The 70,111-nt window shown below is 32.8% G+C and overlaps 10 protein-coding genes across 11 annotated transcripts in view; 4 read left to right on the top strand and 6 right to left on the bottom strand.

The window, feature by feature from the left end:
• The window catches only part of LOC123902572 (protein ASPARTIC PROTEASE IN GUARD CELL 2-like), a 2,269-nt gene extending 1,182 nt beyond the window's left edge, over positions 1–1,087 (top strand). Inside the window, exon 1 of the mRNA XM_045952338.1 lies at positions 1–1,087. This exon is cut by the window's left edge and continues 1,182 nt beyond it. Within this exon, the coding sequence (XP_045808294.1) occupies positions 1–839 (839 nt within the window). The 3' untranslated portion in view covers positions 840–1,087.
• A 1,582-nt stretch (positions 1,088–2,669) lies between these two features.
• Positions 2,670–12,379, bottom strand: LOC123902571 (helicase-like transcription factor CHR28). Of its 2 annotated transcripts, none has more exons than XM_045952337.1 (12): positions 12,235–12,379; positions 9,847–10,063; positions 9,598–9,763; positions 8,960–9,516; positions 8,272–8,343; positions 8,099–8,176; positions 7,105–8,008; positions 6,156–6,286; positions 5,730–5,951; positions 4,279–4,863; positions 3,803–4,012; positions 2,670–3,317 (listed from the first exon to the last, which is right to left on the bottom strand). In XM_045952337.1, exons 2-12 carry the CDS (start codon positions 9,955–9,957, stop codon positions 3,213–3,215), a joined length of 3,141 nt encoding a protein of 1,046 aa, XP_045808293.1. In that variant the 5' UTR covers positions 9,958–10,063; positions 12,235–12,379; the 3' UTR covers positions 2,670–3,212. The 2 variants fall into 2 exon arrangements, with proteins under 2 accessions (XP_045808293.1, XP_045808292.1); XM_045952336.1 differs by having other exon boundaries at positions 11,995–12,321.
• Positions 12,380–22,196: 9,817 nt separating this feature from the next.
• LOC123898791 (high mobility group B protein 7-like) lies at positions 22,197–23,763 on the top strand. The gene is made up of 8 exons (XM_045949809.1): positions 22,197–22,375; positions 22,465–22,547; positions 22,658–22,703; positions 22,789–22,902; positions 23,011–23,068; positions 23,170–23,214; positions 23,319–23,405; positions 23,496–23,763. The coding sequence occupies exons 1-8, from the start codon at positions 22,281–22,283 to the stop codon at positions 23,571–23,573; spliced, it is 606 nt and encodes a 201-aa protein (XP_045805765.1). The 5' UTR covers positions 22,197–22,280; the 3' UTR covers positions 23,574–23,763.
• A 369-nt stretch (positions 23,764–24,132) lies between these two features.
• On the bottom strand, positions 24,133–26,560 carry LOC123898782 (leucine-rich repeat receptor-like serine/threonine-protein kinase RGI4). The gene is made up of 2 exons (XM_045949795.1): positions 26,258–26,560; positions 24,133–26,162 (listed from the first exon to the last, which is right to left on the bottom strand). The coding sequence occupies exon 2, from the start codon at positions 26,110–26,112 to the stop codon at positions 24,343–24,345; it is 1,770 nt and encodes a 589-aa protein (XP_045805751.1). The 5' UTR covers positions 26,113–26,162; positions 26,258–26,560; the 3' UTR covers positions 24,133–24,342.
• A 7,699-nt stretch (positions 26,561–34,259) lies between these two features.
• Positions 34,260–41,115, bottom strand: LOC123903012 (protease 2). Its single transcript, XM_045952863.1, has 11 exons — positions 40,465–41,115; positions 39,370–39,653; positions 39,071–39,265; positions 37,844–38,190; positions 37,142–37,433; positions 36,763–36,921; positions 35,862–36,227; positions 35,601–35,666; positions 35,407–35,455; positions 35,123–35,246; positions 34,260–34,604 (listed from the first exon to the last, which is right to left on the bottom strand). Exons 1-11 carry the CDS (start codon positions 40,793–40,795, stop codon positions 34,529–34,531), a joined length of 2,289 nt encoding a protein of 762 aa, XP_045808819.1. The 5' UTR covers positions 40,796–41,115; the 3' UTR covers positions 34,260–34,528.
• A 776-nt stretch (positions 41,116–41,891) lies between these two features.
• Positions 41,892–44,635, bottom strand: LOC123903011 (thioredoxin-like fold domain-containing protein MRL7L, chloroplastic). Its single transcript, XM_045952862.1, has 6 exons — positions 44,500–44,635; positions 44,267–44,403; positions 43,515–44,077; positions 42,874–42,955; positions 42,658–42,769; positions 41,892–42,548 (listed from the first exon to the last, which is right to left on the bottom strand). Exons 2-6 carry the CDS (start codon positions 44,399–44,401, stop codon positions 42,412–42,414), a joined length of 1,029 nt encoding a protein of 342 aa, XP_045808818.1. The 5' UTR covers positions 44,402–44,403; positions 44,500–44,635; the 3' UTR covers positions 41,892–42,411.
• A 1,431-nt stretch (positions 44,636–46,066) lies between these two features.
• LOC123923943 (F-box/FBD/LRR-repeat protein At3g14710-like) lies at positions 46,067–49,402 on the bottom strand. Its single transcript, XM_045976690.1, has 4 exons — positions 49,242–49,402; positions 47,327–48,301; positions 46,842–46,985; positions 46,067–46,573 (listed from the first exon to the last, which is right to left on the bottom strand). The coding sequence occupies exons 2-4, from the start codon at positions 48,284–48,286 to the stop codon at positions 46,286–46,288; spliced, it is 1,392 nt and encodes a 463-aa protein (XP_045832646.1). The 5' UTR covers positions 48,287–48,301; positions 49,242–49,402; the 3' UTR covers positions 46,067–46,285.
• A 796-nt stretch (positions 49,403–50,198) lies between these two features.
• On the top strand, positions 50,199–53,712 carry LOC123903016 (PIN2/TERF1-interacting telomerase inhibitor 1-like). The gene is made up of 5 exons (XM_045952867.1): positions 50,199–50,315; positions 50,498–50,615; positions 50,725–50,778; positions 50,890–51,012; positions 53,196–53,712. Exons 2-5 carry the CDS (start codon positions 50,550–50,552, stop codon positions 53,316–53,318), a joined length of 366 nt encoding a protein of 121 aa, XP_045808823.1. The 5' UTR covers positions 50,199–50,315; positions 50,498–50,549; the 3' UTR covers positions 53,319–53,712.
• A 391-nt stretch (positions 53,713–54,103) lies between these two features.
• On the bottom strand, positions 54,104–60,992 carry LOC123918043. Its single transcript, XM_045969983.1, has 10 exons — positions 60,522–60,992; positions 60,194–60,428; positions 59,992–60,090; positions 59,494–59,663; positions 59,255–59,394; positions 58,491–58,668; positions 57,802–58,396; positions 57,215–57,327; positions 55,973–56,216; positions 54,104–54,627 (listed from the first exon to the last, which is right to left on the bottom strand). The coding sequence occupies exons 1-10, from the start codon at positions 60,785–60,787 to the stop codon at positions 54,400–54,402; spliced, it is 2,268 nt and encodes a 755-aa protein (XP_045825939.1). The 5' UTR covers positions 60,788–60,992; the 3' UTR covers positions 54,104–54,399.
• Positions 60,993–68,278: 7,286 nt separating this feature from the next.
• Positions 68,279–69,800, top strand: LOC123902715 (CASP-like protein 4C2). The gene is made up of 3 exons (XM_045952501.1): positions 68,279–68,865; positions 68,959–69,094; positions 69,191–69,800. Exons 1-3 carry the CDS (start codon positions 68,642–68,644, stop codon positions 69,410–69,412), a joined length of 582 nt encoding a protein of 193 aa, XP_045808457.1. The 5' UTR covers positions 68,279–68,641; the 3' UTR covers positions 69,413–69,800.
• Positions 69,801–70,111: the final 311 nt, after the last annotated feature.

Below are 70,111 nucleotides of genomic sequence, written 5' to 3'. Positions count from 1 at the left end.
GTCGTGTGGAGAATGCAGGGTGTAATGAAGGGAGGTGCCATTATGAGGTTTCTTATGGAGACGGGTCCTATACTAAAGGGACACTTGCACTTGAGACAGTTACATTGGGAGGAACCGTGATCCGAAACGTGGCTATCGGGTGCGGGCACCGTAATCAAGGTATGTTTGTTGGAGCAGCTGGGTTGTTGGGTCTTGGAAGTGGTCCCATGTCTTTTGTGGGCCAATTGGGTGGTCAAACCGGTGGTACATTTAGTTATTGTTTAGTGAGTCGCGGCACTGAAGCATCTGGTACGCTAGAATTTGGACGAGAATCGGTGCCCGTGGGTGCTTCGTGGGTTTCCCTAATTCATAACCCACAAGCTCCTAGTTTTTATTATATCGGGCTTTCAGGTCTTGGAGTTGGGGGCTTAAAAGTTCCCATATCCGAGGATGTTTTTCGATTAAATGAACTGGGTGAGGGAGGGGTGGTCATGGACACCGGCACTGCTGTGACAAGGCTGCCTACGGCGGCTTATGATGCATTTCGAGATGCTTTTATTGCTCAAACGACAAATCTACCTAGGGCATCCCGAGTATCTATTTTTGACACATGCTATAATTTATACGGGTTTGTGACGGTCCGCATACCAACCATATCATTTTATTTCTTGGGTGGGCCTATATTGACCCTTCCAGCTAGGAACTTTCTAATTCCAGTGGATGATGTAGGCACTTTCTGCTTTGCATTTGCTCCTTCTCCATCAGGGCTTTCCATCATAGGGAACATACAGCAAGAAGGGATTGAAATTTCAGTGGATGGAGCTAATGGTTATGTGGGATTTGGACCCAATGTTTGTTAAGTTTTTTTATATAAAAAAGTTTATGTGAGTTGGATCCCAAAAGTTCCCCATAATTAGGACATGCCTTAAGGTTACTATTATCGTGTTATGTAAGCGTGTGTATATTATCAGCGCTCTAAGTTTTGTTAGTGTTATAGTAATGTAACATAATAGTCTTAATATGTAGATGAGTGGAATAATTAAGCCACACATGTGGTCATGAAATGTTATATTCATAATAATATATAGTATAATCTCGCTTTTGATTAGTTGCTAAAAGTACTTTGTAAAAGATAATTTCATGGAAGTGTTAGTTTAATTCAGTTTTTTAGCAAAGGTGGTGCACTCAAGTGTATATACTTAAGGTAAGGGAGAATATTTATATAATAATGGGGGTCAAACATTCCTAAGATGACCCTCAACACGGTCAAAAGAATCATGCAAAAGGTTATTTGCTCTGTTGGGCATAAGGGTAATCTTGATTGATATGTTGTGATGAGTAGGATCCAAGAGGACCCTTTTACTCAATTTGAAGATTAGAAAGAAATGATTTGGTCTCTCCATGTACTGATGACTAGACATAACCCTGAACCTTTTCTTTTGTTTCCTTTGTTACTTTTTTTTTCCCTTTCACATAAACAGATTCCACTACCTTCACTCTTCTCTTTCTACTCGTTTGTGAAAGCTGCTACAGCAATTGAATCATTAGGTAAAGGGAGCCACCACATCTATTATGAACATGTGAGAGTGTGAGACATTGTTTGGGGCTCTATGTTATTGCTATACCTTTGTAACTTTGCTGGTTGGGACCTCACAATGCATAGGAGTGCAACCATTTGCTTTTCTTCTTTTTGAGAGATGCAAGATTAAGAAAAATCACTGTTGTCTTTTTCTTTTCTTCATGTGTGTGATTATTATCAGGAAACACATACTTACATGTCTTTTTTTTGTTTACAACTATATGGTTCCTAAGGGAAGGGAATCCTAGTAATCAAGAGTTCGGCCGCAAGGTAAATAAAATTTGGCCAAAAAATTGTTCCCTCGCACTCGGATTCTCCCAAACAATTTGTCCTTTGATGAAACTCATTAACCACTTGAGTTCAATGACTTGATTCATATTTACATCTCTTATTCACATGTATGTGGTGATGTACATTAAATTTGAGCAGTGAAAATGATATTTTGTTTTCTATCTTTATGGTTTTGTTAGCACTTTATATAGACCTACCAAAAGGAAAGAATTTGTTGGTTAAAAATAGGGTAAGGAAGGGAATCATGCAATTGTACACCTTGATAAGAAATAACACCATATAGGATATAATTGTAAAGAAAACACCATATAAGATATATACTTGTCTCACTGTATTTGAGGAAACTATTCCTTGTTTACAAAACACCAAAATCGTCATGTTCTAATACTCACTTAAAATGTGGTTTTTATTTAGAGAAAATGATTTGTGTTGAAATTCTTTTATTCTGAAAATATGTAGCAAATACATAGCTATTTTTATGAAATGTAATCAAACTAAAATTTGGAATTGAAAGCAATATTCAATTGAATTAACCGTGAATTTGAAAGCAATCTCGGTAAAAACATAAAATTAATCATTTCGCTATCGCACTTTTTTTTTATCCAAAATCACTTTCAAAGTATACAACCAGAAAGAAGAAAAAAACACACTTATAGAGGATTTTAAGAAATGCAGGGTAGGCAAAGTTGTTACCAACTAAACCTATAATTCTTGTTTCCTAGACCAAAATGTTTGGTACCACCAGAGTTTATCTAATTCTAGACCACAATTTGGCAGAATGAAGAGATTTTATCTCAAATATATATTCAATCAAGAAAACTAACTTCTAATAAATTTCAATTACAAATAGAAATATGTTTTATATTTAACTTAAGGGTTTGTTCTAAAGTATGAACTCACATTGTAGTGGTCAGATTTGACCAGGGCTGAGGGTAGTATGATACGCATGCCATGGAAGCTTAGTTCCAATCCACAGTATGATCAATAATTCTAAAGGGACCACCTTAACAGCCTATCCTTGCTTTCCATGCAGAGTAGAATATAATAAAGAAAATTTGTAGTACGGTATAAAAGAAGAAAGTACATTAAACCAAGGTAATACCATCCTAAACCATGTAATTTAATTAGAGCATATTTACAGCTTAAGCTACCTAGCAGTTGGGTGGGACAAAAATGCCCTTGTGGGCTTTCAAAACAGATGAGTTACTGCATAGATCAACCAACCCTCACCAGGTAACTTGAGCAACAAATGTCAGTATCCAATGATAAAAACAGTCATACACCTTCATAACTACACGCCAAGCTATCGAAAGCAAAATTTGAAGTACTAACACCATCCATACCACGGAAAGCAAGGATCTTTCTAGACCATGAAAAGATATTTCAGATCATCAACAGTAAGCCTAGCTCCAGAGCCACCAGCATGGTCTTCACCAAAAGCGGATGCAACCATTTTTCTCTTTTCATCCTGTCAGATACAGACCAACACAAAAATAACATCATCAGAATTTATCAATTCTCAACACACATACGTCAATGCACGCCGGCAATTATTACCAAGTTTTCCTCGCATATAGCAAAGCCCACTAAACAGAAAACAGGAAAAGTAAAAATTGTATGTGCTGACTCCCCCGTTATCTTTTGGAGGAAGCACCCCCCGCAAATTAAAGTACTTAAGTAGTTTTATGAGATCAACCATAGTCAAACATGAGTTGACAATCTACGGTTGGCAAAAAAATCCATGACTTGAACCCCTGACCATCTAGTCCGAGGTTGCAACTCCAACAACCATGGTGCCAACCCCCCACCGTCAGCAATGATGAACAACTCACAAATTACCTAAATTGGCACTGGCTTCTAAGACTAACTGCTGTGGACTCAAAACTTAATTTTTCAACTAAGTATAATCTCATTTTGGCACATAAAAAAATAATAAACTGACAGATATTAAACCTGAAGAGCCAGTATTCTATCTTCAACTGTATCTTTAATGGTGATCCGTGTCACAGTAACAGGACGAGTCTGTCCAATTCTATGAGCTCGGTCAATAGCTTGATCTTCAGTAGTTGGATTCCACCAAAGATCCAAAAGAATAACATGACATGCAGCAACCATATTCAAACCAAGGTTTCCTGCTTTCAGTGACATCAGCATAACAGTAATCTGAAAAATAAGCCAAGTTAGTCAGCCACCAAAGACGACCTAGGTTTACACATTTCAAACACAGTAGATAATGCAATTTCAAGTATTGGTTATACTTATACTGACTAACAACGCATCCAGCATTATTGACATAATCAAGAAAGAAGATTAAATTTCTCATTACTTAAGCTACTAACAAATATGTTCACACAACACATTACTTAGTGTCATTTAAAAATTTGCATAAAAAGCAATTAGAGCTTTAACAAAATTGGGAAGAGCCAAACCTCAGGATCAGTATTGAAATCCTTAACAGCTCTGTCCCTCGCAGTCAGAGTCATCCTACCATCAAGTCTCCTGTATTTTACGCCAGCCTGTTCCATTGACGTTTCAACTAAGTCCAACATACTAGTCCACTGAGAAAAAATTATAGCCTTTAGCGGTCCTCCAGTTGTGCACTCTGAATATCTTGTTGTGTGTTTTATAACCTTTACATCTGAATCAAAATCTTCAATATCTGAATCATCAGAAGGCAGTGAATCTCTATTTCCTTCGGAGGAATTCAGTAAAGGAGTCTTCAATTTGCAATTTGACTGCAGAACCTCAAGGACAGCTTTGATTTTAGATGAGCTGTAGTCACTGTTCTGTACTAGTGAATAATCAACAAGACTCGAATTTCCAGAACTACTGCCACCAAGATCATCAGAGATGCAACTCCTCAAAGTTGCTTTGGAGAAAACAAGATCTTCACCGAGTTGTTCTTTACAATGAACTGCCGGGCACATATTATCATCACCTGTCAAATGTTCTGATACGCATTGATAACAGAAGACATGGCCACACATCGAAATAACAGAGTCATCGGGTGGATCCTGTTGAAACCATTGTAAATATCAGCCAGATCCCTTAATGACAATGAATAGATACTATTTATCACTCGGCAATAACAGGTTAACAGAAAAATAAAATTCCAAACATTCAATTAAGAAGTTATAATTATAATAAAAACAAAACTTTAGTAATCAATCAATTAATTAATAGAACAAGTATCAATTAAGATTATCAGTTGTTGTGCTGTGTAAAATACCCTTGGAATGTGTTATATTTCTACTTTGTGAATATATAACTACTTTGTGGTGATGTGTTTTATTTTGCCAAAACCTACAACTAGAACTCCTTAAAGTTTAGGAGTTGTTTCCATCATAATATGCATGATTTTCTTCCACTGAAGGTTTGAGTGTTAAACTTAACCTGACTTTGTGAGCATGGTGCATTTATGGAGTTCCACAAAGACTAAATATGTGACACTCCTAAAGCATGATCAGGGTAAACATATGCTTACAAATTTCTGTTAACAGACTTCATATTTCAAACGACATAGAGAAATGTACCTCCTATTCCTAATATTATTCATTAGACAAATAACAAAATTGTAACATAGGAAGAGTAAGACTTGTAAGATACAATCAAAAGGATCTATACTGGTGTGTTTGGTTTGAGGGAAAGAAAGAGGGAGGAAAGGAAAAACACGGAAACTAATGAATGAATTTAGACTAGGGTCTAGTTCAAATTCATTCATTGGTTTCTGTGTTTTTCTTCCCTCCCTCTTTCTTTCCCTCAAACCAAACACGTAAGTTGTAAGATACAATCAAAAGGATCTATACCAGATTACGCACCTAGGAGGCATAATTGCAACAAAGGAAACCAATAATGAAATTATCATATCAAATTAACTCACATTGCAGACACAACATATAGCGGAAGTTGTTTCCAGACTATTAAACAGATTGATCAGCATCTCCTTTGGAAGTTTTTTTGCCATTTCAACAGAATCTTTCCCAACAGGATCAGAACTATATTCTTTAACAAGAAGTGGGTGATCACAAGCCTGACGGAGACGTAAAAGCATTAAAAGGATATTTGCATAGTTTTGATTTACTGTGCCAGCAGCCGCATATGCCTGCAAAGTACAAGTTTTTTATTTCAAAGCTACATATTCAGGACATCCATCAGCATAGAAATATCAGATGAACAACATCATATAATTTGCAATTTCTTTGACCCAATATCAAAACGAATTTATAGACAATAATTTGAAAGAAAGAAAACACAAAAAGCAATTGTTACATTATGTCCAATATAAGCAATTTAAAAGAAAATAAACCTTAAATTGAGAACGTGAATCAGCTTCCAACTTCTTGTAGAAGGCCCGCTCCTCATAGGAGAAATCCACCTTACTCAGATTAATTGTTTTAGGAGGTAAAGTGATTATCGGCTTGCCATCAAGCAAAGTTCCTAGACAAATAAGAAAAAAACTGATATGAAAAAGCAGAAGAGACCAATAATCACCCCATACAATAAATAGGACTCCAACTTCGAAGAAATTCCAGCTCACTCAAACAAACCAGAACCTTGTGATGAGTAAATTGTTCAGTTCACTCCCTCAACCAAACAATATATTATATTTCTGGTAAAACATTTGAAAACAATCTCAAATTCATTACATTATACATGATGGTCATAGACTAAGAACAGAAATCAAGGATGAATGCGCTGAATAGAATGAATAATTCCATAATTCCAAAAATAAGTTTAGCCAAAAAACAGATAATTTACTAAATCGAGAAAATAAAACTAATTACATACTAAACTATCTTTGTTAGTGAATAATAAATTCACTAATTCTTGATGATGAAGGGAAGAGGACTAAATCAAATCAATTAAAATGATCTTTTTTTTATACTTTTATTGTCATTTGCAGGTATGTCTAGCCAATCAAGGCTGGCTCAGTTTATAGGAATGAACAGCATGCAAGCAAAGGTCTTGGATTCAATTCCTATAGGTAGTCCTCCATTGGCAAGTTATTTGTATTTAAATACTAGATATATGCCCCTGAAGCCTTGGAATAAAGCCTTGTATTTAGATACTGTTGTGGTGCCAAAGGTAGAGCATGAAATGAGAAAATGAATAAAGAAAAATTATCTAAATGATGAACTTCAATAAAGAGATCAGCAACAATATTCGAAGGACCCTTAACACCTAAACCATGTCAGGAAAATGGCAAAAACATACTCCAGTAAAGACATAAGTAGCCAGATTATGAAAAAAATCACCTTTTGTACGACGAAGCATTATGGCCCTCAAAACTACTTGAAGTTTTTTGTAACCTTGAATTGAATTTCTGGATATTGGGACTTTTATTGTATTGTAGAATGATTTATACTCAGCATAAGGTTCATACTTCAGGAACCTAAAGTAGCTATATAAATCATCAATAGTATTCTGAATAGGTGTGCCAGACAAGCACCACCTTCTTTTGGCCCTAAGGCTGGAGCAAGCTCTGGCCATCTGAGTCCTATGATTCTTTATCGTTTGAGCTTCATCTAGAATAACCCTAAACCAACCAACTTTTCCAAGAGCACCAGAAGCACAATCGAAAGAAGAACTGTCTATTCCCTTTCTACCTTTTTTACCCTTCTTACTTCCATTATATGTCTTTTTCCTCTTTTTACCAACAGAAAAATCGGAGGATAAACCAAACTTGTCCCCATCTTTTTCATCAATATCCTCCTCATCAACTAACTGTTGCTTGGGAACTTCATTAGTCACAAGAGAGTATGTTGTGAGAACAACATCATATTTTGCAAGTTCAACAGGATCCTTTGTCCTACTGCCCCCATGAAAAATCAAAACAGAGAGCTTTTCATCTCCAACTTTCTCATCAAGCTCTCTGGCCCACTGCCGAAGAACACTTGCAGGGCAGACAACCAGTGTACCAGCAGCTGGCCTTTGCCTACCTGGGGCCCGTGTTGAACTGCTCGCTTCAGTAATTGGTTTTATATCACTGGGTTCTTCCTCATTTTTAATCTTTTCCACATCAATACAACCATTATCATCATCATCATCCAAATTCAAGGCTTCAGCTTTATGGTTGCATGTGTCAGCTGTTTTCCATTTTGACTGTGATTGCCGTTGCATTAGGATGAGAGCTATCGTTGAAATTGTCTTTCCAAGGCCCTGTTTGAACAAAGTCATATAGTTCAGATAAAAACACTTGCAGTTAAATATCAAGTGCTGCTCATTAAAAAATTATACTTCAAAGATAACCTGATCATCAGCCAAAATCCCCCCCAAGCAATGCAAACTCCTGTTTTCCCTCTGAAGCATCCAAGCCAATGCAATTTTCTGGAATATAAGGTGATAACAAATAAATTATCCAAAATAATAATAATAATTTAATAAAATAAAAAAATAATGGCAATTATAATAGACAGTAATACCTGATGTCTCATAAGCGGGACAGACATTATACCAGCAGGTAAATCGGCTTCTTTTAAGGGTTGACTGAGATCCTGTAATAACCAGATTCACCGTTGACAATATTGCGTCCGATGACGTTCAGTGATAATAAAGATTAATATACTACAAACTGAGAATTTAATCTTTGGAGCGTCATCCACAAATCATATTGATGCAGAAGAAACATCAATTAAGCATAAGATTAAACATCAAATCATCTCAAAAGCATGTATTAAGTTTTTTTAGTGGGGCTAACTGCCTAACTCACTGTATTATTCGGTGCACTTGGCAAACTACTGTCATCTATGGTTACTATTGTAATGGGTGTTATTTTATTTAATTTTCTATTTTCAATCCTAGAGGTAATTTTGTAGCATGTGTGTTGCTTGGACTTGTATTTATGTTGACGGTAGGTGTTATTGGCCTTTGTACTTTTTGAAGTATCTCCAAGTTTCCCTTATGGTTTTAGTATTAGCAGAGTATCAGGCATTCCCCTAATTCACACTTTCACAAACATTAATGTGATATGTTTTGAATGTCCTATATCACAGACATTAATGGAATATATATAGTTATACTATAGTAATAAGATACAGCAGTGCTCTTTATAGAGTAGTATATAAAGTAAACCAACGACATTACAATCAGCTGATAAACATAATGAAATACCTGTAATGCTGCTTCATAAATTAGCCTCTCATCAGCTGTAGAAGCCCTTTCATCACCTGCTCCAGCATGGTATGCAGATTCACTAGAACTGGCAAATGGTGGAGCTACAGCCTTTCCATGCATCAAAGAAGGAGGAAGAGACCTGATCCCTCCATTCTGATTCATGAAACGATCTCCATCATTGCCTCTGCCAAAATTGTCACGAAAAAAGCCCTTCTCACTGGACGTGTTAGGTCCTACGCCATGGTGGCGACTCCGGTATGGATCATTATGTTGGCTGCTGCTTAAATTGTTTGATCTGTTATTAGGTGCAAATGACGAAGGTGGAAGAGACCTTGTTGCAGATGATTGAAAAGATGATGGAAGAGTCCTGTTGAAAGCTTGTTGAGATGACATTTTCTCATAATTGGCACCATTAGTATTAGAAATTCGGGAATTTACTGTCTGATGCTGACTTGTGCTTCCATTGCTGGGACCAGGTTGATTATGAGGCGTAACTTGTGAATGATTAAAAATGTTAGAAGAGCTCGCGTTTGAATTATTTGCCCTTCTTGAATCTGCACATAATATTACATATATGATGACTGCAGATTTAAAAGAAATTTCATTACAGAAGATCTTTAAGAAAATTCGCTCACCTGAATTCCTTTCAGAACCAGCCCATTTTGGGAGAAGCCTTCTGGGATCTTCGATCTCCTCCAACTCATCATCCGACGAACTAATATATATACACTGGTCCATGGAATCTAGATAATAATTTTCTCTTTCCTCGGCCAAAATAGAACCATCAAATGCTGAGCCAACCTGTAGTCAAAAGTATCGTGAACATCTCATCACACGTGACAATAAAATGCAAAGCTTCTCTAAATGAAAATGGCTTCACTCACCACTTTTCTGCAAGGTTTTGAAATTAAACCAGAAAACCAACCACCTACAACAGTGCATAGTCTCCAAGTTGAGTCGATGAAATGATGAATATTATCCACATTATCAAGCATTAGCTGGAAAAGATAAGCGACATAGAAGTTTGCTTAACAAACAACCTATTTGCTAAATGGAGGAAACACTTATGTTTTCCCCTTTCCTTGAAGACTAAAATTTGCACTGCAAAAATGAAGAAAACATCCAAATCATAAGTATAACTATAACCTGAAGCACATCAAAAGAAAACAGCATTTATCTTGTAGCACTCCAAACCACAATTATCAGATATGTACACCAAAAGGATTCATTATAGACATTAAAAAGTCTGGTCAACAATATCATCATTCCTTTTACAAAGAAATCCAACTAATATGAGGGGACATAAAAGGGGAGAGGTATAACACATCTGATAATTATATATAAAATCGAGAATTCACTCAAAATTGGGGATAAAATATAAATCCTAACATGAATTGTTATATTATATATAAAAATAAAACAACATAAAAAAAAGATAAATAATACCCTCCAAGAAGATTGGGCCATACGGCCCAATGCCTCCAATGGCTAAAAAGAAGTAAAAGCGGCATTGAAATGAATTGGGCCCAAACAGGCCGATATTCACTTCTCTCCATCATAAGCAAACTCTACAACCCTAGTTGGCCGCTCTCTCTTCCCCTGTCTCCTGCTCACGATCTCAAAAAATGAGCACCTATGCTCTCCTTTTCACCATGAGAGAGAGAGAGAGAGAGAGTTGCACAGATACTTCTGCACAACATGAGAGAAGAAAAGGCAGAACTTGCCCACGAGGGTAGCAAAAGGGATAAGAAGAGGCTCTCAATAGGGTTTTTCGTGCAACCTGGCCAGCAAACTGGTTGCAAATCTGAGACACTGAAATGCCAAAGCATTGAAGATTTCACCAATAGTTTGATTTTCCCCTTTCTCCCGTCTGCGCACAATCTCAAAAAATGAGCACATATGCTCTCCTTTTCACAATCAGAGAGAGAGAGAGAGAGAGAGAGAGAGACTTCTTCACAAAACGGGAGAAGAAAAGGCAGAACTTGCCCACGAGGGTAGCAAAAGGGAGACGAAACTGAAAAGAGCCGGGTGCAAGGTAATGTAAATAAGTCAAAAAGTTGTCGGTTTTGCAAGGTAATGTAAATCGTGATATTTTACGACCTTACTGCTACGCTCATAATTAGTAAATTGCTCATAATTAGTAAATTGCTGAGCCAGAAATTTCCACTTATGAAATTCTTTTTCATATGAAAACGATGATGATTTTGCTGACCAAAGAGAACAACAGCAGCCAAACCTTTTTAATTAGGTTGGATCATCTACATGAATACGACAAAAACGTCGTAATGGCGTGCAATGAATTAAGTCCAACAATAGACCACTCAACCCTAAATCTGTTTCCACCAACCCTATTTCCCGGTGTTTTTACACTTCTTCTCCACGTGTAATCAAATCATTTATCACAAGAATCTACCATATTTTCTATGTTGGGGACTTATCTACATAAAAAACCAATATCGAAGAATAATTAACAAGATATTATTATCACTTAAACGGGAGAAAAATCCAACCTAACAGCTCTCCGGATTCATTGGAGATTAGTACAGAAAATGCACCTAAGACTGATAGGCACTCAACACTCATTCCCCTTTCCCTAATTTGAATCTTATCTTCATTTTTACAAGTCAATCTGCTCAATACATCAAAATACTTTTAAAACCCTAACCAACAAACAACATTTTTATCCAAAAGCAGAACTCATATTCAAACAACAATTGAAAAACCTACTAAACTTTACCCTATGTAAGGAGTAAGAACACCCATAAAAAGAGTAACTTGCAATATTAAAAATTTAAAATTGGTAAAAAACTAATAATGCAAGCAAAAATCCACCACAAATTCTTCAATCAGATAAGTTTTCTACTCTTAACTACCAACCTTAACCTAATACCCCCATCATCATCAATCAATCCTTGCAAAATTGCATAACCAATTTAAGGGTTTAAGAAATGCATGTTTTTTCTTACTGTTTACAAAATTCAAACTACAATGGAAATGACAATTGTAAAAAGAACAATAGAAAGAAAACAAACCAGATCAGAGTGGAACTGAAGCTAATAGAAATCACAGAAAGGAAAAAAAATGAAGTGAAGCTGATAGAAAACAAGTAAATCTCAGTGAACAATATAGAATTGGGTTTGAATGTGTGAAAAAGGTTTGATCTTGGAGAGGAAATTGAAGGATGCAGATGAACTAGGGTTGAAGAGCAAAACGCAGTAACGGAAGCGTAAAAAAAGATAAAAACGACATAGGTTTGAATTTCACATACATACCTAAAACATATGAAGACGACAACAATGAGAGAGAGAGTGAATCAGAAAATTAAGGTTGCACGACTCCTTCGTCGGTTTTTTTTTTTACTCTTACGTCCTCTTCTTTTTTCTTCTATTTGTATGGAAAATATTTTATTTTCTGAATAGTATATTCTTGTGTTTTTTAGAGGGATAGATGAAAATTTATTGGTTAAGTAAAAAAAAAAGGATAAATTATTTTATAAACTTACACACAAAATAGATAAATCGAGATTTGAACTTCGATCATAGCGTCTGATTTAGCAATTTTGACATTTTAACGTCCGAAATAGATAAATTACACACAAAATAGATAAATTACTCTTACGTCCGATTTGTGGACATTTTTGTGTGTAGTTTAACGTTAGACTTTATGTAAGTTTGACTTGGATTTTTTTTGTACAATAAGTTTGACTTGGATTGATATCATTTCCTTAATCTAAATTTATATGATTAATGATTAATAAAAAATATTTTAAAAAAATAAAATCTATTAAAAAATATTATAATAAAAAAAGAAATTACACTTTATTTAAACATAATTGTATTTCATTAAAGAATTTGTTAATTCAATGTGGGGTTTTTTTAGGAATTAAATTTGATACGTCGAAATTTACAACATGCTCATATTGCGCGCCAATAATTTCAATATGCATTAACTAGTAAAAATTGATATGCGATATTTTGACCAAAAAATTGATTTTATTTATTATAAATCAAAATTTTTATTTAATTGGATGTTTATGATTAAAAACAAATATCATATTAATTGTGTTTTCTAAATAGTTTAATAGCAAAACTAACATATTCGTAAAGGAAATTTTGTTCGTAAAGGAACAAAATTACTTGATTGAAGATTAAGTTTTAAATAACAAATCAACTATATATATATATATATATATATATATATATATATATATATATATATATATATATATATATATATATATATATATATTAAAAGAATTATCTGATAAGTATGGGGTGAGTTAAGTCTCACGTTAAATGATAGATACATATATAATTATCTCTTGTAACCGTACTATTAGATCAACCTATATAACAAATTTTTTTTAAACACCGGATGTGACAATTTTTTTCGTTTGCAATGAATAAGAAAGTACAAATATAAGTGTCCAAAAGCACTTTTTTCGTCAAAATAAAATAAATCTCCAAAAGCACTTGAACATGACTATTTTTTTTTATTTTTAACGAGCTGGGAATCGAACCTAGAATTTATAGCGTACTACTTAAATCTCTCACCACTAGACCAAATCTAATGGCTTATATGATTAGCTTTTGTGACACATAATTTAGCAGAAGAAAAAAAACATTTGCTGATAATTGAAATAATAAAGTGAGTAAACCATCAAGTTTTTCTTTCACTTTTGTAGAATCTATTCAAGATTTTATCTAATTTAAAATGTTGAGTTTACGAAAAAGACAAGTTAATGACGTAGTTCGTGTTTTAATAAGGATAATCATGTCTTTAACTAGTTTACACGTTGTTGAATTTTCAACGTGTATATATTAAAAGAGAAATTTTTAGGTGAGTCATCATCTAAGTATTAATGATTGGACACAACCAATTAAATCATTATTACTCATTATTCTTTTTTTTTTATTATCACTCATTATTCATTAATATATTAAATAATTGCAAATAATTAAGAGAGAGGGAAAAAAATAGTTATCAAGAAACATGTGTGTTTTTTTTTTTTACAAAAGAAACATGGGTTATGCACTTTATTATTTTTTTTTTCTAATTGCTCATATATTTTTTTGTTCCAACTAAACTCTCTCTTTTTGTTTTTTGTTTCTAATTTATTTGTTTCGATTATTTTTATGTGAACACTTCGATAATTAATACTTGTTAAGTATAATCTCATATCATATTTTAATACTAAATTATATCTACATAATTTATATTTCAAATAATTTTGCTTATGGAATAGCGGTACCCAACAATATAAGTTGGGTACCAAAGAATTTACCTTATTTTCGTTCATTATTATTTTTTTACTTTTTTGAAACTTAGGGACTGTTTCAACTTTTATGAATTTTTTGACAAAAAAAAAAGTGCATAGTTGATAAACAAACTTATATTGTATAAATTATAAGGTAGCTTATAGTCGATAAGCTAAATAATTCAATTTTTATTATTTAATAAAATTAACGGTTGAATTATCTTATTAATATAAAGTGACATAAAAAATATTTAATTTTTTTTAAGTAAAATAACAGGAATAAAATGAGAAAAAAAATATAAACTATAAACTAATTGAATTAGCTCATTAATTAATATAAATACAAGATTTCAGATTAGTAAAAAAAAAAAAAAACTTAGTATGAAAAAAATATATAAAAAATGACCGTATGCAAATAAAACTATAGAGTGAACATGTATTTTTCTTTTCTTTTCCTTAGAGATTTGGTTTTGTTAATTTTTTTTTTTAAAGAGGTTTGTTTTAATAATTACTATCTTATTAATTACTTGTAATTTTAATATATTAATGATTTGTAAATATGTGAGTAGTTGTGTCTAATCATTAATTAATGTTTATGCGTAAAAAAAAAATCATTAATGTTTAGGTGTGGTCTCACTTTCACCTGAAAATTTCTCATATTCAATATATTGTTATCGTATCTTATGACATCTATATGTGTGAGAATAAATGTTAGAGAACCGAGATAACAAACATAAGAAGAGGAATGCAAGGAATGTGTTTATGAAGAAGAAGAATATTAAGAGAGAAGATGAGCAGAGTCGGGTTTCAAATGTTTTAACACGCTATCCTTTAACTACTCTGATCTTTCCATCAAATTTCGTTTATGAGACTGGAACGCTGCTTTCAGATTTTATTTGTCGTTTTAAACCACAACACACATGATAATGCACAATTTTTTGTTGTTTTTTTTTTGTTGCTAATGTCAAGTTTCGAACCATGTACCTCTAGGTTGCAAAGTGACTCATCAATCAAGGGACTACATGGGAAACATGTCGATAATGCACAACTTTAATCATTAATATATTTAATTATATATTATAAAAATTTATGTAAATTTTATATTTTAAAAATAATCATCAGAATAAATTGAACAACATCTTACGTGCTAACATTATATTAATAAAAAAATTCGACATAAATTATACGAATAATTGCACACTATTCTTAAAAGATAATTTAAAAATAAACCGTGAAAGTATATGACAACATGCAAATGCAATCATCCATCTAATCTAAAGTGAGTAGTTATACATATCTATCCAAATCCAATCAATTTTGCGGGCAAATGTTATCAAACCATACTTTCCGAGCGTAATTTTAGGAAGATACAATACACCTTTTTGTATTTTGGATTAGGGAAAGGAAAATCATTACTTTCTCCCTGTCAAGAAAAGGATACGATACTCTCACTTCAATAGTTACCATGATAATAGATATTAAAATATAATATTATTGTTACTAGCTATTGTTTTCAGTAATAATTCTGGGTTTGTTTTCTCTATGTTATACGTTAGAAGTGTACTCTTCCCCTGCATTGTGTGAATTCTTCCCACTCAAACCAAATTTAGATTAACCAAACGATATTTTCTTCTCATTTTTCTTATAGGCAACAATTAAAAATCAAACATGTGATTTTGTTTACGGAATCCAAATATTTTACTATTTAGATTAATCAATTGATAATTATTATTTTTTTAAAATAGTTTAATGGCTAGACTCATACATTATAAATATAAATAAATGAGATATCCGAGATTTGAACCCCGGACACTCTAAGTCTTGAAAGGTGAGATATTCAATATATTTCAACTTCGACCTTTCTAATAATAGCTCTAGTACCAAGCTACCAACTGAATTACAATTATAAAACTTTTTTCCTTAACTTTTAAATTAGTATCATTAGAGCATTTTGTTAGTATGAAATTTATTTTGTTGAGGCAAGTATATATAAGAATAACCTTATTGTCCATCTGTAAACTTGCATTGTATAAGTTTTCTTAGATTAGTCGGTAAGGACGAATACCAAGCTTTCAAAAAAAAACTTGCATTGTATAATTGAACATAGAAAAAATAAATTTTAAAATGCACAACATATATTAAAAAAAAATTAAATAGACAATTTCAACCAAACTGAAAGTTTCAGTTTTATCCGTAGCTTGCACCCCGTCATTGCATTTACAAGAACACCCAACATTAATAATTATATTCAAAGTTTGAGAAAAATTTATGAATTTCAGATGATCCAAAAAAACAAAAAAGCTAAAATTGATATATAAATCATACAATGAAGATAAGGACATTCTTGAAGAATCAAATTTTGTAAACTATTTAACTTTACACGGTTATTACTAGATCCATCACATTGTGTATGTCTTCTCTAATTTTATTTTGTATCTTCCTAGCAAATACAAATACATGTAAAATTTCTTTTTGAATTGTTGAGAAATGTACTTTGCAGAGGGACATTTTTCATGAATAATTTGTCTACTTTCTTATTATAAGAAGTCAAAATTTTCATCATTTGAAGAAAATTTTCTCAATTTATATTTCACTCATTCATCACGTCCTCTAAAAACATTTAAAGTTCACAAAAAAAAAAAGTATACCGACCAAAAGGTATCTGTCGGTCCCCCTACTAGCTCTGTCCCGGGCGTCACGTAGACGTGCGTTTAATTTGATGTTGGGCATGAAAAGAAACATACTATTAATTTCAAAGGAGAGTAATACGGATAATGCAAACTAATATTTTAAAATTCTTAAAAATTTAATTTGAACTATGTACTTATTTTTTTATTGTTTTTGTTTCAGATTGTGCCAAAGTCTAATGCACGCAGTCCAAGCACTTTGAATCTAGTTCAAGTCCACTCCTTAATGAAGGCTTATCGTGCAAGCCAATGGTAATAAACATAATAGTACCTCATGCAACTAATACGCTCCTTATATGCTTAAATTCGTATCAACGACTCTCATCATCTCAAACAGCAGCTATTGCTAGTTGTCACATTCAGGTCCATGTCTTTAACTTTGGAGGTGGAAAATATATTTGCAAACACTTTAACGATTAAGCAATGATCGTGATTATAAGTTTTTGGGTTAAAAAAAAGTCTATGTGAACATGAACCACAAATTAGGTTTTTTAGTGGGAAAATCAGAGTCTTAGGACCTAATAAATTGTATTTTTTATTGTTTTTTTAAATATATATACAGTGTAGATGGAAGTTTTGTTACTCAAACATGTGAAGCCCCGATACTTAAAAAATGACGAAGTATCGTGTCCGATACGTACTCGATACCGATACTCGTCTGATACTCTTCGACACACGTATCGGAAATTAATATTATTTTTGTAAAAAAAAAAATACAACCGATACATGTCGGATACTTATCCGGTACGCGTATCGAAAAAGTATCGGGCAATTAATGTTCTTTGATGATGGAAACGCAAGAAAGGAGACTGATACAATTCGTGTTTTCTCTTAAGTATTGAATGTTAGAGTACGATGTTACCAACTATGTCTTTGGGTAATACATTTTTTTTAATAAGCAAATTGTTAGTATATTATATTGTTATGTTAGTTTTTCTCCTTATCGGGATTTGAACCCTGGATCTCTAACTCTTTAACTTTTGGATCAACTAGCTTAATCAGTTAAGTTACCCATTTCACTTCCCTTTTTGGGTAGTACTTAACTTAATATATGTAACTGTTACTTGTTTGTATATTGTGTGTATATATATATATATATAATTCTAAATTTAATTTTTAAATAACGTATCGCGGGCGTATCATATCGAGAATTTTGAATTTTTTTCCATATCGCCGTATCGGTATCGTATCGTATCGATATCGTGTCACATATCGGGGCTTGATAGACTCGAACACAAGAGGAGTTGCAGTGTGTCATGTCAAGGTGGTTTCAAAGTCTCCCCATTCTCGTGTTAAGATACCAAAAAAGTCTCCACCTCTCTCAAGTACCCACGTACTCCCTCCCGTCCTTAATATAAAATGAAGTTCATTTCTTAATACATTAACAAATTGGTGTATTTACACTATATTATAGAATAAATATATTAATATTTCAATGTATCTAAAAAGTTAACTTCTTATATTAAGGATCGGATGGAGTAGTACGATACTAATATGAAAATGAATGTATAAAGAAATAGTATTATATTATGTGTCATAAAGTGTGTTATCATAAGACAAAAACCAATTTATTTGAGAGTAAATTTCAGAGACAAAAACCAATTTGAAGGTTTATTATTTTTTAATCCTTAATTAGAACTTAGTTAAGCTGCTTATCCAACTTAAAATCTAAAAAATGAGAAATAGTTTTGTATGTCAGAGACAGAGACAGAGCGCCGTATGTTAAGAAAGCAGAGACATTACACAAAAGAGATAAAGAAGAGACAAAGCAGAGGAAGTAGTAGCACTAAAGTACTGTATAATTGTATAATGGACCACTCACTCACTCACTCACTACGCCCTTATTTCCAGCACATCCCCCACACCCCATACCCCTTACCCTACGTACACTTGCCCATATGAGACTTCACCTTCACCTCCATCAATTCCTTGGACAATTAAAGCCTACCTCATAAGTATAACCATCCCTTCCTATGTACATGTAATGTAACGTAGAGTGTTCGTGGTGCAGTTTGGTTCGGTTTTGAGTATAAAAATTATCATAATCGCCAGATAAAAATGCATGCGGTTCGGTTTGGTTCGATTAATTTTAAAAAGTCATCCAAACCAAAATAAACCAATGCGGTTTGGATTGATTCTGATATGATCACCCTTATATAATGTAAGCATCCATCTATCAAATAAATATATAATAAATTATTACTATAAATAAACTCATACTATAGTAGTAGATTATTTATTTATACATATCCATCCTCCAGCTACCTTTTACTCTCACTTAGTACTTTTTGCTTTCATCTTCTATTCCATCTTTTTTCTTTCTTTCTTTTGGTTTGAGAAGTGAACAAAACAAAGAAAGTTATAATGAGGTGCAACTGGTTTGAGCCAAGAGTGGTGTTTGTGCATGGGAAGAGAAAGTTGAGGAGCTTGTTTTGGAAGTTAAGAGCTGATTTCAAGAGACAAATGTTGAAGAACAAGAACAGTAGGAAGAATTTCAACTTCAACTATGACTCTTTTAGTTATTCCCTCAACTTTGATGATGGCAATTTTGGCTTCTTTTGTTGAACAAGCAAACATTGTACCACTAATTACATCACAATATTATATCTTGTGATGAAATTGAAAAACTAGCTAGTTAGCTACACGGTCACTTTTTTGTTTTGTTTCTTTTTATAATTTATGTTATAGTACTACTATGTAGTCTTAATTTCATTCTCAATATGTTAGTTAGTGATGTAGTATCAAGTCAAATTAATGGAGAGAATGATGTTTGTGTTTTGCTAACTATTTTTGTTTTTTATTTTACCAAAACAAGAAAGAAAAAGAATGTGAACAACATTGAAGAAGAAGAACATATTCTGAGATTGTACAATGTACATGTACAGTAACATTCTTGGAATGCCATTAATTATAGCATTGTTTTTGTTGAGAATGAAAGGCTGGTCAATATGATAATAATGATATAATCTACTATTCTACAGATTCATTCTATAACTGATCAGAAATTAAATTAACAAGGAGGAAGTTGCAAACGGTTGTAGCTAGATAGATAGCAGAGTCTTGATATCCGGGAGTGAGTCCATGACATTGACTAGTCATAACTTACTACTTACTAGCCCAAAGGAAAAAAGGCTCTTTTCAAATCACTGATACTGTGCTTCAACGGGTATAATGATGATAGGAGAAGAAATACTTTTACGAGAACATTGGCTAAACTCAAAGCCTCACATCGTGTAAAATGACCCACAAAAAAAGGATCTGCGCTTAGACATGCAGATGTTCTAGTGTGGACATGCTTGTGTGCAGATGACTGAACTTCACCCACTTGTGGGATTGAGCATGGAGGATTTTGTTGTGGGAGAAGCAAAGTCACCAAACACGAGAAATCGTGTTCTAGCAATTAATATGTGTTTATACATTTCGCGTTTGATATTTTTGGATCCCATAACACAATATGTTGTTGATCTTTTGAAAAAGAGTTAAAATGATCATGTATAACGATGTTGTCTTTCATATATCTATGAATGTAGTTTTTCAAATGATTGACATTTCCATCTAAGGAAGATTAGCGTGCAACTTATTGTCTTTCAGTCATATTAATTATTTTCGAGTTTTTTTTTTAAAACAACAATTTTTTTTACTTCTAAAAAGTTAAATACATAATTTTCGTAGAAAAAATTTATATATCTATTTTCTTAACCAACTAAAAAAAAAAAACACAAACGAAAAAACTAAAAACCTCTAGTAAAAACCACAAATGTAGTAGTACCTGCGGTTAAGGCTAGAGAGGCAAACGTATCGAGAGTACAAGAAACCCTAACACTATTAGTACTAGAAATGCTAAGATTATGCTTGGCAGAAAATTATTTTAACAAGCTTATTAATAATACATAAAATTTTAATTGTTTACGTAAGCTGTTTTGCATAAGTTTAAAAATAACGTAATCTATCTATATTCCTCCTCGTAACATTGTTTTTTGCACCAAAAAAATAAAAATCTATCCATAAAAAAAATCAATCTAAACGAACTCTATTTTTATTTAAGTAATTGTCATCGCTCCAACATTCTTTTTTGAAGTGAATCTGCCAATTTATAAAATTGACTGCCTCTCATTGACTAATGCCATGTCATGGCCGCGTGACCAATTGACATACCTATAACTGGGGCGACAGACCTGACCACCGACTGATATGCTACCGCTACTAAAATAGTAGATAGAAATTGTAAAATTTATCAAAATTTCACATTTTTATAACATCCGTTACTTAAATAAAAAAAAAAGTAAAATTAGAAACTAGAAGAGCGCGCTAGAAGCACGAGACACCAAAAGAAATTGAGATTTACTTTTGCCACCATACTCCATTTCTCGCGCATCATACAAAATTACCAAAATCCTCCAGTCCGCTACTTAAGTAGCGGATTTTACATTTAAAATCTTGAAAAATTAACGTAAGTAGGATGTTTTTCTTCTCAAAAATCTCATTTTTATAATGTCCGCTACTTAAGTAATGGACATAATTCACTACTTAAGTAACATACATTATAAAAATGAATTTTTTCCATGTTTGGGGGTATTTTTTTCTCAAATTTCTCATTTTATAAGTAGCGGACGAATTTGCTACTTAAGTAGAGGATAAGTAAAAATATTGAATTTCATGTAGGGTGTCTTTTTCTCAAATTTCTCATTTTTATAACGTCCGATACTTAAGTAACAAAAGAGAAAAAAATGGAAAGTGCGCGTAGAAATCGATAGGATGACAAGAAGTAAATGTCAAAGAAATTCTCCTAACTAAAAAAAAACGATGTTTTCTCTTCGGGCCCCTGATGTAACTTTTATACCCCCAAATATTCCAATTTTGCCCTTGATAAAAACTTCGGTTCGCAGAAACCGAAGTTTTTTCTAGTTCAAATTCAGGAATAATTCGGTTAACAGAAACCGAATTTTTTTTTCAAGGCAAAAAAAATTCGGTTCGTAGAAACCGAAGTTTTTATTGAAGGGCAAAAAAGTAAAATCCAGAGGGTGAAAAAGAACCATGGGGGGCCTAAAGAGAAAATATCAAAAAAAACCACAACGAGGCAAAGTCCAACGTAAATAGCCCATTGTTTTCCCGGCCCATTTATGAAAAATAGAATGTAACTGCGCGCGTCTTGAACTTAAAAATGCAAATACAAAAAAGGGAAAACATAAAATAAAAGGCGCTATGATTGGCGCTTAAACCAAAACCCCAATTCATTTTTCCCTCCTTCGAACAAAATAATTAATTAATTTAACATCTCAAATTCTCAACTCATTTATATTCGAATACTTCACGATTCTGTTTCAATTTCAAAAACCTAAAGAGAGAGCAATTAACAGATTAGGGTTTAATCAAAATGACAACAAAGGGAACGAAAAGGATCGAATGCGTCGATTCTCGTGCTGCTTCCGTTCTTATTCGTGCCAGCGATGGCAGTGCTTTCGCTAAATGGTTTCTTTCTTACTTCATTTCAATCGATTCTGTTTTTCTCAGAACCTTCAATAGTCTAATTTTTGTTTTTGATTTTAAACTTTTTTCAGTGGTGAGTGCAAGAAAGATGTTCCTATGGCACTCATTGACATGCACGATTGTAGCCTTGAAGCCAAAATCAAAATGAATCTTAGTAATTTTTTCCACTATTCAGAACTATATTATTAGTTATTTAATTTCAAAATCAAAATTGTTGTGTTTGTTGGTTTTCTAAGTTGTTTTAATTTGATTTGATTTGTTTAGATGCTCAAGTTATTGAGCAAGCTGCTCAAGCGAAGAAACCTGAGAGGTGAAATTTTACCCTAATTTTGTTAGCGTGAATATTGTTAACATATGTTTTTAGATGGTTTTGATTGGTTTATTTTTTTTTGTAGGAAGAAGCCGAAATCGACAGAACCAAGTGCTAAAAGGGCTAAGACTGGGAAAGGGAAAAAGGTTAAGGATCCTAACGCGCCCAAGCGTCCTCCGACTGCTTTCTTTGTTTTCATGTAAGGGTTTCAAAATCAAACTGTTTGTGATGAATATTTATGTTGTTTGTGCTGCTGTTTTGATTCTATAGTTTGAATGTTTTTATTGATTGTATTGTTTTGTTGTAGGGATGATTTTAGAAAAGAATTTAAGGAAGCTAATCCTGATTCAAAGGATGTTAAAAGGGTAATGAAAAAAGTGTTTAATTGAATTTTGTGATTGAGGGTGTTTGATTAACTTATGTAAGGATTAATTATTGATCATATGATTTGTGTTGTTGACAATAGGTTGGTAAAGAGGCTGGTGAGAAGTGGAGGTCTTTGACTGATGAAGTAAGTTAGTCTAAGATGTTTTGATTTGGTGCTAGTGTTGTGTTAATTTAGTTGTTTGTTAATGTGATTGTTGATCTAATATCATGATATGATTAATTGTATAGGAGAAGAAGCCTTATTTGGATAGAGTTATTGAACTGAAGGCAGAATATGAGAAGGCTATGGAAATCTATAATGCTACTAAAAAGGAAGTATGTATATTTTTGGTCTTCTGAGTTTGTTTTATAGTAAGCCCTTGTTTATCTTTGTTCTGTTTTCTTAAGCTTTTGCTATTTGTTCAGGATCAAGATCAAGAAGAGGGGTCTGATAAGGAAGCCCCAGCAGCAGAAGAGGTGGAAGAGTTAACAGACGAGGAGTAGTGATGACTTTTTGTTTCTCTTCAAGTCTGATTACTAGGTTTTGGTCATTTGACTTAGTCTAGTTGTATATTTTGGAATGTTTTAAGTTCTGGTGTTGATGTTTATGATGTGATTTTGAAGTTTCTGTGCAACATCTTATTGCACTGTAGTCTTAAAATGTTACCAATGCTAGTTACATTATTTTCTACCATTGATGTGTTGCCTTTTATTTTATTCTCTTGTCATCCTGATCCGGCATGCTGATCCCAAATGTGTTTGTTTCACAGTTGAAATTTTCCAATTTTTACTTTTTTTGCTGGTACAAATTTAAAATAAATTTTGTTGTGAAAAATTATAGTCGACACAACATTTTTTTAAAATAACAGCTTATAAATAACAGTTATTTTTTTAACAATCACAATTTTAATTTAGTAAGATTAGTAATTTATCATTGAGCTTGCAAGTGTCAATCCAAACATACAGAGGTCCACACATGTGCTAGTATTTGAGCGTGCCCACACAATATATAAAGCATGAATCAAGCATCAGCCTGATAATTGTTTATCTCAAATATAAAGAATTTCATTAAAATGAATACATGATTTATTCAAAATAATATTGAATTGTAAATTGAACTGAACAATAAGCATTGTGTGCTCAACCTGGAAATGAAAGATTTAAATATAATTGTAGCCTATTCTATCTCATGTAACAATGGTCATTAGGCATAGAAATATCTATGATAATTTAGTCAGCATCTCACTGACCTATGGTCCCTTATGGCTTATTCCTATCCCTTGCATGGCTGCAAGGGTTTGCCACATAAGCACAAATTATGGGCATAAGCAACTGGTGGAAAGATGTTGAATGGTCTAGTTTGTGGTATTGCTCCACATAGCTTGTTTGCCCTGAAGTTTGCATGCTTTAGATTAGTTATCTGTGATAAGCTACCTGGGATTTGCCCTGTTATTCCATTTATAGATACATCAAGCCACTGTAGTTTCTGCAACTGACCAAGACTTGAAGGGATGTTTCCCAATATGTGATTTCTTGAAATATCCAATTTCTCAAGTTCGATCAAATTTGAAATAGAAGCTGGGATTGAACCTGAAATGCTGTTGCTTCCCAAGTTTAGCACCTTCAAACTTGACCCTTCAACAAATTCTGGAATGTGACCAGAAATGAAATTATTTGATACATCAATTACCTCCATAGAGTTGCTTGTCATATTATTTATGATTGTTGACAGCGAACCGATCAATTGATTTGCATGCAAATCTATTGAAGACAACCCAGATGGCAATTTTATTTGAGAAAGGTCAAACCTCAACTGGTTGTTTGAGAGCTTGACCTTTTGCAAAGTGGACATATTTGTGAAGAAGTTTGAAATACCATCAATCAGGCAATTATCTGACAGGTCTATGGAGTTCAAAGAGTCGGGTCTGACAAAGTGCGGAAGATCTCCCTTCAGTTTACACCCGGCTAGATGCACGTCTGTAAGTTCCTTGCTTCTGATCCAATCAGGAACACTTCCTAGGCTGAGATTATTATAAGACAGGTCTATGGACAAAAGGGCAGGAATGCCCTTGATAGGAATTGCTGGTAAGGGATCTGAGAGCCCATTTCTTGATACATTAAGGCTCCAAAGTTTCTGCAATTTCGATATGGATAGTGGAACATGTCCTGTGAGCTGATTGCCACTAAGTTGAAGACTTGTCAGGGATTTTAGATTTCCTATCTGATCTGGAATGTTCCCTGTGAGCTTGTTATAGCTCAAGGACAAGTCTAAAAGATTCACAAGGCTGAACAAGGAAATTGGAATTTTTCCTGTTAGTTGGTTATAGGATAGGTCTAGATTGGTCATGTTTTGAAACTCCCCAATAAAATCAGGGATAGGCCCTGATAATAAATTGTAACTGAGGTCAAAGTAATTCAAATTTCTAAGGGTTTTGAAACTTGGTGGGATAGAACCTGACATAAAATTTCTTGCTAAATTAATTTGAACAAGGTTTTTCAGATTCCCTATTGTTGGAGGGATCTGTCCTTTGAGTTGGTTACCACTCAATGAAAGGGTTTCAAGCAAGGACAAACGACCTAAGTTTGGTGGAATGCACCCTCCAATTGAATTGTCTTCCAGAACTAGATGTGTGAGATGAGTTAAATTTGAGAAACTAGAAGGAATTGTTCCTGTGATATGCTTCATTCCACTTATCATCAATACCTCTAAGAATTGCAAATTACCAAGTGCTGGAGAAAGTGTACCCTTCATATAAGTGCCACTGTCCCTAACATTTGAGCTTTGTATCTGCAACACATTAACTCTCCCTGTGGATGGATTACATTGAACTCCTTCCCATCCTCCGTCGCAGCAATCTCGGCCTATCCATGAAGATAGAGTATCTGTTGTGTCCTTCAAAATGGCTGCTTTAAAGCTCATAAGAGAAGCTCTATCTTGTTCTGAACAAATTGGAGCCTCTGATGGTGAATCACTTTCTGAGAAGCACTGACCAAGTAATGAAAATATCATAACAAGGTTTAAAACCCATGTGAAAAATTGCATTTTGAAAGGTGGGTCTTGATCAAATTAAGATTTTTCTCTGAAGCTGGGATCTGACAATAGAAACTTTGAGTTAGTAAAAGGGGAAAAAACTGAGAGAAAAAAAGATGAAGTATATAATTAGTAAGAAAAAGTGTAGAAAAAGTACCACTCTGACATTGATTTAGTACTCTAATGTTTCACGTAGACAGTAAGTTAAGATATGATGATGATAAGATGAGGTTGAAGTGTGTCTCAAAATTATAATTGTGTTGGAAATCTCTACATGCAAGATTGTTATTTATAGTTACAGATGAAAAACAAAGCTTGTTAGAAATTTTATGATGATGAAGGGTTGGATTAATTTAAAGAAGTTCACATGGTAAATTTGTGACCGTTTGATAGATCACGAGGATCCTTGGTGTATTCGAACGTTGGAGCGCACTAGATTCAAAATCTGTCAAAATGTTTTATAAAATTCACCATCTCTCCCTATTATTTATACCATCCACATGTTACTTGTTTAGGAGTAAAAAGGACCATAGTATATCATTTTTTTATTGTCTTAGCTTGTAGAATCTTTACAACGAATTTTCATTCATTATGTTATGAGACTGAATGAACCTTTACTAGTTAGTACCAATTCACAAATTTGTTTTTACAATGGGATCAATTAATTTATTCTACTGTTAGAAATTATTTTTGGTTAGGTAGTCTAATGATTAAAATTTCACATTTTAAAGATGAATAAGCTGAGTGTTTAAAATTTTACATATAAAATACGATATTTTAACTAACCGAGTTAAACTTACGAAGACGATTAAGAAAATATTTGTGCATAATATGTAAATGTAATGCTATTTTATTTGCACTCAAAAAAGTCAACCAACTTTGTGACATGACCTTGTCCAACGTGTATATTAATGATAGTCTAGCACCATGTACAAATGCAATTTTCACTATTGGATTTTAAGTCTTATTATATTTTATTTGATTAAATAGTAAATTTTATTGGTCAAATAATTGGAGCTGAATTATGAATGATGTAAAATTTATCATAGAATGAGCTCAATGACACTTGTTGAGCATATGAATATTTTTACTACTAGGTTAACTAGATGTTGCCTTATACTTTACTTCGAGCTATGTTATTCTTTCTCCTTTTCCTTTTTTGGAGTTCTATATAATATTTATAAATAGTTTGCTATTGAAGAAATTATCAATTTTTGTAAGAGCAGGGTGAATAAAAAAGAAGTGTTTGGGAAATATCTTCAAAGGCAAGAAGAGAAAAATAAGTAAAAAGTGAAAACCAAGTAAAGTGGAATGGCCCCAATATGGTAAACCCATTGGACGAACAATACATACGATGTTTGGTATGTTTCCACTTTCCACTTTTTCTTTCAAAATGTAAATTTATAACACTTTATTTTTATAATTTTTTTTAGATAAATAAGATGAAGCCGGAATTTGAACCCCGATCATAATGGTCTGACCTAACAATTTTGATATTTAGGCCCGTTGATCTTGTTGTGAATTCAATTAAAATAATAATATATGATGTGTGGAGCAAATTAATCAAACAACCAATATCAAACATGATCGACAATTATAATCACAAACAAAACATAAATTAGTGAGAAAAAGAAAGAGACAAGCACACACAATGTTGTTTATTCAGTTCGGTCCAAAGATGATCTACGTTTGGGGAGAGATCAAACCATCTGTTCCACTAATCAAAGAGAGTAACGTTAGAGTTACTATAATTGGTCTTCCAACCCAACTTCACCCATATCCCAAATCTCTTTCCGTGATCAAAAGACTCAAATTAATATAATATTTCTTCAAGGTGAATCAATGGTGATTCAATCCCAACTCTAGTGTTTGTTGTAACAGTCCTGACCTTACACACTTCAGGTATAGTAGGCGGTCTGACACCGTACATCACTAACTTCTCTACTTTCTTCTAGTGGAGTTTTTTACATTCCGTGAAAATCGAACATGTACCCTGTCGGGGAGTAGTAACTAACAACTCCATGGCAAGTAGGGTCATTTTCTTTTTGGATAGAAACAAGTAGTACTCCATTAATGATAATGTTAATCATAACAATAATCACTTATTGCTGATTTAGCTTTTCCAACATGAAAGGGGAAGTTTTTGCACCATAAGTAACGGTTCTAGGCGGCTTGTGTGTATGACAACTGTAAACAGCAGTGATTCTTGAAACCATAGTCCATATTAGATGTGACTGTGACATCAAAAGGAATTATCCACATTATTTTGTCTATTCATTTTCAATATAATATCACAGAAACAATTAGCACTGTTTGTTTTTCTGAAAGCAGGATGAATATTGACTTTTCCTTCTCAGTATGTATGCTTAGCTTGCTAATTACTTCCTTTACAGCAGTACAATTTTTGTTTGCTTATCATTTAAGAATAATTAAAAATGGTCCCCTTTATAATTTGTGGTTATGGAACAGTTAATGCTTCTATATTGGCCATTTAATCTGGAATTAGTCATGCAATATTGACTACACATGTTATTTAAGTAGGTGGTCATATATTATTTTATTATATATTCATTCGTTCAAATTGATAGAATACATCGATGCAATATAAATTCAAAGTGACTAAAAACAAAAAGGATAAATCTGCGAACTACCTCACAACATGCATGTTAATAGCATAAAAAAGCAAATTGCGTAGCCTACAAATATGACTATATTGAATTGTCCGATGTATCCATACATCCAGATCTGTAGCGTTGATGACACCAAAGTCGACATTGATTGAATCTACACTAGATCGAAATTAATCCTTTAACCTGAAACAAATGAACACCGCACAAAGACGGGACAATAAAATACATCGCACAAAGACGGGACAACAAAATACACGTACCGTACAAAACGAAAAATCAAAACAAACAAATATGTGAAAATCACATTTATTTATTTATTATAAAAAGAAAGAAAAAACAATTTGGGGGGGGGGGGGGGTGGGGTGATTTCATGTCAAAATACATGAAATCACCCCTCTTGAATAAACTATGGTGACAGTTAGGGTTAAAAAAGAATGTGATTATATATTCTATTCCTAATTTCTGCATATCGAAAAAATTTAGCTTGGAGGAGATAATTCACTTTGTATATCATACAAATTTCTTGACAAATATTAGTCGTGATTGTATCCCCTCCTTCACTCTCCTCTCCATCTCTCTCCATCCTCTCTATCTCTCTATTAATTTCAATCTCTTTCTTCAATAAAAAGTTTTAAAATAATAATGAGAGAGAGTGAGGTTAAGAGAGAGATAAAGAGGATGTAGAGAGATGTAGACAAGAGTGAAGAAGAGGATCCAAATCCATATTAGTCATCGTTAACAGAAAATTAATTGGAATACGAAAATTGTTATGTGAATTCTCCGACCAAAATCATTCATCATTGTCAATAGTAAAAACTATGCATAATAAAAAACAAAAAGGAAACCAGATGGCATAATCCATTCTGAATATATCACGCCACCTTTCTTGTTCACCAAAAATATATTCCTTTTCATCCTTATGGTTCCTTATAAACAATTGTGGCCTATTTCAAACAACTTTTACAGAATCACATTGACAGCTTGATCAACTTAAATGGAGAAAAAGAAATCAACGATAACTTATATTTACCATATACATATGTAACAGAAATTTTTTGTATTCAAAATCTTTACAAGTATGATCTTGACTCATTGTCAAAGTTAATTTGCTTGTGGAGAAGGAACTGAAACTGATAATTACCACCACTTGTTGAATATTTGTTTCTTTACGACATATTTTAATATATATACAATATTAAATTATTTTTTTTACGTAATATATACAATATTAATAAGAACTATGTTTAACTGTAATTCAATATATTTTAAAATGTTAAAAACTCTAACAATGACTGATGCTGTTTTTTAGATTAGTCGATTATCTTTCTCATTTTTATAATTGAAACAATTACTTAATTGATATTAGTTCGATTAAAACAACGAAAAAAATATAATTCGTATTGAACCAACATCAATCATATTATCTTTTTAGTTGAAGTGACAAAAAGATTACGAGCTCTTAATTCTAAAAAGTATACATCGTCAAGCATCACTAATTTTTTTGATGATTCTTAAATATTGATCTTATTGGTATTGCACCATAGAACTCACTTACATGGAATATTATTTATACGCTAAATAATACCCCTAAGGTGAGACATTGGTTAAGCAATCCAAATAAAATAAAAGTATATTTAAACTCATGTATTCACTCTCTGAGAAATAGTTGTGTGGTCTCTTAAAATTTGGTCTCAATTTAGTCACACACATTATTGAGAAAAAAGTACAAATATTTATTACAAATAAACACTCCATTGTTAAAAGTCAATCTAAAGTCTAAACTGTTGACCTAAATCTAAATGGAAGTCAAATTGTTTAGTAAAATAGGACCCAAGCTTTGATAAAGAAGAAAAAGTTTATCAATGTGAGGGTATGGGTCCCCAATGAGAAGAAATTGAAGTGGTGGGGGAAACAATTTGAAATTGAAAATAAAAGTCCTAAACTTATATTTCAGTTTTTTTTTTTTGACAAAAAACTTATATTTGAGTTAATGACTGCTTAATCACAATATTTAATTGTCTTATTAGCAGTCTAATCACATTCACATATCATAAATAAATCCAAAACAATCATTTTCAACCATTGTGTACCAGTTGGCAGCTAGCCAATGAGAAAATAGTGTTTGGCTGTTTGGTGAATGAATAGTGAACTCATGGGCCATGCATTATTGCATACAGTGATGGACCTAACCACATTTCAAATGGACTATATCGTCCAAGGCCTAGATTTGGAAGGGCGTTCATTAATTTCTTTTAGTACTATTATAAATATTTAAAAATTTAACTGAAAAACTATTATAAAAGTCACTAAAAATACTTTTAACTATACAATTAAAATCAAACTTTATAATGTACCAAAAAAAAAAAATCAAATTTTATAATATAAAACTCTATCTTTTTTTTCTTCATAGATTCTCTTCACTGAATGTAATTCTATTCGAGACGTATCAGACACTAAATATAAATACATCTTTAATCAAGATTCAAACGGTAGTTTGTCACATTATGAGGGTCTAACTACTTCTACAGGCCGAACCTTTAGCGGCTATTCTATAGAGCTCAAGCTCTTTAAAGGCATTTTAATTATTTTCTAAATGCTTTGCTAACTTTTTATTTTCTAAATGCATGACGAATCCTAGTGATATATTATAGTGATAATTATATTATTTAAAATAAATAAAAAAATATCTTGCTTTTTTTTTCGAAACAAAAAATATATCTTGCTTTAATTGTGAAAAGATAGAGTTTTTTTCTTTTTAAATTTCGTATAGAACATTATCTTTTTAATGTTTTGAGTAAGGGTTCAATTTGTTCTCTCATAATTTTTTACGTTCTAATTTAATCCCTTACAAAAAATAATATCTACATTAATCTGTGACAATTATACAAAAGAAAAATTAGTCTTTGATTCATATCATAATTGAAAGACTAATTTATGTTTAGCATCTTAAAGGATATGCTACTCAATGACGAAGGAAATTCTTTATTAATTATTAATATAGAGACTTCGTTCCCTTTCGTTAAGCGCATCGAGCCAGGAGTGGACATCATCATCTCAGACAAATTCAAATCCCGTTTCATCATTAGCTTAGCTAAAGTGGAATAGTATCATTTGAATGTGACCACTGGTTAGATTATGATTATGTAAATGGATCCCCATTACTAAATTGAGCTGAAAGAAGAGACTAGATTGAGTCTTCACTCAATGTTTTTTCTTTTGTAAGAGTTATCTTTTTAATGTTAAACCAATCTTGACACTATTGATTCATTGAATTGAACATCTCTTTTTACTACATTATTTTGTATTTTAAACTATAGGAAAAATTCGTTGCGTGAACTCTGCAATAAAATTGGGTTGGGGTCTTAAAGTTCCTTCTTTTAAATGGTAAACTTTGAAATTGAAGTCATAATTTTCAACTTATTTATTTAATATTATATCCAGTTGGATCATGAGAGTGGCGAAAAGGCAGTGTGTTCTCAACAAGCTGTAGTGGATATGTGAACTGTGTCTCTGCTGTAATATCCACTCATTTGTTTGTTTGTGCTTCATGTAGGACAGTTACTTTTTTATTAAACAATATTGCTCCAATTCATGAAATCATGTTGACGGCAAAATATTTACTTTCAACAATTTTAGCATTGTTGCATGTACATAGAAGGTCTCATATTATTTAAGAATTTTAGCATTGTTATTGGATTTTAGCATTGGTTCTTTCTTCCATAAGTGATTCAAAATTGAGGGATGTATGTATGGGACTTGGGTTGCGCTGATTGCGGCATGAACGGCATTGGTCCATGTGGGATGATGATTGTTGTTATTAAACTCAAATTTGGATTTTGCAAACTGAATAAAAGACTTTAGGACATGGTCCCAAATTTCTTAAAAAGGTACAGAAATATTATAGTCCAAACATGTGTTTGATATTAAGGGGTCCTATGTGACATTTTTACTCACTAATTTACAAAGTTGATTACAATATGACGTATAAAATATTTTCTTGGACAGACAGGGAGACTAGTTGCAGGTAGGGAACATGCCAACATGGATATGTTGGAATAATAACGTGTGTGTCAATTTCAAATATTTACGCTTAAAAAATAACAAAAGATAAAATGTATACTTTATGAAAAGTATGAATGAACTATGAGAATGATGATATTGATAACCGTTTGGCGTTGGTGTAGGCTATTTACACACTCACATTCAATGTTGCGAGGGAATAGGATTGGAAGGTCGGGAAGCGCGTGTGAGACTTGCGAGAAGAAAGTATTTATTTTGTAGACATTTAATCGATCTAACATGAATACTAGTATTTTGAATTTATCAAATGTATTTGATAGTATAAGAAAATGACGTCTAAGTAGCATTGAACAAATTATTATCCATGAATGTTGAATGCTATACACTTAGCAAATCTAAGTCATTAGAATATGAATTGTCTAGTTTTCATTTGAAGCTCAAAATCATTAGGAGAAATATAGATTTAATTACCAATCGTCAGTTGGTTCAGTAGTGATTGACGCTGAACTTGGTAGGGAGGACCGCAGTTCGATACCCCGCAACTGCGATCGGAAGGGGCTGAAACCACTTGATGCCAGAACTGACCCATGAACCAGATTAAACTGATGTTGAAAAACCAAAAAAATAAATATAGATTTAATTAAAAGATGTAGCTGTAGTTGATTAGTTGAAATGAACTCTACTAAGCCACTAATCCTTGTGGGAAAATGCAATGCATCAATCCATTGAGTTATCTACATTATTAACGATACCAAGGAAAACTACAATTTGAACCAAACAAGTTCCTCTATTTTTGTGTTCACAGTGTATAACCAAGCAAGTTATTTTTGTTTTGATTTATCTAATTTCAAAATAATTTTTACACATCAATCTTAGAAGAAAATTTTGAAATAAAATAGGACCACAATGGCCAAAAAAAAAAAGGAAAAAGGACCACAATGTGGGATAGTCCGACAATTATAAAATGTTGAAAGTGAAAAACTTCCAACCACTAAAGCTTTGTTTATTTTATTTGGAAAACTGATATAGAAAACAATAAAAAGAAATTATTGTTATAAAAAAGTTCAGCCTAAATAGTAAATTGTGCATAGTTTTACACTCAATTCCAAACAACTTTAAGTTCACATGCAAATTTTAGAGCTTTTGAAATGGTAAAAGTAAAACATCTAAATTGTGTTTGTGTGAAAACCTCAATTGAAATGGCTGAGCACTCCATCTTTGTGCTGCCAAACTAGGAAATTCCTCAATTGTGTGAAAACCTCTAAATTGCCAACAAAACGAGAATTTCATCACCAATATTCATATATTTGAATTTTAAATTATATTCTTAATGATAGATATGTTGATGTATATATTTTATTGTAAACCCTATGTAAGAAAAAATATTTATTGGTCGAACACCTTAATGCCCTCACTAGAGTCACACGCTTGCGTAACGTTAAACTATGTGTTAGATGAATTCAAACATTTTTAGAGTTTTTTTATTTTTCTTTCTTTTTTAAAATTATATCGTATCAAAACAAACACAAAGTGTGTGATCCTTTATTGCGACATACTCTATGAGTAAGATGTGTTGCTAACAGATTTGTAAGCAAAGTAATTTAAAATTTTCTCCATGAAAGTCCTGAAATTGATTTCAATGTATAAATTCTCCATACCATCCAAGTATCTCGCATCATAGGCTTAGAACCAGGGTATATGCTGCTGGTCTCACTTAAGCCATGGATTAACCAATCACTCCATCTCTCCGCTTCATCCGCGCTTTACATATCCCAAGATTAAAGATGATCAGTCAAGTTTAGAGTCTTTAGGAAGAATGTATAAGTGAAGGCGTCTTCCTGAAGTTTCTCAAATCTACACTCACAAAACACCAAAATATAAATAAAATTACAGCACAACATATGAGAAAAAACTATGCTAAAATGAAACTGTCTTTAAAAAGGAAATTAAAGGTGGAGCCGTTTTAAATTTTTTAAACTCCTAGGAAGCAACTTAGGAACTGGTTCATACAACACATAACAGGTGCTTCCATTATCGTTCTAGCTTCTTCCTAACTCATTCATAGATGTAAAAATCCATAATCATATTACTCACTAAATCATGTTTACACTTTCAATGACGAACTTAAAGAGCGACTAAATCATCACAGTATAAATCATGTTCTACACTCTCAATGACTAACTTAAACAGTGACTAAATCAGCACAGTACCTACCTTTATTAAACTAAACACCTCCAATTTCCCCAACAGTAACCAAAACAAGAGAACAAAGAAGTAACCGTAAAAAAAAAAAAAAGAGACAAAGAAGTAAATGTAAACCACACCAAATACTAAACAAGTTTAAAAACAAACAGAAGTAAGTTATACTTTACCTTCCTGACTTTGAAAAATGTCCAGCACCAAGCTCACATTTAAACAACAGTATGTTATCATCAGTTTTCAAATCCCTCAGTTTTGCGACAAACTTTGCAGGTTCAGAATACAGAACACGTGGGTCTACAGCATGTACAGGCAGAGATGATAAGATGCTAATATCACATGTAATATCAAAAGATAGTTTTCCATCCAAAATTATTAGTAATTAAAAAATTAGAATGCTTTGGCTTTACATCTTGAAACTAATACTAGTTCCGTGACAAGGATCAGGTATGCTTACCGTTTAATCCAGCTGTAACAAGAATGTGTGGGTAATTCTGTGCCTTTACCTGCACGGAATGAGAAATAGAAAGAAAAAAAATAAAACAAACAAAGCATGATTCCTAAAAATCATTCCATACAGGAGAGAATAAAAATCATGCTCAGACAAAAATAAATAGATTACAAGTAATTAAGTGCAGTCTACGTTCTTACATTATCAACAGGGGAATATGACTTCATGTAGAAGTAAAATTCCTCCTTCCTAGGATCACCCCATTCCTGCAGTAACATAAGGAAATAATCTCAATTAGGAAAAGAGAAACAAAAGAAATCATCGGGAACTTCAGGAAGACGCCTTCACTTATACATTTAAGTGACATAATGAGTGAAAGTCAAACAGAAACATCTAGTTGTTGAATTTGAGTAATTTTCATATGTTGGTATGGAATGGCATACTAAGAGAAAGAAAGTTACCTCCCATTCGGAAGTAGTGAGAGGAATAGTTGGATCAAGCATTGTTGTCACAACATCCACAAAAGGTACTCCGGCAACAGCAGACTTGAATAAATCTGGTCTCATATTAAGAACTCCACCAATTAGCAAACCCCCAGCACTTCTGCCATTGATGCAAAGTCTTTCCTTGGAACAGAATTTCTTTTCAATTAAATGTTCAGCACATGCAATAAAATCAGTGAAAGTGTTCTTTTTCTTCAGCAGCTTCCCATTCTCATACCACTGCCTCCCCATTTCACCACCTCCGCGTATATGAGCTATAACATAGATAAAACCTCGATCTAACAATGATAGCCTTGATGACTTGAAACTGGGATCTATGCATATCTGTTGACGAATTGAGTTCACTAAATTATAGAATAAAGAAGAAATAGGAGACACATTCAAGGTATAAAGTAGAAACACGAGATTCATGAATGGAATATGCTACTTAGACACCAACACTTCTCTAAGCAAAGGAACGGGCCGACAAAAAATAGTGCCCATATACTAGGGAACATGAATATATAAATAAACAAATATATAACCAGCTTTGCTTTTTTAATAATTAATGGCAGAAAGGAATCAGAAACTTATTAAGTAAAACAGTCTTTAAAATCCAAAAGAAAAATAAATATAGAGGATGTTCGTGAACGAAAGCATCTTGCACAAAACAAAACGGGATAAGACCAAGAAAGCTGTACATTTGTTCCAATAAGACAAGAAAGTATTTTATGGCAGCCAAAGAGTTCAATTAAATTTAGAATTCAAGTGATAAACATTGATATGCTGCATTAGTTAATACAAAATCAAATAGAGTTCAAATTTAAATTGGCATTGTTATGTGAAATTTAATTCATATAAACTGTTACTCTTCATTTACCTCATACGACCCGTAGCCATAAAGTAGTAATGGATCTGATCCATCAAGCTTCACAAGATCTTTTCGGTAAACAAGTGACATGGGAATCAAAGTTCCATCCAAAGCACGTGCCCACTGCCTTTCAGTGACATATTTTGTTGCATCAAAACCTCCGAGAACCTGAGAACAATAAGAGACAACTAATACAGATATAGAGAGTAATTGAACAAAACTCCAGGAAATGACGAAAACCGATCTTCAACTTCATAATATATATAATAATAATAATTAAAAATCACAAAACAAGTCCTTATAGTTTTATTAAATTTTTAAATTAGTCTCTAAATTTAATTTCATGCAAAATTGAACAGCTTGGAGTTTAACTGCCCATTGAACTTACCGAGTCAATCTTCTTCAAAACTGAAATGCCGGCCTTCATATCATAGTCATACACAGAGGGAGGCGTCTTCAATGAGCTATATGAAAATCGTAAAATACTTGACGAAAACTCTGATTCTGAAGAATCCACCGAGTATACTGGATCAATAAAACTAACCACCTGACCACTTTCAAGACTTCTTAGTGGTTCACCAATAGATGGAAGGTGATAAACTGTTATTTTTGGTAGACCATTTTCTCTCTCATACGCAACAAGATGATCACTAAAAAGTTGTATCTCCTGAATTTTGACACTGAAGAAAATTCAATGTGTAAGTTTTGGTGACAGTGTAAGACACACTCCAAGAATTTCTTTAGATTTTTATTCATGTTCACACTTTTCAGGATTAATTAAGGATGTTGCTGAATGATGATAAGCATCATCATATGAAAATAATGCAACAGCAAATTAGTTCACTGTATAAACTGAATGGTGAGGACGGAACTTTTAATCCTCAAAGGTAATTGTTATGGCACAGGAACTATTCATGAAGTTCTAGTAACCCAACATTTTCTGAAAGCATTTCATTAATATTGTTGTACATCCTTGAACACACAACCCAGTGACCCCACATTCAAAAGCCAAGCACACTGTCATTATAATTTGCTCAAGATTATGCCCAAATAAAGAAACAGCTAAGCAGTGATGCAAAATATGTGTTACCTTTCTCTGTGGGGAATAAGAACTGTAGTTGATGAGGTGTTGTTGACAGCACAAGCTACAACCTCTGAATTGAAAAATTGATCACTTCTCCTCTTAATAAAGAAATGATCTCCACGATGGCTGACAGTAGTGTCAATACCATCCACACGTTGTGTCAGAACTTTAAGACCTTCTTCAGGTTTGGAAACATCAAGATAAAAATTAAACCTTGTATTTTTACTTTCCGATGCAACAAACAAATATTTCTTGCTCTCGGAAGCATCAAGGTCAAGAGAAAATGTATCATCCTTTTCCTCATAAAGAAGAGTATCTTTTGATTGTTCTGTTCCCAACACATGAAGCCATGCCTGTATCACTTAAGACGTTAGCAAAACAAGAGTTTCAAAACAAATAAGATATTCCATATGCAGCAAAATAATAAACAATCTAATACTTGTATACACACGAGGTAAACGATAATGGTTTAGAAGTGAGGCTAAAAACAAAAGGAATTTGGTTATGATATACAAAATTAGTTGGCAAATAAAACCTTGTATATATTCAAATATCCAAATACTATGTTGAAGCAAGACTTGGGGTGCATTTGTTTCATCTTTGGGAAAAATAGCAATTTAATGATATCACTTTTTGGAACCTTTTTTCTTTTCTTTTCTTTTCTTTTCTTTTTGAAGCTGATACTTTTTCGCTTATGATAAAAACATTAAAACAGCTTTGTTTTAGATTTTTGCTTATTTCCGAAAAAACTTGTCTAATAATTATAACAGTTGTTGAGCATTTTTTAATTAAAAAAGCTCAACAATATAATCGGTTGTAACTTGTGTCCATCTATGACTTAAGCAGAAACCATCAAGTTTCAGTTGCAGATCGAAACACACTGTAACCGGAAATCTCATCTTCTAGTTTTCAGCATCTTTATATGGCTAAATTAATTCGGCCTGACACTCCTAGAAAAATTGAAGGCCCGGGGGCTTTGGACAGAAGTTGGTAGGATTATGAATACGATTGTTTGGACATAAGAGAAAACACCCCAACAAAAGCCCTAGTTAAAAGAGTTGATAAGATGGAGGATACAAAATAGCCTAATAATTAGAGGAAAAGTGAAACCAGGAAAGACTCTTGGTGAAATCATGAGAAGATTTGGTTGTTGTTAATGTTATTGTATTTGAATAAAGAAAAACCAATTAGATCCGAACAGTTAAATATTGGGTCGAAAGGAGAATTTCCCACCTTGTAAGGCCTAAGAATACTATCCATTGTTATATAAACTAAAGCATTATCACCAGCCCATTGAAGGTATGATGTTACACCAACAATAGGCTCTCCAACTGGAGCTTGAGTCTCAACATCCATGACATAAACAGTATATATTTCATCTCCTTTGGTGTCTTCTGCATATGCTACCAACTTGCTATTTGGGCTAACCTGAAAATAAATAAATTTTGAAATAAAATGAAAGCATGTTGGAAATCAGGAAACAAAACAAAAGAAAGCAAAATAAAAATGCCACGATAATGATATGATCTAACCTTAAAAGTACCAATACTGTAGTATCCATGTTGTTGTGCCTTGATATTCTCATCCAAAATAACATGCTCCGGAGGAGCATCAGGTCCTGTAGGCATGGTGTCATTAACAGATGGAACCTTTTGGTTATCGGATATAAGGCGCCTACAATGTTGAACATACTCCTTCCCTTCTAAATTTTTCGTATAATAGTAATAAGGCCCCTTGCGTAAGGGTGCAGATACATCTTCCTCCTTTATCCTTCCTCTTATCTCAGCAAAAAGCTTATCTTCAATTTCCTTGGTTCCTAGAAAATTAAAAGTGCGTATAGCATCATCAGAGTAATTTAAATTAATCTCCTTCAAATTTCAAAGGTCTGCTTAATTAAGTGTGGGTATGTGTATAGATATAGCTATAGGATTTCCTAGTTAGCACCTAATACTATTACCAATAGACATTGAGCCTTTACCCATTTACATGAACTCTCTCTCCATAGTCCATACATCAAGTTCAAACATATAAATATTTTCCCGAGTAGACTTTTCGGCTGGTCCAAGCCCAAAACCATTTCCTTCGGGCAATACAAGTCTAACACCATCACTTGTCAAGGTAAGTCTCAGTCTAAACCTCTCACCCACGTCAACTATATAGTAACTTGAGCGTCAGAGTGTTTGCAGATACACCTCTGCCATCAGCCGCCACGTCATCTCCGCCATGGATTCTGGCAGAACGCCTCCATTCACGGAGTATTCTTCCTTCCGATCCATAATCAGCGTGAAATCTACGAGTTCTGATCATAACAATATGTTTATGTTTGTCCTGTTTAGCTGTGTTTACTCTTTAATGTTTACTTAACAATGTCATACTCATACTATATGATATAATTCAAAATCCAGAACCATATCAAACCAGTTCAAAATAGAATCAGTTCAGTTCTTAACACTAAAACTGGTTACTGATAAGTTCCAGAAGCTAAACCAGTTCGGCTCGTACTTAAGTGCATTGAATTAATAAAATCAAGATCCAATAATAATAATAATAATAAATTAATAATAATACAGTAATCAATAAAAGCAGTGAAAGCGATAGAGGATAAGATAATGAGATAAGATTGATACCGGACATGACGGAATCAGTATAAGCATTTTCCTGGCGGAGGTAAGAGAGTACATCGGGATCGGAGCGGGAATCATCACGTAGCCAATAGTAATTGTCGATCCTGGTATCATTGAAAAGCTCCATGACGTGCTCAACTTTCTTCGCCACCGGAGGAGGAAGCGGAGAGTGAGACTGCGACAGAGATTGTGGTGGTGAAGTCATCGGACGGCGGTGGTTGTAGTGAGAGAGTGCGGTGGAAGGAAGAGAAAGAGTGGAGGAGAGGAGGACGGAAACGGTTAAAGGAATGCAGAAAAAGCGACCAATGTTTAAGCGAAGATTTTGATGTAGCATTTTAATTCTATTTTAATTTATTTTATTGCTCTTTATTGGGTTTCAATTTTTTCAAACAGTTTCACTACACTCACTCACTCACTATCTTTTTTTTCTATAAAAAATGATGACATGGTATGTATGTATCATGATAAATAAATAAATACAGTAGTATATATAATATCTTGATGCCTGCATTTTTGTATTAGAATCTCTATTTTCCCTCTTTTTTTGGTGAATAGAATCTCTATTCTCTTGTCACTCAACTCAAGTCTAGGAAATGAATGAGACACCTCAAGCATCAGTTAGGAAGAAATGAGACGTCTTTTAATAGACCCTACGGATAGATATGAGATTTTTAGTATTTTTATAATACATGGCTATAATTTAATCTCGTCACTCATGCATAATACAATTTCAAATTTAAGTGATTAGAAAGAATAGTAGATGTTTTAAGTAAGTGGTTACGGTTTTTATTCTTGACTACTCACGTGTATAAAAAAAGTTCGGTTGAGAAGGAAGTATTAACATTGTGTGTCTATAGATTTCCTGACAATTTCGTACCTATAATAGTATTGAAGAAAGAAAAAAGAAAAGAAAAAAAAATTCCAACCCTCTCATAGGACCAAACCGGATGCCTCCCCCAGAAGGAACACAAAAAATGAACATTTCTTTGCCAAACTCCCAAATTTATTTGAAAACACTTGCACATGGAAAAAAAAACCCACATAATGTGAATCAAAATTCCTCCAAGTGATTGACGCTGAATTTGGTAGGGAGAACCACAGTTCGATCCCCACAACTTCAATTCAGAAGAGGTTGGAACCACTTGATGTCATAACTAATCCCGAACCAAAATAAAATAAAAAAAAACTAAAGAATGGTAATAACAACTAAAAATTAGGCGAACTGAGAGAGATGTTGTGAAGAGTGAAGGTGGTCTCAACTTTATCTTAGTATATAGTAAAGGAAGAAGAAAATGGTGTGAATGACTTTGCTACATTGGAAAAGAGGGCTTCAATGCAACGGTGGAAGAAGAAAGTGGAGAATTTTGGAGATACTCGCAAAACAGATGGATGTGAATATTTAAGTTTCTTGTTCTAATCTTAGCTGCTTATTGGTATCAAACATCTCTGAGTTTTCTTTGTTTTCCGATAATATAACAATATTACAGGTTCACAAAAAAAGAAGACAAAAACAAAGCATCACACTACTTGGTACAACCTGCTTATGCCTCTAGCAGTCACCACCATAAAATCATACAAAACATTTTATGCTCACTGATGACATTACTTGAATTGCAAATCTTAAGTGAGTCTACTACAAATAATCTCTATACCTTCTAAATATACACAGGGCTCATCTTCCAGTTCCATTTTTCTATTATTCCAACAGATCAAACCTATATAAAGCTCATTCCCTATGAATATGATGACTTCCATGCCATGGTAATACATCAAACAGTCGGCCGTAAGGATTTTGTGGCAGTTATGTTATCATATTGCATGCAGTTGATGGATGGAGCTATGCATTCATTTCCCTTGCTTATCTTACACAATGGCAGAATGTAAAAGGCATTGTTAAATGGAAATACTTCAGCAATATGGCTTGATAGAAACTTTGAGCTCTTCAATTTTTCAGGACACTCGATTACCAATGGTAAAAGAAGGAATATTTTCCTGGAAATCTGGAATGTTAGTCAAACACGGTGGTTTGGCTCCTCGGTAGTAAAAGAAGGCCATGATCTTTGACCACTCATCTCCACTTCGAATTGCTGAGAATCCACAAAATGGAAATTAATCATGGTCAGAGGAGAGGCACAAATAAATGTAAAAGATGGATTCCTTTTGTTGAATTTTATTTTAGGTAACATCGACCAATACCTTTATCACGGAATAAAATCTTCCCTGCTTTAGTAAAGATAACTTCTGGGAAAACCGATACTTTAAGTGCAGCAACTAGTTCAGTCTCAACAACAGCATCAAGTGCGACACACTTTCATATGATGCACAATAGGATGTTAGACAAAAATAAAATCATCTTTGTGATAAAATAGCCGAAACTAAAGGAACAATTGTATGACTTCACTAATTACTTACTCTTGGAGAGGGTAATCTGCAGTTCCATATGATATGCACAGCTTTCTCTAGTTCATCTCGAATTCTTTCATTGTCCTTTGGCCTAAAAATAGAAGTGAAAAAGTTGGTAAGGATTGTTTTGGATTGGACTTGCTTGATTGTAAACACGATATGGAGCATTACCATTTCAAAAGCATAACAGCAATGTCATCAGTGCTATAGCTAAATGCTGAGGCTATTTGCACATATGGTTGAAAGTTAAATTAAGCATCCCTAGAAGCCCATTTCCAAAAGATAAAAAGGAAAGAACATGCATGCTAGCATCAGTGTATAGTTTCTCGAATGCAACTCTATATAGTTAGTACCTGTTTAAATGTAAACTCTAAGCTATTGTACATCTTAAATAACTTCCATAACTAACATTGTTAGTTAACAGCAGCCTCTTATGTATAAATACGAGTAAAAGAGGCCAGCTCGAATAAGTAAACTACTCAAACTAGAGTTCTCCGAAATGGCCATTAATATAACTCTGCAACATGCTTGTGTAGGAACAACCAAACAACATTGAAGCAATCGGCAAAAACAATAGTTTTGGATATCATTCCGTTCAGCTACTTAAGCAACTATATGTCTAATAGAATGTAGAAAAGTAGAACAAAAACCTTTTATAACGATTATGCACGAGAATAATCAAGGGACTTATGTCTTTGAATACAGTTTCCTCCCATTCTGCAGCCTTAATGTCTTTGATAGGACGAATGTAATTGTCATCTTGCCACACTATTGGCTTATCATCATCAACATCATTGTCGTCCTCGACATCATCATTATCTTCCTTCTTTTTATTTTGGACAGTAATCTTGTCGAAAAACTGTCCGAAACTGAATCCCCAACCATCAGCATCTTCAGGCCAATTAGGATCTTCCTCTTCCACAACAAGGCCATAATCATTGATAAGCTTTTCCATTTTCTTCTTCTTTTCATCATTATCTACAACTTCTTGAATATCAGGTTTCTTATCCATAACCTGTCTAATTTTTCTTCTCCATTCTTGTCTCTCTTCAAGATTCATAGCATAAGGGTCATTTTCTTTGGAGGGAGAGGGTGCATCATCTTCATCTTCATCGTCACTATCACTGTCACTATATCGTTCTCGCCCTCTTCTGTTGGAACCAGCACCATCAGATTTGAGTACTTGAACTCTTGTTACTCTAGAATAACCAACCTGTTTCAAGGAAAATATAAAATTTCAACATCATAAAGAACTTAACTTTGTCCCCATTAACTTAGTAACGACATCGCATTTTATACACGGGAGCCGGAGTTCAAACTCCAGAATTCTAGTCACTATGCCACCTAACCAAAAAGAAAAAACTTTAAGTTAAGATTGAAATGGAGAAATTGATGTACTTGCCTGCAAAGAGGGGTTTGAGAAATTGAAGATATTTTTGGTGGGTTTGTACTTGTAAAGAGAAAATGAATTGGGGAAGTTGAAGTTTGTATCTTTGATTGGTGAAATGAAAGATGACAAGGGAAAACTGAGTGCCATTTCTTGAAACATAGACAGAAACGAAAGTGTCAATTGTTTTGGTACTTAAAAACATACAGTAGATAGATACTAGGAGCTAAGTTAAGCAGTTTCATTACCTTATCAGTTTAAAACACCAATTTGTGTTTTGGTCGGAGACGTGCTTCGCCGCTGTTTCTTGTTTCTCTTTAGATAATAGTAGTAGTATAGTATTGTTTGGATCTACTGAAAGTGAAGAGACGGAAAGAATAAAAGATGATTCATAACAGTGCGTTTGGTTCAAGAGGAAAGAAAGCTTAAATTGGGTGGGTCCCACGTAGGGCTGGAAATGAGTCAAATCGAACTTGTCTCAAGCTCGATAAAAATTAGCTCAACTCAAAACTCAACTTGACTTTGAGAAGATTTTTTTTTCCAGCTCATTTAGTTAACGAACTTCAATTTTAGCTAAGTTTGACTGATTTAGTTCATGAACCAAATTCAACGAATTAATTATCAAGTCGAGTTTCGAACTATCTTCAAGTTGAATCGGTTCATTGTCAATCCTAGTCCCACGCTTGCAAACTTAGTCAAGGAAAAACAGAACTAATATTCGCTTAAAAAATAACCAAAACATTGTGCTCAAGTGGTTAATGAGCCCCCTAATATTGGAAAGAACGCGAGTTGATTTCTAGTTGAAACAATTATTGATCAAATTTTAATTACCTCGCATCCGAACTCTATATTATTATGGCCCCTTCCTCTAGAAACCAGGGTTAATATAATAACAAAACAAAAATATTCACTTAAAAAATATTTAAAAAGTGTTGTTGTTTGAAAATATAAGTTAATAGTCGTCATTATTATTATTATTATTATTATTATTATTATTATTATTATTATTATGATGATGATCGAAATAATGACTTGATTAATAGAAATTGGATTAAAATAATATTAAGAAAAAAAGTAATTCGTATTTAATTGGCGTCAATCATATTATTATTTTAGCGGTAAAGATAAAAAAAATCATACTTTTTAATTTTAAAGAATATTCTTGATATTCGTTAGAATTTTTGATAATTTTAAATATTGATCACAGTGACCACTTATGATCTATATTTAGTATTATTTTTTTTTTTGGGTCAAATATTTTAGTATGTTTTAATTGGCCGATAAATAAAAGCAATAATCTTCGTTAACACAGCCCTAGTTAACACCTAATGCTGCAAATTTAACTTGATTTTGACTCGGATGGATGCGGCTAAAAACATAAGAGATTATTTTTCGAGGTAAAATTGAAAAGGAAAAAAAAAAAATACAATCATTAATTGTATTTTAAAAATACAAAGCGAATAAGTAAAAAAATACAAAGTAAAAGTCAAATTCAATTTGTTGTTTTCTAAAATAACTTGCATACTATTGAGAGTTTAAGACTGCGGTAATTAATTATCAAGTGTTGAAGGATTATAATAATAATTACGAAGTAATTTTTTTCATTCCTCAACTTTTCCCTTTTTGCAAAGCTGGTGTTATAACCATGAGCTAAGCAATGTTAAGAGTCACAATAATGCAGATTGCAGGCAGAGTATTTCTCCGGCAGCAGTCACATTGTGAAGTTGGAGAAAAAGATAAAACATGAACTGTTAAGTTAGTTTGGAGAAGATATACAAGAGGTAAGTAGATCGAGAAAAAGATTGAAGAAACGGTTGATCACTAATAAAACGAAAAACAAAACATATATACAACATTTAAACGGTGAAGTGAATCGATAAGAACAGCCGAAGTGATTGGTGTAGTTCCCACATACAAACAACTAGAGTATTACAAAAGCAGCATAAACAAAATAAGCCTTAGACAGCCTCAAAAGCATTGAAAATAACAAAGTAATATAGTACTTAAATACATTCACCCAATAACACTGTGTGATTATAAATATGAACCTAGATAACAAGAATAATATTCTTCGATCGCTATGTTAGAACTGCAATTAACTGAAGCTAGTTTCTTTTGAAAATTTTCCAAGACATGCGGCTTCCTAGAACATGAGAAACTAATCCTCTCCAATACCTGAGCATTTTCCATCACAAACTTGGCGAAACTTAACTCACACTCATTGTCGGTAATATTCTCAAATGTTACCTCTTTAAGGGTAGATAGAAAACAGTCGGGCACAGTTGCAAAATTGACCGGTTCTTCTTCATAAGAATCAAGTATCTGATGATCAGCCAAAAAAAAAAATACATGTTTAGATTGCATGGCAAGGTCCAAATAAGACAATGGAATGGCTCAAACAAAGATGATGATTCATTGATTTAAGTATCAACAAAATTTAGAAAATACAATTTGAGTTAAACGTTTAGTTAATTACAAAGTGAAATGGTATTGATATATAAAGTAAAAATGATAACAAATAATTTTATAAAAAAAGTTTTTGTTATAAACCAAAAGACATTAAGTTTAAAATTAACTATCAATCACCCACCCGGTTGCAAACTAGAGTCTCCAGATACGGTGATTTTAAAAGTAAGCGTAACAAAACTTCACCAGTAACATAGTGTAGCTCAAGATCACGCAACAATTCAAATTCAGGAATTCCAGCTAAATAATGTTCCTGTCCTGCAAGATACTGAAAAACAAAGGGAAAAAACAGTCAGTGTTAGGATAGTATGTTTAGAAATATAAAGTAAATGAAATGAGGAATTAAAAAAGTTCTGTTATTGAAGGATCAGACACATACTCATGAGTCATAACCAAAATATATGCAAAAGTGTTTCTACAACGACTCACTAGAGACCTTTATCTATCGCACGTTTAACAGAAACTATTGAAAACTCTCCCGACCATTTTATTTTTCTCACTCATTACAAATTTGGGTAATTGAAATTGATTTTGATAAGACGAAGTAAAAGTCTTCTTTGTCAACATCGACATTAACTTAAAACAAAAGGGTGAAGCAAGAAAACATACCCACCAGTTAAGTTCCAGACAAAGCTTTGAACACTTTGCATTAACTGTAAGAAGTTTGCAAACAAAAATCCATGATTCTTGTACATTAATGTCCCAAAAATCTGATAGCCTAATCTTTGTAGAAGCAATGTGTGCATCTAGCACAACAGTTTCTGCTGATCTATCATTGTTATAATGAAATTCCTTAAGATGCGAAGTACAAAACTTAATTTCAGCATGTGACTCATTATATGATAGTGAAACCTCTTCAAGTATAGGCGCTTCTAAAGTGAGACTCTTTACATCTAACCAAGTGCACCGCCGTGTCTTATACGCTCTAAGAACTGGGAAATTAAGTGTTAACTCTTTCGATGTAATAGAAGAGTAACAAGTAAATGTGATTCCAACCAAGTCCAGGACTGTGAGGGATGAAAGACTAACAAAAGTGGGAATTTTGATACTACAACCACCTATGATATCTAGCACCAATTCCTCCAACGATTGGCATTTGAAAAGTGGACAAAAAAAGAGGTCACATGCCTTAATTGACCAAACATGAATCCTTTTTACTCTCTTATTTGATACAGCAGATATCCATTGATTGATAAGGTAGGAGTCATACTTTTCGTCAATTTCAAGAGAAAATTCTTCGATGCTTGCACTATTCAGATGAAGAAATACCCTAGATACGTAGTTCACAAACCAAGTTTTTATTTTCTCACGGGGAAAAGATACCGGAAGCTCATTGTCTTTAAAGCTTAGTTTTGTGATGAACGTCCACATGTACCTCCACCTCGATGATAAAAGACTGGTTTGAATTGCATTTTTAGTATGAAGAAAAGTAAGAATGTGACCAATAATAAAGTCAGGTAGGTTGCTTATCCTATCTCCATCCTCATCCTCACTGAATTTTTGCCTCTCGGAAGGCTCATTATCATGTCTACCTGCAGATGTGCATGCTGTAACAGAACCTGAGTGCATTTTTATAGCAAATTCCTACAAATAAAATGAGATGAATTGTGAATTAAGCTCTATATTATGTAACAAAAGTTCTTCAATAATATAAAAACAACACTGAAAGACCTATGAAGCAATGACACAAATATCAAACACAAGACTAACATGTAAACATCGGTAATAATTTAAGAAAATAGAAGCAAGAGAAATGATATTTTAATCCACAACTTTGACATCAAATTTCGACATCAATTTAAAGGGATGGTGCAATTCAAGAATGTGGTTAATTACGTCCAAAAAATAATGAATAGATATAATAAAGTGTCACAACTCATTAATTATTCAATAGACATTAACCACAATTATCAGGATTTCAAATAAACTACTACTATTAAGTAGTATTTGTTAAGAGTCATACATTGGAATTTGGATGAAACAATGTCTGAACATACTTCCATCAATCACTATTATATGCAAAAAAATCACTTTTTAGGTTCATTGGAAAACATACAGTATTTAGTCACGGCAATATTTTGCTAAAAAAAAGCAATATTTTGCTTATAATAGTGACGGCAGGAGTATGTTCATAAAGTGGGGGAAGTCATCACCTTACGGATTGATTTTTGTAAGAATGAGTCAGACCCAATATAATTTAGGAATACTAAATACTACCTCCGTCCCAAAATAAAAGTTGCAGTTACTACTTTACACATCTCTATGAATAAATTTGACCACTAATACTGTATTTTTATACATACTTATGTTCATTAATCAGTGAAGTTGTGTTCAAATTTCAAATACACATGGTTAAAAATTATGATTAAAACATTAAAAAGTGCTACATAGCTCACAACACTCATGCGCCTATTTCCATGAAAAATAAGCTACAGTATTTAGTATTTTCTTTGATTGATTTTTCTGTTAGAAGTAAAATATGGAGTGATTAATTTACATTGAGATGATAGAGAAAGCAACATACCTTGAATATGTGAGTAACAGAAGAACACCAATGGAAGTCTGGTATTTAGGGTTGAATGAAGGAAAGTCGACGGTGACGACGGTGGGTTGAGTGACGGTTGATGGACGACGGTGGAGAGTGGAAGTTGAGTTTTTTATCTGTGGGAAATTGAAAGGGTATTGTGAATCTTGGAGTATAGAGTAATTTTTTTTAAAAGACAAAAGGACAAAGTCATTGAAAACTCAGACATTAAGTAAAGTGACTGAGGTTTGAATCTCAGTCCTGACATTCGACGTTGACAATTTCAACATTTCTACCAGTTGAACTAGAATTTGTGAATTCTAGTAAAACAATTAGCAGATGTGGTAGTTATTTTTGACGGTTTAAATTCTTAATATAGGAGTAGTAATAATCTTTATTTAACAAAATACATCCTGGGTTAAATTTTTAGATAACAAATGTATACTAAAATTTAACGTTAACGAATATGGTGCAACAATGTAACATAGATTAATTGCATTGTGAGGGTGCTAAAATTATTTGATGCCAGAACTGATTCTGAATCAGATTAGACGGTCTGATGGATTAATATTGTTGGTGAAAAAAATAAATAAAAAATTGATTTTAGTTTTACATTGTATAAAAAAATTGATTTTACATTTTTTTTAATCTATCAAACATATATTTTTGGAAATATACAAATATTCTTTTTTGACAAAAATAATTTATAGAATTTAGTGGGGTACCAACAGTCAAATTATATAAATTATTAATTATTAATTACTAGCGGGCCAATCAGCGTCCGCTTGTGTCTAACTTATATATATATATATATATATATATATATATATATATATAAAGATATGATTTATGTTATGGTAAGTATCTTAATAAAAGATTTTTGTTACTAAAAAAGATTTTAAAAAGATTTGTTTTGATGAGTTTGTTAATAAATTAAAAAAATTTAAAGATATTGTTGGTATTATCAAAATTCACAAAGAGTAAAAATAAAAGAGAATAGAGCGAGCTGCGAGAGGAGAAAAAAGGAAACAGAAGAACGCGAGCCAGCGACACCATTGTTCGTTCCAATTCGAGGTAGCTACTCACGTCTTCCAATTTTCATATTTAATTAATTCTTTCGATTCTTACTTTTATCTGTGTTTAACAATTTCTCAATATTTCGAGGGTTTTAGGAATTTAATCATGAATTTGTCATAAGAATTTTTATTATATTCAATGGTTTAGTTGATTTTATTGTATTTATCTATTTTATGCAGATTAATTAATCAATAGTAAGAAACAACAACTAGATTAAGTGTGTGCAAAGCCATGAAAGAGATGTTAGGTTCAGCTTCAACATCAACAACAATCAATTCTTCCAATATAGGGTTTCAGGTTTTTTTTTCTTTCCCTTTTTTCATTATTATTATAGTGTTGTTTTTCTTGCCCTAATTCCTGTAATTGTTGTAACTGTAATTTATGATGATGTTACTGTTCTCTGCAGCTATTGAAGAAGCATGGTTGGAAAGAAGGGACTGGTCTTGGGATCTATGAGCAGGTTTTCTTTCAGTATTCCTCTCATATCCATAATATTATTGTCGATCGACGATCACAAGAAACCATAATATTATTGTAATAATTCTGATAAATAAATTTATTTTTGAAACAGGGTAGATTAGAACCGTTGGAAACTCGTGTGAAGAATAATAAACGAGGTTTGGGAGCTGATATAGTGAAGAAAAAGGTTGTTAAGCCTGATCATGGTGATTCCTCCAAAGCAGACAATAAGCAGGTAATTATAAACAATTTACAATTGTTTAATGCATAATGGTGCCGTGTTGCTGATTGTTTTAGGTAGTACTAGTTTCCCAGGTTGTTTTATTGAGATATATTATTTTACAGTTCCTTGTTTTATTTCGTCGAATTTGGTGAGGTGGAGGGTTGATATAGTATCTATAGTAATTAGAAGTCATATAAGTTAAGTAATTAACAAAGTTGAAATACTTTGATATCTATCTTCAAGAACAAAGTTGACATAGAGTCATAGAGTTTAGTAATTAAGAATCGTTTGTAGTCGAATGAATGGTAATGAAGGAGATATACTTTGATATCTATCTCTAAGAAGTAAGAACAAAGTTGACATATAGAATTTAGTAATTATGAGTTGTTTGTAATCGAACAAATGGAAGAGAAATACTTTAATATCTATCCTCTGGGAACAAAGGTGACATATTGGATTTTGCAAATTATAGAGAGATTAACCTGAATCATACTATGAATCTGTGACGGAGAAAGTCTGCATAAATTAAGATGAGAAACTCAAATCACGTAAAACCAGTTTCGCTTATGTTTAGGAGATCAACCATAGAAGCCATATATTTGTTACGAAGATTGATGGAGGTATGGGAGGAATTAAATAAGTAAAAATATATATGTACTTTTTTAAGAAATTTGGAAAAGGCACAAGATAGAATCTGAAGAGGTTTTATGGAAGGCTCTTAAGTGTTCAAATTGCTTATATTTGAGTAATGAAAAATATATACTAGTATGAAGGGGTAAACATAAGAACACAAGGTGGAAATACAAAAGACTTTTCAATAATTACAGGTGTGCATTAAAGTTCCCTTTGAGACCATATTTTTATCTTAGTTCTAGACATGCTTAGTGGTATGTGATAGAAAAATGCCTCTCTAATTTATTCGTTTTTTGCTTTTAAGATTTGTAATCTTGTATGGAACTGAGTGTTGGGTAAGAAAGTAAACTTAGAATCATAAAACATAAGAATGTTATGTTGAATGCGTGGTTACAACTTACATGAGAAAAGAAAGAATAGAGAGAAAATTGAGGTAACCCCCATAATAGAGAAGATGATAGAATCCCGACTTATGTGTTTTGGATGTGAAGAAAACTCGTAGAAGCACCTGTAAGATGAGTAAATCGGATGGAGAATAGTCCAATAATTATAGGCAAAAGGAGACCAAGGGAAACTATAGACCAGACATTAGTAGGACAGATTCATCATATTTAACAATAATGCAAGGGAAAAGCAGCCCCTTTGGTGGATATTATAGTTAGTGATTAGAAGCGTTGTTTTTCATTTTCAGTCATGTGGATTTTGGAAATGAACACTAGTTGCTGTGGTCAGGGATCGAACCAGAAAAAATCATCGAGGGTGGCAGAAATAAAACACTTGATAAATAACATCAACCGTAACTAACATCTATTATTTAATAATTGCATACACCTTAGTTTAATGACAAATAAAAAAACATATATCCATGTACCAAAAAAAACATACTAGTATATCCTAAAAAAGAATATACATACCAAAATATAGCCATCAAAATTTTATGTTTTTATTTCAAAACTAACCTTTGACTAGCATGGTAAATATATATCTCTCTAATTAATGCACTAGCATTGGAATGAACCTCATAAAAATATTGAGGACTACTATTTTATTAAGTTAAATATACTCTGTTTTTCTAAAAGAAACTAAACTACTTAGGAATAAACTTGGTGAACAAGTTGATTATTTATTTACTAGTTAGTGGGTTAAATTAAAATAATTAACAAATATAGTAGTATTATTTTATAACCTCTCTATAAAAGAATTAGTGGACCAAAGAGAAGGGTGGCAAACTATAAAAAATAAATAATGGCAGGGGTGGCGGTATATATGTATGTATGCATAAGGATAGTGTAGTAGTAGTATACTCCCTCTAGTCCTTATTATAAGAGAAGTTTTATTTTTTAGGTTCATTGTAAAACTAAAAAGTAAACTTCTCTTATAATAAGGACCGGAGGGAGTATATATGAAGGGTGGCGGCTGCCCCTTTTCATCAGTACCTAGTTCCGTCCCTGGCTGTGGTGTCTTTTATTTTCTTCATAATTCCCCATCACCTTTTTTTTAAGAATAGAAGGAATAAATATGTATATGATTTCCCGTTGTTGATTGACTTCAACTGATTTCAGGAACAAAAGAAAACCAAAGCACTTCCTAAACGGGTGAGAAAGATGCAGGAGCTTGAAAAGAAGATGCAGGAGAAGGAATTTGAGCGCGCTTTCTTTAGAGAGTTCTGGCCTGAAAATGTGTGAGAATTGATGATGTGTTCATAGCATTTCCTCTTGCATTCACTTTCTTAGTAATGAAGATGATTTCAGAGTTCGTGCAAGTTGGATAAAGATGTACTAACATGATATAGGAAAGATTTATGCAAACTGAAGGAATTTCAGGCACCTTTTTTCATGTGTAAATAATCAACTTTTTTTTTAACCAATTTATTTTGTACAATGGAGAAATGAGAGGCCATGTCCCTCCTAGTTAAAAAATTATGATATTTTCACATGGGAGATCTTTCACATGTACTATTTTTTTTTGGTAATGTACTATTTTGTTTAGAAAATATAAATATTTAATTTAGCCTACGTAAACACACTGTTCATCCTTTTCAGTTTTCAACACTTCAATGACTATAAAATATTGCTTGTGTGCATTTAGTTTTATGATTGGAAGAGCCAGAAAACAATATTTCAGACACAATTGAATTTGAAATTGATTTCGGCATTTGAAATAATTTTAACTTAACGTTGTAATTTGTAGGTTTTGACCTCAAACATAATTTTTACACAATTCTTCTTTTCTTTTTTTTTTTTTGATTTATAGATACACTTAAATTTATTGTTCAACTTTTTTTCACGTAAATGTATGAAAACATGTATCATCACATGCAATTCACTTTAAAATTTTAACTAAAATCAATTCATTCAAAATAATTTGTCACCATATAATCAAATACACACAAATGTCACAAAACAATGGAAAGAAGAATTATGTAAAAAAAATGGAAAAAAGAAGCTTCTCTTAATCTTGCAAAGATCAAGATCACCAATAATATTTCTGTAATATGAAAACTAAGATGATAACGGTTTGTAAAACCATGATTTAGAAAGCAATCTTTGTTAAAATGAAAGTCAATGACTTCAATCAAGACTTTCAAGTTACCTCGGGTTTAATATTGAACTGTGAAAAAACAAGAGGCAAGAGAATATACAACTTGATGTCAAATACAAAATGAATGAATAGACAAAAGAATATATGAATCAGGATATCCAATTAATAAATGATGGCTACCCCGAGAATATTTGTCGACCTTTGCCGGTATCAAGTAACTCATTATCATTTTTTTTTCTTGCACTCATCAGGTTTAACAAGTTCAACAGGAGCAGCAGGTATTCTGATCCACCATTCTCTAACCCTTCTTATCCATCTTTTGCTACTTTCTCTCCTACATGGCATCTCCCTCGTGTAACACTCAATAAATATCACCAAAAATATGTATTTTGGAGGAACAAAAGCAAACACTGCAGCTATGAACACTAGAAATAGGGCAACCCTCTCTGTAGCCTGCAGGACAGATGTAAAACTTAAAAAAGATTCTGGAGAAGACTTGCTTTCCAACCAACTGACTGATTCAATTTGGTTTATAAATCATAAAATTTACAATATATTTCATTTAGCAAATAAAGAATTTATAGAATAGCAAATTAGCAATACCACAAAGGATTAATGCACATTTGGATTTACTTTTACTAGAGTGGTTTAGTAACATAAAATTGATCGACATATTTGAACATTCTTAAATCTTAAGTAAAACTGTTTTTAGATTTTGAACTTTTGCCTCCAAACATGATTTTTAGTTTCAAATTTATCGTCCAACTCATTGTTTTGTGAACGTATTAAAACAAATAATTTTACAAAATCAACCTTTGTCACCATAGAACCAAACACGGTTATAAACTTGTTCCAATCAAAACAATATATCAGGTGGGAGACAGATAATAATTTGCATTATTCGACACAATGTAATGCATTGACATTGAGATAGAGTTTATAAATGTTTGAAATCCAAGGCATCAACTACGCTGAAGTCCTTCATTTGTACAGAGGTGCTCAATAAGATTCATGGTAATTTTTAGAGCCAAGGTTCTTTCTCTTAAACTTTGTTTGGGATGAAAAGGGAAAGGAGGGAGGGAAAGGAAGAAGGATAGATTCTGACGTTGTTTGATTGTCAAAGCCCCCCACAATTATGGGGGGAACTTAAAAAAATCAATCAAATGAGAGTTATGGAGGGTTTTTTTTAAAATTCTCCAGACCATTCCCCTTGTTTTAAAATGCAGGGGAGGAGTTTGCATTTTGAGAACAGTTTCCATTCACTAATTGACTAATTGTAGTGCAGATCTAGGAGTATGCTTGAAAAATGATTTGTAGAATTTATGGTGATGAATGAGTAATGACTATGAAGAGGGGTTGCAGACTGACTAGCTCAGGTGTAGACAGTAGTAAAAAACTGTGACAGAGTTCTTTATTTTGTTAATCTGTGATTTCAGACTTGGTAAAGATGAGTAATACATAAGATAAGTTTAATAGTTGGAAGTATAGTGAGACCGGGAAGAGCTATAAGTGGCAAACCTTAAGATTAACTTAGATGTAAATGATCTTTAACTTATTTCATGATAATGAAGAGTTATGATGTCAATTGATCCATATGGTTGACCTTACCCAATGGGACAAGGCTTGATAGTTGCAGGTTGACTGCAATCAAAGTGGATTAATGAAACATTTCATAAATTGCATCATTGAACCCCACAAGTTATTGCATACATACTAAATCCACAACATTTAAATTTTGCGTTTTCAATGCAAAAAAAAAAAAAATTGCTTCTAAGTAGACCATGACTGGAATACTCACCTGTGGCAATATAGCAAGTAGAAGAGCTCTTAATTTTAGTAGAACAATATTTCCAGCTTGAATAAGTGATTCAAACTGCGTAATGGCTTCTTGCAATGTCAGCAGTTGTTCTACTGCATTTCGATTTTCGGGAGGTGTTACTGTGAAGGGTTCTAATGCTCCTCCCTTTCTAAAATGCCTATGCCAGAGCATAATAATTGCAATGAACAGAAAAACAGACGGCAGTAAGTACTGGATCCACCCCCTGTACATCAATGTTCATTAAATGATTTATTCATACAAACCACAGAAGCCAACTTTAACACAAATATTACTAGTATTTATTAACAGTTGCCACTGTCTGATCCAGGTGGCAGTCAATCTGTTCAATAAGACTAAAGTAATGCGACTTATTACTTTCCTTAAATGTAGATTTGAGATTTAATGACCTCAACTTTTTGTTAAAGTACAAAGATTTACAATAGTATGCAGAAATGGTGTCAAAAACCTGGTGGATCTTGCTTGAGATGGGCTTACCAACAAAGAACCACATGGATATAGACAGGATCATGGAGATTCGATGTGCTTGAGCTTTCACGAGGATGTCAAGCATTGGAGAGAAGGGGGTTGAATGTATGTCAATGAACATAAAAATTAATTTTTGCTCCTTGATTGATATCCTTCCACGTTTATTTCTTTTCTTCTCTTTTTGTTTTTAGAAGTCTCGTTGACTATTTTATCTTCAGCATTCACAAATAATTCTCAAAAATATGTAAATGAATTTAAATACCAAATTGTGATGAACTCGAGCTTTGTCCATATACATGCAGGGAAAATGCTAAGAGATTAATAACTCCCTTGTTGGGCATTAGACACTAGCTTAAGGATTGGGACCAAGTGGTCACATGAATATAAAAAATTGATGAATAAGTCCATTGTTGGGCATTAGACGCCAGCTTACGCATTGGGACCAACTGGTCACATGAATATACAGCATTGATGGGACAAAGGCAGAGGCAAAAACTGACACAAAAGCCTTTTAAAGTGTTCAAAACTAAAGAAAGAAAAACATGTATAAGTCAGCATGCAATAGCACAGGAAATGACATTTGTAAGCAAAATTCGAAAACATTTGAACAGCATAAAGTTTCATTGAATGAGGGTGCCACTTGATATGTATGTGGAAATCAGCCAATCGGAAACAATAAATATATAAAGATATTAATGTGGTCACCTAATACCCTGATTTTAAAACAACAATTACCTTATAATCACATAACAGCTGAGTATCAAAAAGGCTGTTGATCTATAGAAGTCTTTCCACGAGGCCAAAAGTTGTAGTCGGTTAGCAGATTCGATGACTGGGAATAGTAGTTCCTACAAGGAGTTAAAAGAATTAACCACACCATATAACAAAAGCCTTCGATCCATTTCTTTTTCTCTTGCTTCTTGGGATGCCTTATAATTTGAGTTTGAAAGGCTAAGTCACTCAATGGACATCCTAACCGAAAGAACATATCTTTCAGACTGAAAATTGAAATACATTTCAAATAGAAGAAATATATTGATATTGAGGTTAGATGAACAAAGTAGAGAATGAATGATACTATGGAGGAAAAATATTTACTTTTTGTACTCATTTAAAACCTAGCCCATTAGTATTTGCTGGTGCTGAAGGATCTTTGCAGTTCTATTCTAGTTTGTTTTACAGCATATTACAACAACAACAAAAAATCTTACTTTGTTATTCTTTCATCCTTCTTTGCTTTACTATAATTTGCATAATCAAATGAAATTAAGATATTTTTTCAGGAAAAATAAATAAATTATTGAAAGTAAATAAGAACAAACCTTCATTACTGCAACATTTGTATCGATGCCCTCCACCTTCACTTGGTCTACGGTTGCCTGTGCAGCTTGTGCTTTTCCAGTGTCCATAAGAGATTTTTTAACTGCCACTTCCAAGGGATTTTTCTCACCAACTCGGACATCACAAACAACAGTTGTTTCTTCATAGATACCAGCTGCCATTTTTGATTTGAACCCAAGACAGGAGAGTGCCACTACTGCTCCTGGAGACACTATTAGTTTCTTTTTTGATTCCACATTCGCTGGAATATGTCTTTTACCAGAAACAGAAGTTAAATTCATTAAGGTATTTGACAGGGTTTTCAAGATTATATCTCCCCGAGGAAGAGTTTCAGCTAGGTTAAAAGTAAGTAATGTTTTATAGTTGGATGAGAAAAATTTGAAAGCTTCTTTAAGTGCGCGATAGCGGAAGATGCCAAGACTAGCCCTGGCAAGTACTTCTGATTTCTGCGTATCTTTAAGGCAGAATTTCCTGACAAACATGTGTGCACGTAGGATCTCTAGACTTATGTCCAACCAGTAGTCACGACGCAAGTTTGCTTTAAATTCAGGGAATTCAAAGTAAACAGGCTCTGCTCTGTCAATACATTTCAGAAAATCATAAAATTTGAAGTGGAAACAATGGAAATATATAGACAATTCACGTAGGATATTTAAAACAGGTGACATACACAGAAGTTGACTTGTACATCACAGCTTTATCAAATAGACGAGCACCAAGGGGTCCAGTCAAGTCAGGCTTTATGACCTGTTTCATGTCCGTGCCCAGATCATATCGAACAGCTTTCTCATGCACACCGACTCCAAGTGACTCAAAGTACAGAGCATAATTGGTCAGGGTCAAACGCCCTAGAAAAGGTCAGAAATTTGAGGTACTGCCAACTTAAAATATCTTTTAGGTATGCTAATGAACAAGGGTTCCTAGTCAGTTAAGTGCTATATTGTTTAACACATTAAACAGTGTGTTCTACGATGGTTCCAAACATACTCTGATTTGCCGGTTTCATACACCAGCTTTAAGATATTGTATAGGACAATAACAATACCTAATTGAATAAATTAACTTCCGAGATTTCAATTGAGTGTCAAATCCATGAGATTACTCCGTGTATAGTTTCATGAGCAACTGCTGGAATGATCTAGAAATAGTTTAAATAAAATATTTGAGTGTGTGCCTTTGTGACCAATTAGTGAAAAGCAAAATTTATTCTATAAAGAACAAAGACACGAACAAGAAGATATAGAAAAATTATCATCATCTAGCTGAGGGAAATATTTTTGTGACTAGATCCAACTTTAAAACTTGGACTAACAAAAAAGGAAAAATGAAGCTGCTAGCCACCAATGAGCAGCATCTCACTACTAAATAGTCCTCAAAGACGACACGTCCGTTTCAATATATGTGTACTCTAGTTTGAGCATTGAAAATACTCACCAGGCCATGCACCAATTCCAATATGTTGAAGAACTGGTTGAGTTGGAATTGTCCCGTCAACATCAAGGACCATCTCTTCTTCAACAAGTTGCAGATTGGCAACAGAACTGGCCAGAGCATTTTTCGAATTCCTGATAACCCTGCACACGTAACGCAACTCAGCATAAGGAAATATGAAGCACACGAACAATGCAGTACGTAGACAATGCAAGCAACACGACTGAAGGAAAGAACCTTACTTATCAAGGGATCTTATGTATTTATCATAAACAAGAAAATGGAGTCTATGTCCGGAAGAATTGGTGAGTGCATCAAAAAGATTGTGAACAGTTATTATATCAGCAATAAGAACACAAACAGGAGCTATACGTGAGAAAGCCTCACGACCAACTGTCTTCTTATCATCAACCTAAAAAAAATCATTGCAATTGCATACATTATTAGTCAATGTTTGAATTGAAAAATTTGGGTGCTATTAGTATAGTCCGTATATTACTAAAGGTTTGTTTGTATTGGCTTATTTGAACTTATCTACTAGCATAAACATTAAGACCATTTATGACCTGTCTGGAAACAGTTTGCAACTTATTTCTATAAACTCTCCATAATAGCTTACGAAAACAACTTATATGATATGATAAACACTTATGCTATAATAAGCGCTTAATTAAGTTGTTTATCCAAACATAACCTATATTCATTGTACATAATGACATTATGATTAGTGCTGGTGTAACCTGAACTGCCATATTTGTGGAACTTGAATAAAACAAGGAAGCATCATCCTCATCACCAGAGGTTTCATCTTTACTATCTTTACTACGAGCAGGATTTTCCTGAAATTATGATTAAGATCACAACACATCCACATCAATTAATTAATTAATTTATTAAATTATTAATTAACAAAAGAGAATTAGTTAATTTAATGATTTGAACCGTTGTGACTTGATCAGCGTTAACGCTTGGAGCTTCCCAAGCAAGCATCACATCAAATGACAAACTACGGAACTCGGAATCACTCAAATAATCAGAAGTTTTACTGAATTTGTGAAGCGCTTTGAAGGAACAAAATTCCACAAGGTTTCTAGCGTATGTAAGAAGCTCTTTCACTCCGAGAGGAAGTTCGGAATCGAAAGCGTGTTGTAATTCATCCGTAGAAACTCCAATGATCCTGAAAAACACAAATCAAATAATGAATAAACAAAAAGTTATTGAAATTGAAACACGAATGAAGGTAAATGAGAGAATGGAGAAGTGACGTGACTTGGAACAACGAGAGACGACGGAGTTAGCAATCGGAGAAAGTTGAGGAATAGGTTTGGGAGAATTGACGGAGACATCGGCGGCCTCGGTTTCGGGTTTGTTACGGTGGAAGAGAGATTTCAAAGAGTTGTGATGATTTCGGAGGATATTTTCCCACATTCCGAACTTGCCTCCATTATTGTTATTGTTATTATTGTTATCATTGGTTTCTTCTTCCGATTCCATTTCATCTACAAATTGATTAAGTTCGGTTGATTTGGGTTTCATGATCTATTTGATTTGATGAAATGCGATGAAATGCAATCCGCGCCAACTTTGATTTCTCTCATTCGCTAATTTTGATCTTCTCAATTACTAACTACTCGCTACTTTTCGTGTTTCTCTCACTCGTGTTTCTATTTTTTAATTTTGTTGATAATTTTTTTTTTGGTAAAGTTTATCTTTTATTTTTATTCATTTGCATTATTATTAGAGTAATAATTAAATTTCTGTTATTTTTTTTATTGACGAAATTGCAAAATCATTGAAAATTTACACATAAAGTGGAGTGACCGTGATTTGAACGTCGTTCCATCAATGTCGAGCTCTGACGCACGTTATAAGTCACGAGTCACATTTGTTATGGATTTAGAAAGTCTTAGAGAATTGAATGTTTAAGCGTTTTGTTGGAGGGTACCCATGTTTATTTGGGCACAATACTTCTTTGGGCCCAACATACAATGGACTATGAGTCTTTAGTCCGTCCAAAATAAGAATTAAATTTGACAATTCAAATTCATAATACTCATACATATTTTTTACTTTATTATGAGTAGTTTTTTAGACCAGAATTTATGATAGATAACATTAGAGAGTGATGTTGTACGCGTTACAAACATTTTTTTTGTGTATTAGCAAAAATTGTTTTGAGAGTTTTTCTTTTATCATTTAATTTTTTGTTTTGAATTTTGGTAGAATTGATTTTGAAAGAATTTATCTTAAAAAATTATTGTATTTGACAACTAAATTTTAAAAGTGAAGTGTGACATATTGGTGATCAAAAGTCAAGTATTGATTCCAACAAAATACTATTTATTTTTAATTCTTAACTCTGTTTTTCTAATATCTTTACCTTTCATTGCAAAACTTGTACAATAACATCCTCAAGGAGCCATGAAACTCATGATGATATACATGAATACATGATGAGGGTGATACTAGCTAGTTTCCTCCCACAACAAAAATAAATTACAACAAAATATACTCCACTAATCTATTTGTATGAATTGAAGTTAAGAAAATAATAAAGACCTACAAAGTGGGCAAGAAAATTGATTTCGATCTAACCATTGCTCCATGCAATTGTAATGAAACACATGCTCACATCTCCTCAACTTGCTCACTGCATCTTCCCCTTCAAACTCAACCAAGCAAATGGAGCAAATCTCTTCTTCGTCTTCATCTTCCCCCAAATCCTTGAATCGTGCAACCGGTAGAGATGGAATTTCCAGAAACTCGGTCTCTTTGGCCGCACATTTGTGTTCACTAGAGAAGAAAAACATGAGAGTTAGGCCATACATGTTTGTAAGTGAACTCTTGATTTGCTTGAATGGGATGAAAACACATGTGTACAACACAATTGTCACTATCCAAAACCTAGATTGACAAGCCATAAGACAATTCATCCTCAACTATGTAATAATATTTAATATATCCTAAAGTTTCAATACCTGAATTAAAAGCCTCTCTAGATCTCTGTCTCTGTATTGATTTTCTAGACTCTTGTTGCTTTCAATGACAATATGATTTTGAATGTGTAATGTATTTATCTATCTATCTGTATATATACACATACACTATACTAGTTAGGAGAGAAGACTTTTATTTATATACTATATGACACCGGCCTTATACATAAAATATGAATCCAATACATGTATCCTAGATTCTTTATTTATTTATTAATTACAAAAATAAAACTTGTTGTATACATTAGTTCTGACTTTGGAGGCTGCTAATGTATTTAGATTAGTTTTTCTAATTATATATAGTTCATATGCATATGTTAAAACAAAAATGTTTCATAGACACTCATTTTCTTATACGCTTGAATCATCTGATAAATTATATGTAAAAATTTAATTAATAAAAGTTGAATAAAAATAATCTCCGTCGGGGAATTTTTTTGGTACGCATGAATCAAGAATCGAACTCTGACCACATGTTTAAAGGGTTTAAAACTCTTACTACTAGACCAATTCATTGTTGGTGAATCAAATTAACCTTTTACTCAATTGAATTAATCATATTTCTTATATAAAAATAACTATATTTAAGACTTTGTTTATCATAGTATAATGAGCATTTTCTAAGGAACCTTATTATAAGTTAGAAGTTCAAGGTCTCAAGTCTTTTTTTTTATAACATTTGTATTATTTAATTTACATTGTATATGTTTGCACTGCAATGGGTTTCCAAGGCCGGCGCCTATCCCACATTCTCTTGTGATTTGTTAAATGAATTTAATTTATATGCACCGTCGGTGTAAAGATATTTTGCACATGCGTCCAATAATATACAGACACATCATGTATGGTCATTAAAAACACATGATGTGTCACATTCATTAAATGATGTGGCAACGCGTCATTGGATGTATGTGTAAAAAAAAATTACACCGACGGTGCACAGCAATTAAACTCTTGTTAAATACATATGTGAAGGATACTGTGTGCTCAACACCACCCAGTATTTTTGTTTTGGATTAACGTTTTTTCAAAGCATTACATCAATGTTGACTTTCATTTTTTTAAGATGTAATTACATTTTTAATCTCTCTATGTAGCTAGTAGTATTGACATTCTATTATTTTTTTGAACAAATTTAGTCTCTTTATTGATAACTAATTTGATTGTTACAATTAAATCCTTTATTATATTTTGTTAAGAAAATACTTTATTATTTTCATTTACTCTACACTCTTGCACTATCAAAATTCAAACCTATTTAATTATATTGTCTTTTAAAATCTTATTTTTATATTTTTTTTAAAAAAAATTATTTTTATCGAAGTTTACTAAAAAATTTAAGTTCTTAAATATATCCTATAAAAAAAAAAACTGTTGTTTCCCATCTGAACAGTTATATAGAATCACCAAAATTATAATATCCTCCAGCTCATCATCTCATCATTGATCAAGAGTAGAGATGAGCATAAAGAGAATATTGATGCCATTGGGGATCCAATAATTTTTGCCATGTGATAGATCCCTTAACAAATTGTGATAAGTCAATTGGAGTTTTGATCAGTTGGTTGAACATCTCAGTCCATAATCCTCTTAGCCTCAACCTGAAAACTAATTAACACGAAGTCTTTGCTCGTTGATTAGATGATAATTCTAGTTCACACTCTATCAAGCGTCAAACTTAGGGTGACGGTGGCGTCTAATCCTCACAACCGAGCTGACGGCCATTTTGGCCCACATTCCATCAAATGCCTTCCTCGTAGTCGGATGGAGTCATCGCTAGTCATTATATGCACTCTTATTTTTTGTAGATAAATTTTTTAGAATCAATGTATAATAAGCCTGAAAACTTATAAAAAAAATAGACACCAACAAATTTTTAAAAACTCGAACTCACAATCGAATAATATACGAGTTGAATCCTTATAAGTTATAACCACATTGCATCAACACCAGTGAAATCTAATACCTCTCTTCTATTAGTTAGAAATAAAGTCTTGACAAGTTCTATCACCATGTGTTGCATTGACTTGTAATTTGGGTTGATTGTTTCGTGTCAGGCACCATATGATTTTACTTGTAGCAACGTATTGATTGCGATTAAACAAGTGATAAGAATAATTAAGAATAATGATAATTATTGACTAGGGAAAAGTTTAAGTAAATCACAATGTCAACACGATTAAATATTCGCTAAAAACGTCAGAATTGATAGTTAACAACTTAACCTCCTATCCTATGCCTATCACGGGTATGTGATAATTAAAGTATACATCTTGGTCTTTAAATATAAAGTAGGATTAGGAAGAATATGTTGTTTGTTAATTGTTAGAATCACATGAGCCACCATAATTCCACAAAGGCTATAATGTTTTAGTATAAGAGAAAATGAGACATGCACTCGATTTAATCATAGAGATTATGTCAGAATCACATATTCAAGTGAAACAGAATCACAGAGATCTATCATGATTTTACAAAAGTTATAGGAGTGTCATTTTTGAAAAATCACGATAAATCACTGTGATTCTGATATACTGACCGTGATACCAAATAAGCTAAATTGAATCTCTAAATTTTACAATTATTTGTAATTAGGTCCTCAAAATTTTAACTTTAAATAATTTATAATTAGATTCATGAGAGTTTAGAGATTGATCTACTCCATTGATGATAATTGTCTCTGTCTCCATATATAATTAGTAATCAATAAAATTGAGCCTTGTCTCTATATTGAAGGAGAGGTGAGGCCAGGATTCTCTCTTGAATTGATATAGTAAGATCTGTAGGAAACATCACTTAGCAAACTGTTTGCAGTTAATTCAATTCGTTCAAGTTAACTTACTGAGAAGAAAAAAAGATAAACTTGAAGAAAAAAAGAAAATTATTTTAGATTTTGTTGACTACTACATGATCGTTATGTTGAAAAAGATAAAAATTACGTTATTTTTTTCATTCAAAATTGAGTTACTCAATTTTTTAAAATAAATTACTACATAATTTTGGTTTCGGATCATCTCATGTTGCTTCTCTCTTGTGGATTCATCATGTGCTAATCCAAATTGTTGGATTGATATCGGTCCGCACATTTTTTTTCTCTCTTCTGCACCATTTTTTACTTTTTTAGTAATTTTTAACCGTTGGATTGTGCACAGGACGATCACCGGATATAATCGGCAGCAGAGGATCTGATTCCCATAATTTTCCCATACAAATAAGCTTTTTATCCAAAGAAAATTATGGAATGTTAGCTTTTGTGGATGGGGCAGCAGCTTTTGTCGTTGGATGTAATTTTTTTATGGTTGCGTTTCATCTTTTGGTCAAATGGTGGTTGTGTTTGTGTGTACTTGAGTTTGTGTGTCTTTTCAATAATGGTTCTAGAAAAGGCCCCAACACTCTTTCTTCAACCCTTTATGTCATTTCTCTATAAATTTTTAAACCGTGGTAGATGATTAAGATAAAGTCTTCAATTTAAAATCATGTGTGCCAACTACTTTTAGACACAATAAATCATTTAACTTATTTAATTTTATATTCTATATTTTTTCATCGAAACAAAATACACTAATTTTAGAGTTGAAGCCTAGCTAGCCCAATCTGCACCAGTTGTATGTTTTTAGAAGCTTGAAAACCATTTAGTAGGAATAGTACATCAATAAAAATTAGTTATCATGAATCATCACAAACAATTCCAAGAATATTATATTGTTTTGACCGTATTTTTTTAATAATATAATATTAGCATATAAGATCTTGTTCAATTTATTTTGATGAGTATTTTCAAAATATTACTCCTTCTGTCCCATTTTATAAGAGCTACTTTGACTAAATGACACTATTTATTTATCTTACTTTGACCATATTTTAAAAAATATATATAAATATAAATATTAGCATATAAGATGTTGTTTGATTTGTTTTGATGAATATTTTCAAAATATCAAGTTTTTATAATTTCTACTAATAAAGAATTAAAGATATTAGTGATCGAAATTGTGTGTTAGCATGCGTGTATTAGTCAAACTAGCTCTTATATTTTGGGACGGAGGGAGTAAATTTTTATAATTTTTACGAATAGACAATTAAAGATATTAGTGATCAAAATTGTGCATTGTCGTACGTACAGTGGTCAAACAAGGTCTTATAAATTATAATTAGGGATGAAGGTAGTACTTATATTATTTTCAACCAATTATAAAATTAAGTGTTAAAAAAAAGTTAAAAATAGTGTGTGTTTCTAGCATTTTATTAAAAAAAAAGAAAAAACATTAGTATTTAGTTTTTACTACTCAAATATTGGAGCAAGAATCAACCAATACCACATCGTCACGTGTCAAGTTATATTCATGGGCTAATTCTTATGGCATTCCCCACCCAGAAGTTGTGTGTGAACAAACTTGAACAGACACACTCATGAGTCACGACTCTTTAGCCTTTACAAAAGGATGACAATGCCAGCTGGTAGCCGTAAGGGAACAATAACCATTTCACAATTGAGGGTAAACAAACAATTTGAGAAATAAATTAACGAGGAAACTTATAAAGCAATTAATTTGTGTCATCACAATATCTATCTATAGTTTAAGGATGTACTACTTTTACACTGATGTAACAATGATATAAGATTTAAGGGTCTTGCTAACCAGTGCCCCGGAGCACTAGTTAAGGAATCAAAAGAAGAAATAAAATAAAAGTTGTGCATGGAAAACATCAAAATATAGACTTTTATTGTATTGACTACACTATTTTCAAGTAAAACTTTCTAAATTTGAATCCTTAACAAGTGCCCCTGGGGCACTATTTAGCATTTGTCAAGATTTAATTGAAAGGACTATTATTATGGAGGGGTGGATTACTTTGAAAAGAAATGAAAGATGAAAAGAAAAAAAAAGAAGTAAAGAATGATATATTCCTCAATTTGAAGGAATTAAAAAAATATGTTGAAGGGAGATTTTAGATGGTGGTCTGTCACAAACCATCCTATGGGGCGAAGCTCGGTTTTCAAGTTCAAACAAGGTCATTTACGAGATAAGCAGCATCGACTCAAGATCACAATCAGCGTGTTTTTCCTTATTAGACACATGTCAAATTGCCAACATCATCAAAAGAAGATATGATTCAAGTTATTGGTCACCATGTAGTAGAATTTTAAACCTTTAAAATTTGAGAATAGGTAGAAAAATCTTAATTTTGAATTACGTTGAGAAACATTGTCATTTTGTTAACTTGTATCAAATTATTTTATTAAATTAATCCTTCAATTGTAGTTATTGAATTTGTTCTATGCTGAACTTTTGGTCATTGGTTAATCCCAATGTCACATCTTTCATCGGTTACATACCACATTTGTTGCCCTATATAAATTACGTTTCACAATCTCACAAGGTATACATACCTCAATCTAACCTAACATATATCTCAAGTGTATACTGATTTAGCAAAAGATTGATTTTTTTTTTTTTGAATGTACATTGTCATCTCCACCTAAGAGTTTGGTCACTACCTTTATCTTAGATGATTCCTTTCCACAAATCCACATCACTATGAGTCTTTATCCTTAATCCCTCATATTACCGACGAATTAGTCTCTACGTTGTATCGTTATTACCGTCAAATTAGTCTTGGCAAGTTAATCAAAAAATCAAGTTGCTGACATCATTTAAAATCAATGCATTTTTGTCTATTCGCAAATTTCACCGATGTAAAGTTTGATCTCTACATAGGAGAAATTGGTGATTTAGTCATAATAATTTCATTTTGTGTTATACTCTAGGGGCAATGGTTAAGTGAACAAAAGCAAAAATATTAAAAACATTAAATATACTACTTTTAAGATTATATTTTTATTTTGACGAGGTTTGTCGCGAACTTGAACTGAACTGAGATCTTGTATTTATCTGTGAGTTTCATGTAATATAATATATTAATAAATTATTTTAAAGAAAGTGAGAATGTGAAATCCAATTGTAGGCATAAAAAAGTGACAATGTGAAATAGAGAAGGCAGTAATGGAGGAGATGAAGATAAAAGGAATTAATAAAGAAAAAAGCGGAAAGAAAAAGATAGAAGAAGAAGAAAAAAGAAAGTACACACACGAGATTAGGAGGAGCTAACACACACACACACGCTTTTGTGTCTGGAACAGAACGCAACTTTTACCCAAACACATTCTTCTTCTCCTTTTTTATCTCTTTCTTTACTTACAACAACTCAGATACATAAACTCAACAACTCATACATATACATACATATCTCACTCTTCTATTCTATTCTATCCCGTGACTCACTCACTCTCTTTTTCTTTTTCCATTTCCCTTAAACCAAAATCACAAATACTATCTATCTAACTAACTAACTAACTCTGTTATTCTTCCATTCCACATGATTTCTCACCACCATGCGATCCCCTCAGCCACTTCGTAACGGCGGTGATAATAACCGTTCACCCTCAGCACCTCGTTTTCACTCCACCGTCGCTGAACACAAACTCCGTCGTTTCAATTCACTCATCCTCGTTTTCCGTCTCACCTCTTTTTCATTCTCCCTTGCTTCCTCTGTCTTCATGCTCACCACTTCCCGCACCTCCGATTCTCCTCACTGGTACCACTACGACACTTTCCGGTAACTTTTTTTTTCTCTCTATTTTTAGCACAATTCAATTATGTATTAGGTATTACTGTTATTGAATTGAAATTTATTGATGAAATTGTTCAGATTCGTTGTTGCTGCGAATGTGATTGTAGCTGTATATTCTCTGTTTGAAATGTGTGCTTCCGTTTGGGAAATTTCAAGAGGTGCAACACTGTTTCCTGAAGTGTTGCAAGTTTGGTTTGATTTTGGCCATGACCAGGTCAGTAGCATTAACATACAGTACACAATTTCGTTTCTCTATTTACTATCCGAGTGTGTGTGTGACGGAGGATGATATTGTATGGCGGTGGTGCAGGTGTTTGCGTACCTGCTATTATCGGCGAGTGCGGCGGGGACATCGATGGCGAGGACGTTAAAGGATATGGACACGTGTACGGTGAGTAATTCGTTCTGCGTACAATCGGACATTGCAATAGCGTTAGGATACGCGGCGTTTCTGTTTCTAGGGTTTACGTCGTTGTTATCTGGATTCCGTCTCGTCTGTTTCATAATCAACGGTTCTCGTTTTCATCTCTGAATGAATGAATCTTTTCCGATGATTTTTGCGTGGAAACGACGTCGTAGGCGAATGCCGGGAATGAGTGTGAGATAGAGGGAATATTTGGGTGGGGCCGGGAGCATTATTTTATCGGTACTCTCAATAGGATGATGTGATTTGATTTGGGCTAATATGATTGGCAGAAGTACTCTGAGTTGAAAAATATAAGCGTGACTTTGAATTTTGAGCCAAACTATACCTACTAGCTAGGCTATAGTAGCAAAAGTATTTGTACCTTGGAGTATTCCAATAATTCTATTGATTTTTCCATTTAATTTATAAGCTGGTTAGTGTATTTTGAAAATGGATTTCCTGCCTTAACAGTGTTAGGCGTCCGATCTGAATTAACGGATAAAATTTAATTGTATATTCAATCTGGACTGTTCAATCTAAATTTAATGGTTGATATTAATAGTTTCTCACAATTATTAATAGCGTGAATGTTGCTAACACTCCTAAGTCTAACTTTCAAAATCATTCACCATTTGGTCGAGAATGATTACTAATGCTTGAAGTGCAATTTTTTTTCTTTTTTAACTAGTGCAAAGAATGTTTTAACCTTATTCAATGTCACATTACATTAACATGTATTTGTTGTCAAATAATCTAATGACTAGACGTATATGTTTTAAGTGTGGAGAATTCATAGCTTAAATTTAACCACTACAAATATTGTGT

The sequence above is a fragment of the Trifolium pratense genome, linkage group LG1 (genome assembly GCF_020283565.1).
Source record: "Trifolium pratense cultivar HEN17-A07 linkage group LG1, ARS_RC_1.1, whole genome shotgun sequence".
NCBI classification, from domain to species: Eukaryota; Viridiplantae; Streptophyta; class Magnoliopsida; order Fabales; family Fabaceae; genus Trifolium; species Trifolium pratense.
This window is presented reverse-complemented; position numbering and strand designations above follow the sequence as displayed.

Bases quoted from the DNA above. Each gene is read 5' to 3' on its own strand.
- LOC123903012 (XM_045952863.1), bottom strand. From the start codon at position 40,795: ATGCTACATCAAAATCTTCGCTTAAACATTGGTCGCTTTTTCTGCATT. The intron at 39,654-40,464 runs GTATCAATCTTA...TTAATTTTCTAG, and splicing joins TACTGATTCCGTCATGTCCG to GAACCAAGGAAATTGAAGAT. The intron at 37,434-37,843 runs GTAACACATATT...AATTTTCTTCAG, and splicing joins CTTATTCCCCACAGAGAAAG to TGTCAAAATTCAGGAGATAC.
- LOC123918043 (XM_045969983.1), bottom strand. From the start codon at position 60,787: ATGAAACCCAAATCAACCGAACTTAATCAATTTGTAGATGAAATGGAA. The intron at 60,429-60,521 runs GTCACGTCACTT...TGTGTTTTTCAG, and splicing joins GTCGTCTCTCGTTGTTCCAA to GATCATTGGAGTTTCTACGG. The intron at 60,091-60,193 runs GTTCAAATCATT...TCATAATTTCAG, and splicing joins ACGCTGATCAAGTCACAACG to GAAAATCCTGCTCGTAGTAA.
- LOC123902571 (XM_045952337.1), bottom strand. From the start codon at position 9,957: ATGCTTGATAATGTGGATAATATTCATCATTTCATCGACTCAACTTGG. The intron at 9,764-9,846 runs GTGAGTGAAGCC...TTTTGACTACAG, and splicing joins CAAAACCTTGCAGAAAAGTG to GTTGGCTCAGCATTTGATGG. The intron at 4,864-5,729 runs GTGAGTTAATTT...TGGTTTCAACAG, and splicing joins CTATATGTTGTGTCTGCAAT to GATCCACCCGATGACTCTGT.
- LOC123923943 (XM_045976690.1), bottom strand. From the start codon at position 48,286: ATGCACTCAGGTTCTGTTACAGCATGCACATCTGCAGGTAGACATGAT. The intron at 46,986-47,326 runs GTATGTTTTCTT...TTTGTTTTTCAG, and splicing joins GTCTGGAACTTAACTGGTGG to TATCTTGCAGGACAGGAACA. The intron at 46,574-46,841 runs GTGGGTGATTGA...GCTGATCATCAG, and splicing joins AGACTCTAGTTTGCAACCGG to ATACTTGATTCTTATGAAGA.
- LOC123898791 (XM_045949809.1), top strand. From the start codon at position 22,281: ATGACAACAAAGGGAACGAAAAGGATCGAATGCGTCGATTCTCGTGCT. The intron at 22,704-22,788 runs GTGAAATTTTAC...TTTTTTTTGTAG, and splicing joins CAAGCGAAGAAACCTGAGAG to GAAGAAGCCGAAATCGACAG. The intron at 23,069-23,169 runs GTAATGAAAAAA...TGTTGACAATAG, and splicing joins ATTCAAAGGATGTTAAAAGG to GTTGGTAAAGAGGCTGGTGA.
- LOC123903016 (XM_045952867.1), top strand. From the start codon at position 50,550: ATGAAAGAGATGTTAGGTTCAGCTTCAACATCAACAACAATCAATTCT. The intron at 50,616-50,724 runs GTTTTTTTTTCT...TGTTCTCTGCAG, and splicing joins CTTCCAATATAGGGTTTCAG to CTATTGAAGAAGCATGGTTG. The intron at 50,779-50,889 runs GTTTTCTTTCAG...TTTTTGAAACAG, and splicing joins GTCTTGGGATCTATGAGCAG to GGTAGATTAGAACCGTTGGA.
- LOC123903011 (XM_045952862.1), bottom strand. From the start codon at position 44,401: ATGGCACTCAGTTTTCCCTTGTCATCTTTCATTTCACCAATCAAAGAT. The intron at 42,770-42,873 runs GTAAGTAATTAG...ATCATATGAAAG, and splicing joins GCAGATTACCCTCTCCAAGA to TGTGTCGCACTTGATGCTGT. The intron at 42,549-42,657 runs GTATTGGTCGAT...GTGGATTCTCAG, and splicing joins GATTTTATTCCGTGATAAAG to CAATTCGAAGTGGAGATGAG.
- LOC123902715 (XM_045952501.1), top strand. From the start codon at position 68,642: ATGCGATCCCCTCAGCCACTTCGTAACGGCGGTGATAATAACCGTTCA. The intron at 68,866-68,958 runs GTAACTTTTTTT...GAAATTGTTCAG, and splicing joins TACCACTACGACACTTTCCG to ATTCGTTGTTGCTGCGAATG. The intron at 69,095-69,190 runs GTCAGTAGCATT...GCGGTGGTGCAG, and splicing joins TTGATTTTGGCCATGACCAG to GTGTTTGCGTACCTGCTATT.
- LOC123898782 (XM_045949795.1), bottom strand. From the start codon at position 26,112: ATGCAATTTTTCACATGGGTTTTAAACCTTGTTATGATATTTTCATTA.